Below are 53393 nucleotides of genomic sequence, written 5' to 3'. Positions count from 1 at the left end.
AAGGAATACCATACCATTGCTTGATACACTGGATGCAATACATTTTCTTCTTACACTTAGTGCAAGGAACAACAAGTTCAATTTTTCTTCATACACTGATGGCATTTTAAGCGATCTTCTCCATTACCCTGTTTACGACAATAATTATGAATACTATGCAGTGAATGAAGAAAAAAACTTAAAGAACTAATTCCTTCAATGGAATTGGAATATGAAGATACATATAGGTCTACTATGAAAAAGGCATAGAGAAAAGAAGCTACATTCACATTTATTGGACTGCATCTCTCCTTGCTGGAATATCTACCTCCAGCTAATGTCCTTATTTGAGGCATTCACCTAGTTCCAATAATGTACGTTCAAACCATATTGAAAACAAAAATAATCTTATTGAAATGTGAAAAGAGAAATAATAATGGAATAAAGTGTGTTGTTTCACATTAAGCTTTCAGATACCTTTTTTGAATCTTACGCCGTCTCGTATAATGAGGAGGAGGTCTTGCATGTCCTTCGTCAGATGCCTCGGGCCCAACATTGTGTCCATGTTTGTGGCCCCCTGTCCCACACGGAGGTGCCTTTGATATGCGTTTAGGCCGACCTTCAGCCTTTGTAGGTAACCCAACCGCCTGCTCAGCCTGAACATGGGGTGGGTCAATGGCTGAAGAAGGGGTACTAAACGAACTATGGGAGGGTGGCTCCTGCTGCATGTCAGGTGGGGTACCCAGGTCAAAGGATGGAATGGGTGACAGCTGAAGAAATGACTGTGGGGTGGGTGGACAGACGTCAGAGCCAGAACAAGGAAGTGGGGTGGGTGGAGGGATGGTGGGGCAAGGAGATGGATGGGGGGTGGGTGAAGGGATGGTGGGCGTAGGGGCTGGATGTGGGCTAGGTGAAGGGATGGTGGGCGTAGGAGCTGAATGTGGGTTGGGTGAAGGGATGGTGACGGTAGGGGATGGATGTGGGGTGGATGAAGGGATAGTGGGGCTGGCGGATGCATGTGGGGTGGATGTAGAGGGATCGGGGGTACGGAGAAGCTGAGGGGTAGCAACAGGCGGACGGGATTGACATCCGGCCGGAGCTGTGCTCGTGCTTGGGCCGGTAGGCATAGCTGGCTCCTCAATCGGGGCCTCAGGGATAGGAGGTTGGACACGTGCCATCGCCTGCACTGCCGTCAGTACCTCAGTAATGTCATTGTGGTCCTTCGTGCCCACTGGATGACGCCTCAACAAACGGACGTATCCTTCAATCTGCACATGAAAAGACCACACATATTAGACTTGCAATACGAAATCAACAATGCGAATTGATAATAAAATAAATGTTGGTTATGCTACTAGAAATTGCAAATTAAAGGGAGATGAAGTGCGAAGCAAAAAATGTAGTAACAAACATCATGCTCTCTAAACAGTGGTTTCATGGTAAGAAACACGGTAACTTGGGTTAGAAATAGAGAAGTTACCAGCAGAGTCACTACAGCACCAGGCCTATCGATGAACCTCCGAGTCACCCTTTTGAACCAGTCGTGGTACTCGTGCTCTGGAGGCATATCACCAAGCACTGCTTCACAACGCCGATAAAAGCGATTACCCCACTCAAGGATATGCACAGCATGTTTCTGCATCCAATTAACACCGATCTTCCCCCTCAAATCAATGCCATGAAGCACTCTGTCAGTGTTAACAGCTTCGGGAATTTCTTGGATCATCCCGAATTGACGAACAACACGATCCGGTGTATGTTTCTCTACTAGGTGGAAACATACAAGCGGCACCGTTGCCGTCCATACGGCCCTCCCTGCAACACACCACGGCGGGAGGTCGTCAAAATGAGCTTCATATGGCTGCCACACCACCTACAATAGCCAAAAAAAAGTACACAACACATTAGGGAACAATGTTTATATTTCAAAGTTCACAAAACCTATATGGATGTTCGTAAAAGCGTAAAATAAGGCATTTTCATACCTGGTCTGGCAACATGGAAGCTAGTTGCTCGCGATACCTGTCCCTGAAAATGTGGGCGGGCCTATTTTTCTTGTTTGGGACCCACAACCACCTACAATCAAGAAGAATGGATCAATAAGTACTGAGATGTTATTAAACTATAATGTAATCACATATATTAAATATGAATATAATACTAAAAGCTGAAACGTAGCAATTAATGTTAATTGGATGTTAAAACTAAGATATTAAACTAATTAATAAACACTGCTAAAGACAGAGAAATCTCAGGGTCAGCCAGTTTTTTTGGTCCAGCATATAGAGAGAGAGAAATTTGAAGGACACTGCCACTGTCAGGCCAGCCTCTTGCACCGTAAGACTAAAAAATTTCAATGATGGGGGGTTATGCAACAATGAAATGGGCCACAATAGCTTTTATTGGTAAGCTAATATAATCTTGGAATCCTACAATATATGTTTCGTTGCTTGCTGCTGTGTCTATGGTGTTACTAAATGGGAGCTGATATGAATTTTTGGGTTTCTTTGAATGCAGATGAAAATTTGCATTGTTCTATATATGTTATTTTGATATTCTATATATTTGTTTTTATTGCATTCCACATGTTCAATGAAATCCCTTTTAGACTTAATTAGTGATGATTGGAGTCAATTTTTGCCGCCCTCATACCATGATAAATCTAAATGATTTATTCATTTATGAACAATGAATTTGAACTAAAAATTTCGAGGATGAAGTCTAGAAGATATCAACATGGTGGAAAAAATGAATTATGAAACAAATGTGAGGCAATTGGTAGTATTACATAGCATTTACATATTTTTTTTTCATGGCTATGCAATTGATTGGGAGGCTCTTAAACACTACCCCATAGCCCCACTACGAAATACACATCTATATCCTGGAATCCATGGGCCCTAACTTTGATAATGACCCATGTAAAATTTGGATGACAAAGAAAAGAATTTGAGTGAATGGAATTATTGAAATTTAAACTTTAGCACAAAATTAGAGTAAAAGAATGCTATTAGTCTTATTTTATTGATTCCTTCTTGATGAGAAGCAAATGTAGAAGCCACCGAAACAGTTTCATTCTTGGTCTACACCATTGAGAGATCAGCAAAATCTTAAGCAACTTGGAGTCAACAAGCCTACAGCTCTTGCTTTTATGCTCTTTGCTTTCATGTGTAAGTTTCAAGTTCTGCTTTTTTTGCTATCTAGGTTTTTTTAGTAGATTTGGTTTAGCTTTAGCTTAATTGCCTGTTTGGTTTTATTTGTATAATTGTTTAGGTATGTGTTAATGAAGATTTTTTATTTTATTTTATTCTTTATAAGTTATTGAGTTTATCAAATCTGAAAAAACACAGAGCTTAGGAAAACAAAAAGAGAAAGCTATTTATTCAAAAAAATTCTCTTAGTATTGGGTGTTCGCATTTGGACCCACAATAAGTATATTAGCCAGTCAGTTGACCAAATGGCCAAATCACTAACACACTAGCACTAGACTAGGTGTAGAATAGCAATCTGTGAATAATGCTACAACATAGCAACAAAGAACCACAATGATCGACTAGCAGTGTGGTTTTAGAATCAATTCCCGTCTTATGAACTAATAAATGTCTTATGGACTTGCATATTATTGCTGTCATGAATTTTTATGTTACCAAATGTGGTCTAAATTTGCTGAATTTTATGATTAGTTACAATTGTTTTCTTATTAGCTTGCTATACTTTTTGCACAAATTCTTTTATTTATGGATATGCTTATTTACCTATGTTGATTTCAAGGGAGGGTGGCACTGACAAATTGTTACTTTCTAATTGGAAGAGTTAAGAGTTCCAATATGGTCAGTATATTTTGTTTTAGTATGTCTAATCTTTTTAGAATATTTGAAAATGAACCAAATGCTAAAATCTTAAATTGGGTTTCATGACTTAGTTTTGGGTATTTTGGTTGGGTTTTAGTTTTTTGGGTTAGATTTGTATTTTGGTTTGGGTTTCTATATCAAAGCCAGAATTTTTTCCTTTCCTTCGATTTGAATATGACTAAGATTTATGACTTAGTTTTGGGTATTTTGGTTCGGTTTTAGGTTTTTGGGATAGATTTTTGTTTTGGGTTTTTGGGTTTCTGTATCAAAGCTTTGTCTTTTTAGTTTATATTCTCTATTTGTCTTTTAACGTCGTGAATGATTTCAGGAATATAGCACTAACGTAGAAGATTAACCTCAAGTCGAACAGTGGACCTATCAAGGTAAAAAAGAACCTTTGTTTGGGTTTTTTAATGCTATAGTTAATTATTTATTTATTTTTTTTAACAATTCTGTAAGAAACTTTTATTGAAAAAAACACATAAGCTCCGGCACCTTCAAGAAAGAATAGCAACAAAAGCCTCCAAAACAAATGTATTTACAAAAACTTAACAATACTACTAACCCATCTAACAAATTATGTGCCTAGAATTTGGTGATAATTTGTTAATCCAGTTACAGATTTTAATAAATACAAATTGATCCCTCCAATCTCGGATTGAAGCCTGATACATAATCTCTTCATGCTATAAAATAAGCTGTCGTGTATCACCTGCGATTTTTTTATTTATTTATTTTTATACTGTTTGTTCAATAATGTGTATGTGTTTTTCTTTCTACTATGCATTTTAAATTTTATACTTATGTGGGAAAGGGTCAAAAAGAAAGAAAGAAAAATTTAGGAATAGGGAGGACATGGTATGTGTAGAGTGTCTCAGGTGAATTTGGAGAACTATGTTGAATCATTCATACATTAAGAAGTTTCTTCCTGCCTAAAATTTTATTTAAAAAAAAAAAAAAATTATGAAATTGATGTAGAAATAATAGTCTATCTGAAGTGAAGGAAATGTCTATAGTTAGTGAAAAGAAGGAATTTTAGCACCAATCATGTTCTCTAATGTATAAGTCTAACTAATTGATGTAATTTGTTCAAAATGAGATTTTAGATGCAATTCCTCCAGCATGTATGTGCTTCAACTTTGGACAGATTTTGTAAAAATTTCTAAAGAACTATTTGAATTACAACTTATCAAAAAAATAAAACTGCTTGAATTACAAGAATTATGTGCTTTTAATTATTAATAAAAATTTGATTGACACTATAGTGCTTATGACCATTACACACTTGAAACTTCCATGGTGGAAATTTGGTGGCTGGGATTGTAAGATGCATTCTTAGAATTCGGACTACAAAAGATGCAAAGTGTAACTTGGAAGGGGAAAAAATATGTATTTATTTATTTTTTCCAATTTTGTTTAGGTTCTTTTGTTCTTTTATGGCTTTTAGAGATTTAATTTAGATGCTGTTTGTGTATTAAAAGTTGCAATTATTAACTATGTTCGATGCATTTTTATCTATTTAAGAATAGAACATCAATCTTAGGCATCTACCTTCCAATTTGGATTTTCCTAGCAGAGGTGTAAGTGATTCTGTTGCTTAGTGCTAAGTGTTAGCTATAAAAGATCTTATACTACTTTTAAGTACATCCGAATTCCTTTGAACTATCAGCTATGCTTTCTCTTATCAATTAGTTACTCTATCAAAGTCATTTAGATTCAAACCATCAAATTTAGAGAATTTAAGGTGGTTTTTTTTTTTTTTTTTCCATAAAGGTTTGATTTTGGTTTTTCCACATTTAAATTTTTCTTCTTAAACTGTTTCTACTAATAGAAATTAAAATATTGTTTCTTTGTATCTATATGTTGGAATTTTACCTTTTAATATTATTGAATATGCTCTCCTTAGTTTTCGTGATTGTTATAGATCAATAGAAATAGTTTGAATGGATCATGAATATAGGTTCACTTCTACTATTGAAAGAATTTTTTGGAACATGGGGCTCAAAAGGTTGTATTAGTTTCTATCTTTTCAAAGGTTATGTTTAAATAGGTCTTCATTATGCTATTTCCTCGAGTAGGACAACAATCACCTTTTACCACACCAAAGAATCCAGTTTGTTCCTATTGTGTATACCTTTGGAGTTGGCATGTTCAAGATGGACTACATTTGTGGGGGTTCATATGTGCTATAAGTTTTTGCAGGTGAATGGTGATGTTTCAATTCATCTGAGTGAAATAGAGCTGGCACTTCAGTGCATCATGGCTAGAATATGGCTAATCTAACTAAATTGTTTTTTGGTTAAAGAGATCTTAGACTTAATTTTCTGCTATTGGGGAATTTTGAACTTTTGGCATTGTTATTGAACCTGACTCTATATTACACAATTGTCATTTTTGTTTTTTTGAAGTGATTGACATTAACAAGCCTTTATTAAAAATATTAACTATTGTACATCATGCTGAGTGCCTTAAATATTGTTAGAAGCTTTTGGAACTTCAGAAAAAGATGGGAACATGTTTATAGGCTTTAAGATTTTCACCCAATATACGGTCAAGAGTGTAAAAAGTATACTTACAAGTAGAACAAATGATGGATGTACTGCATTACCCAAATGAATTTCAATGAATTTTATTGTATTGTTATGTTAAATTGATGGTATTTTAAATATGTTAAATGTTCCCACACGTTGTGCGGGTTAAATGCTAGTTTTAATAATACCAGCCACTTCCTATGTCAATTTTTATACTAGAACCACTCCCCCCTCCCCCCACCCCCCCCAAAAAAAAAAAAACAAAAAAAAAAGGAAAAAAGAGCACAATAGAAAGAAGATTCTTATACAAGCAGAATATGCCAGAAAGTACAGAGATTTTGTTATCCTCAAAAATTGGAGAAAAAACAACTAGATGATAAGAAGCAAAGGACTAAGTTGGCCCTAATAAAAAGTTGTAATTTAGCAATTGAGTAAATGAAAAGGCAAAGTCTGTCATAGACTTTGAAGATAGAAAAGGTCTGAGGTGATGTAAATATTTGTTTGGTTTGACAGTCCCTTCACTCTCTCTATGAGTGTTACTGATTACAATAAAGCCTTTATAAATAACCTAAAGAGACTAGGACTTCAAATAGCAAATAAAAATACTCAAGAAGAAGTTAGAACCAAATAGAAAAAGAACTCAAAACATAATATAAGACTCGTGCTTTGGTGAAGACAGTATGTTATAGCAGTATGAGGTAGAGACTTACTTCAGGGATAGTGGACCACGTACTGGAGGACCGTAAGCACCCACTGGCGGGCCTCGCTCAACTGTCGGGCACAAATAGGGGAACCTGGCCCATGCCCAGTACTGGAGCAACAGCAAGCACCCACCAATCTGACTGGTGTCCTCGCTTGCCCTGCATAGCTCTCGATACAACCATGCAAGGCAAGCACTTCCCCAACTGTACCTCCGTGGGTTGTGAAGGTCTTCCAACTGCTGCACCCACATTAGATGCACCCTATCGCCGGATTTGTCCATGAATATTGTGTCCCCCAATAGCGCTAGGATGTAGCATCGTGCGTACTTATGCAGCTGATCCTCTTCAGCATCAGGCGGCAATGGGTTAGCAACTTCCTCCAAAAGGCGGTTGATGAGAATCCTCTGCCCATCAAGTTGCTTATGGTTGTTTTGAGTTACAGGTCGAAAGCCAAGGAAGTCCCGGCACACATCCACCCAAGTTTTTTGTGTGCTCCCTGTTATAGCCTCACCATCAATAGGAAGCCCGAGAAGAACCTCCACATCCTGCAATGTGATGGTCACCTCACCATGTGGCATGTGAAACGTGTGAGTCTCGGGCCGCCATCGCTCCACTAAGGCCGTTATGAGGCCATTGTCAATCTCTCTACCCGGGACCCACAGGAGTCCCTCCAAACCAACTGTGGTGATGATGTTCCTCACTCGGTCGTCCACCATTGGAGGTTGCTTGGAGAACTCTGAACTACGACTACGGCAGGTAATGGACCCTGGATCCTGCACATAACATCTCGTTATGGATTAATATAGTATATGCAAATACGTGTACATTGTATGGATTAAATGCATGTGCACAAGTAAATATTTAGTTCAGTGTTTTACCCGCCCATTCCAAATAGCTTCGGACCGATGCGTCGCCTGCTGTGACAACACCGAGTCGTCAATGGGTCCAGGCTGTGTATAGTCAATGCGTCCAGCATTTGCAGCAGCCATACTGAAGAAGAATGATAAGCAGTTAGTTTCAAAATTGAACACACAATATGCTTAAATATATAGGTATGAGTTAGAGCAGCCATAATGAAATGACGACTATGGTTGCTTGTTCATAATTGCAGAATCATAGCAAATTTCTTAGAACTTTGAAGGGAGGACTTGACCGGGAATTAGCTTACTAAACCGGTATTTTGGTAGTTATTTATTTAATTTTTTTTTTTTGGGTATGAAAGTTTCCAACATATATCTACTAAATGCTTTTCATGAGAATGATTAAACCAAAATACTCCTCACATGTTTGTGTGTATACTGGCTTTAAAGTAAAAGAAAGAACAAGAGAATGAGCCTAATCTGTTCATACATGCACTAATTCAAAGATAGTTTGAATTGAATTTTTGTCTGTCAATAGAATATAAAATCATAAATTATAAATTAAGTTTTAACTATTTCAAGTATCTTGCTTTATATGATAGTCGATATTTACACTATTTATGCTGTAGGTAACCTAGGTTGATTTCAGTGGATTTAACTATAGCATATTGCTTTGCTTTGATTTGTATCTCACAGTCATATGATTGTGGACCATTGGGTAATCTTAATTTGTTAAGAATCAAATATGTTAATATATGGGAGGCTTTTTAGTGCTAAATACTAACTATGAGCACCATGTTTGGGATTACAGTGCCAGCACTTAGGGGAAAGGACTACGGCAAGACTAAAATGCGTTATTCGGACTACACAGAGACAGAAGCAGGTCTTCAGTATAAGGTTGCCAGATGAAAAATACATAAGGCCTCCAAAAATGTTTTTAAGTGCACAAGCATCATAATTATCTGTTCTAACAACAAATATATATGAGAATGCAGGACTTGCGAGTAGGAAATGGCCCCATACCAAAGATGGGAGAGACTGTAGTGGTAAGCCACTAATTTTTCATATGCATTTTTTCATAATGTTAAGTTAGCCAAGACTTGGAGCCTAATCTCATTCATTTAAAGAGAAATTTTAGACTGCATTAGTTCCATATCCCCAATTATATGTAAAACTATGCATGGAGTCATCTGTCTTAAGTCTGATAGAGTTGATACATGAACATTTGAGAAAATGGTGAGCTGAATTTAGTACAATATAAGCCATGCAACATTGAAGTTCAATTTATAGCAAGTGGAGTACACAGTTTTTTTTTTATTTTTCTGGATATTTAGTTAATTAAGTAATCAGTACAACAACAAAACTAATGGTAAAACAAGAATATTTTACCTCTATTACAAATTCAGTACAGAAACCAAAATAAAAAAAATAAATAAATAAAAAACGAACTGATTACATTTTTGCATAAGGGACTCACCTTTTTTTCTTCTTTTTCTTTCAGATGGTGGAGACTGAGTTACAGCAGAGGGCGAGTGAGAGAGTAGAGAGGGTGACGTGCGACAGTGGGTCGGTGAGCGAGAGAGTGAGAGGGTGACTGAGCGGTGAGGCTGAGAGGGTTGGGGCCGGCGTTGGCGACGGTGACGGTGACGCTGAGAGAGTGAGAGAAGGAGAGGGTGAGTGAGAGTGGGTCGGAGACTGAGAGAGGGGTTTGAGAGAGACAGAGGTCAGACCGGTGAGGCTGAGAGGGTCAGTGGGTGAGTGGGTCGGCGTCGGCGATGGTGACGCTGAGAGAGTGAGAGCAGGAGAGGGTGAGTGAGAGAAGGAGAGGGTGAGTGAGAGTGGGTCGGAGACAGAGAGGGGTTTGACTGATGAGGGAGAGTGAGAATGGAGAGAGCGTTAAATTCAAAAAATGCCTATTAGAAATCGAGTGCCTGAGACTCGATTTCCATATCTAGTCCACGTGGAAATCGAGTCTTAGACACTCGATTTCCACGTGTACTCCAACGTCTTTTTTGCCATGTCAAAGCACGTAAACCGAGCCTCAAAGGCTCGATTTAGAGGGCCAAAATCGAGCCTCTGAGGCTCGAGTTGCTAGTTTCCCAATTTCTTTCAAAACCCGGCCAACTAACTGAATAGTTACGTTTTTATGGGTAATTACCCATTTTCGCCTAAAGTTTCTCATGGTTGTATAAGAGATCTGAGGTTCAATCCCTGCCTACACTAAAAATTAGTTGGTGTCTTGGTCTAATGATAAAGAACTATCATCAAAAGCGGATTCTATAAGTTGAAACTCTAAAAAAAAAAAAAAAAATTAATTTTGTCGAGCAATATAGCATATGTCTATGTGGTTATTATTATTATTATTATTAGGGATAATTACACATAACCCACCTGTGGTTTGGGCGAAAATCACTTTGCCTACCCGTGGTTTGAAAAGTATCACTTAACCCACCTGAGGTGTGTTTCCATCACTCTCCGTAACCCACCTCGGTCTCTGCCATTACAAAAACACCTTTTAACCCCAAAACAGAACATAACGCAAATCAAAACCCCCAAAACTCAAACACTTTTCGAGAGAGACACCCAAGGTGCAATCAGGCTTGTTCTTCGCGGTTTGGAGCGTGTGGAGAGGGAGAAAGCACTTGTTTGCATCATCGAACCTGGGCAAGGTATGTGTGATGTTTTTTCATTTGCATTTGGGTCTGTTCTTGATTTAGGGTTTCAGATTTTGTTCAAGTGTGAACTTACTATGTGAAAGTCTAAATCCAGGAATCGTGTTATGTTGAGATGTCTTCATCAAGTGGTAATTTCTCGGGTTCATGTGGACATATGTGCAATGAGCAGACTTGTGTTTTGAGAACAAGTTTGAGTTTGCACAATTTTGGGAGGAGGTTCTTGGGTTGTAGCCGTTATAAGGTTGGTCCTAAGTGTCCTTTCTTTGTTTGGATTGATAACCCAACCTGTCCTTGTGGGAATGAAGCTGCACCTTTGGCTCTAGAGAAGATGTCTAGGCTTCAGACTGCTCTCCAACTTGCAAATGAGAGGGAAAGGACAGCTCTGGAAACGGCAGAAGAAGCTAGGCAAATGGCAGAAAAGGCTCTTGAAGAGGAAGCCAAAGCCAAGGAGAGGGAGAGAAAGGCTCGAGCTGTCTGTGCAAAAGCTAAGGAAAAAGCCATTCTTGCTGAAGAGAAGCAAAGAATGTGGAAGTCTGCATGCATTTTGTCATGGATCTTTTTTGTTATTGTTATGTTGTTGTGTTTTGGCTCAATTGAGTTCTCTGGAGTGAAGAGACCTAGATTGTTGCCCCTGAAGTAGTTAATTGGTTAGTAGAGATAGTTAAATGGCAATGGTGTTAATGAATTTGCATTGTAATAGCACTAGCCTACTGATGTAATGTTTTGATGTGTCAATGAATGAAGAATTGGTCAATTCTTGAGTATTTTGTGCATATCCTAACAACCATTCAATGGAAGAAGTAATGGTCAATTATCAATTTGGCTGTGCATAGCATAACAACCATTCCACAATAAAAACTTTCATACACTGTATTAGAAAAATATACTTGGACATAATTTGTAGTAGCAATAAATAAACTTCCATATAATTTGGCTGTGCATACCATAACAACCATTCCACAATAAAAACTTCCTATACACTTTATTAGAAAAATATACTTGGACACAATTTGTAGTAGCAATAAATAAACATTCATATAATTTGGTTGTGCATACCATTCCACAATAAAAATAATATACTTGGACACAATTTGTAGCAGCAATAAATAAACTTCCATATAATCTAGTTTGGACAAATATTGTTCCATACAAACTGTAATATCACAACTTCCATATAACAACCTGGAGTGTATTGTACCTTAATTACAAAAAAGCACATTCCAATGCCAGCAGTGATTGTTTTTTACACTAATTAGTAATTACAAAAAAGCACATTCCAAGGCCAGCAGTGACTGTTTTTTACACTAATTGATAATTACAAAGGGCCAACAGTGGTCTTCACAAAAAAAAAAAAAAAAAAAAAAACCAAAAAGGCCCACATGTTCCCACTAGCTTTACTCCCAATGCTGGCATGCGTACCCACTAGCTTCATTCATTTCTTGCCTTTACTCTTTCCTCTTTCCACCCACTGGATTCATTTTTGGTGGCCTTTGTGCAGCAAGCTGTCCTCTAGTCCTCACACCACCAGTGCTCCCACTTGTATGTGAAGGCTACAAAATAAAAAATAGATCCACTTGTTAAAAAATATCCCAAGCTACACAACCATCCAGGACTAAGTTACTTGTGAAGAACTTGGTAAGGTATCCCAGGTCTCCCTAGGTGTGTGAAACTCTGGTTGTGAGGAAGAGAACCATCCTGCTCTCTTGTGAGATGGCCTAGGTTGATTTCCTTGCTGTGAGGATGAAGGCTGAGTGGCAGACATCATGTTGTAGGTCTGGGTAGGCTGCTGGGATGGTGGCTGAGGTGCAGGCTGAGGTGCAGATCTAGGTGCAGGCACCCCTTCCCTTGCCGGCAACAAAACCCAGTTTCAATACAGTGTCTATTGTAAGTTTAAAAACAAGTTTTTTTTTTTTTTTTTTTTTTTTTTTTTTTTTTTTGTTTTTTGCCATTTAAATCCTAATTACTTACAGCTTTTTCTCTTTGAAGTCTCTGTCTCCTCTGCCATGGTGTCTCCCCAGTGATGCCAGCCTTGCACCCTCTTGAGTTATGCCCTTCCTTTTTGCATTTCCCACATTTTACAGGTCTGTTCTGTCTACTTGCTTTGTAAGGGTTCCTAGGCTCATCAGAAGCCCTCTTTCTTTGCTTGGGTGGTCTGCCTGGTGGTTTGTATATGTGAGGTGCCAGGGGAGCAGGCTGTCCAGTCTCAGCCCATTCTGACTGACCAGGCATGGGAGGAAGTACCTCCTTGTATATCTCCATGTAAGTTTCTTTGAAGTAGCATGGGTGGGTATAGTCTTCTGGTGTCTCAATGTTTGTATAAATGGCTGTTATGGCATGTTTGCAGGGAATGCCGTTTAAATCCCAAGACCTACAGCTACATGTCTTCTTCACCAAATCAACTACATGCCTCTCATACTGACTGCCTACCTTATAAAGGAAACTACCAGCTGGGGTAACACTAAATGCCTTACTTTCAACCTTCAATTTCTCCAACCTATCTTGTATGCTTGGACACAACTTTCCAGCATACTTCTGTATCCCTTCCCTTTTTGTGTAAAGCCTAGTCATAAGTCTAACCCTAATCCACTCCAACATTGCCAAGATAGGCTTGTCCCTAGACTTCAATATCATTGCATTAAAAGACTCACTCAAATTATTTACCAAACAATCTGTTAAGGCCCTAGGAGTGAAGTGTGACCTTGTCCACTGTGCAGGTGCAATGTTTGCAAGATACTCATATGCCTTTTCATCCAAATCCCTTATGTACTGCATGCATCTCTCAAACTCCCTTACTGTTGTGGTAGCAACACACCTCCACAATGCATCCTTCAGCTCCAATCCCTTGTGATCAACTTTGAAATTGTTGTAGATGTGTTTCACACAGTATCTATGCTCCACGGTAGGGAATAGTGTCTCTATTGCAGGTATAAGCTCCTGTAAATAAGCAAGCAAACAAACAAACAAAACAAGTTAGTTCAGCAAACAAAGTCAACTATTCAAGTGTAACTGAACAAAACAAAACTTGCATACCTTTTGCCTATCAGAAATGAAGACCAACTGAAGCTCCTCTGGCCTCCCTATATCATCAGCAAAAATTTCCAAAAACCATATCCAAGACTCCCTGGTTTCTTGTTCCACAACAGCCATGGCTACTGGAAAAATGTTGTCATTTGCATCCTTGGCAGTGGCAGATAAGATTTGCCCACCAAATCTGTGCTTTATGTGACAACCATCTAAACCTATAAATGGCCTGAATCCACCTAAAAATCCTATCTTCTGAGCATTGAACCTAACATACATCCTCTTAAATTTTGGCTGGGAAGTCTCCTCAGCCATTTCTGTCTGCAATATAACCCTACTCCCCTTGTCTACAGTGGTTATCATTTGTGCATAGTCCCTAAGGACACCATATTGCAATTGCTCATCTCCATTTATCAAATCCTTTGCCTTTCTCTTTGACCTATACACTTGGTTTACACTTAGGTCAACAGATAAATTTTGCATCACATAGTTGTGTACACCACTCACCTCCCAATTTGGATTTTTGCTAAAATCCTCAATGAACCTCTTAGCAACATAAGCTGATGTTGCTTGGCTGTTTTTGAAAGACTTGGAACAAGTACAGTCATCAGTCAAGGTCTTAATTTGAAATGTTAGCTCTCCACTTATTTGAGATGTATAACATCTCCACCCACACCCATTCTTGCAGTGAACTGATATCTTGGTCTTCTCATTAAGCTTGAATTTGATGTCAATAGGTTTTTTGATTGCATACTCCCTCAAAGCAGCTCTGAACACCTTTGCATTAGGGAACTTCATCTCCTTCTTCAGTACAACATTTCTCATGTCACTCTTAGCATTAAACTTTACTTGCTCAGGTACCTGCTCATCATCAGACCCATCCATGCTTACCAGGTCATCCTCAAGGGCTGGCTCAGCCCACTCAGGGTCTGTGTGGGGTGCATTGCTTGATTCTGGGGCTGTGTGGGGTGCATTGCTTGATTCTGGGTTTGTATTGGGAGCAGAACCTTGTGGAGCTGAGTTTTGAGCAGCAAATACATCATCACCAAAGCCATCCCCCTCTAGGCCTTCATTTAGCCAATCATCATCATCATCATCATCATCATCATCATCTCCTTCAACATTCTGTTCTTCATCTCTTGCATCAATGTCAACATCCTCAACATCTTCTTCATCATCACTCTCATCATCATTCTCATCATCTTCATCATCATCACTATCCAATTCTATTTCAACCCTTGCTGCATCACCACTTACATTACCACCTGCATGACCACCTACACCATCTGCCACTCTCCCTGCATCACCACCTACACCACCTGCCACTCCCCCTGCATCACCACCTACGCCACCATTTGCCACTCCCCCTGCATCAGGATACTCAACTGCCAATGGCTCCACATCTATGTCAGTATAGATTATGATTTTTTCAGCATACCATGCCTTATGAAGGTTAGTCATGTTTACGACATCTGTATCTGTTTCTATGTCTCTTAAATCATGCTGTAGATCACCATCAGGAATTAAATACTTATATCTACTGTGTTCCTTAGGAGCACCAACTAGATGGCATAAATCCCGAATTTCAAAGTAACTCAACTTGTCAGGGTCAATCTCTGTCAGTAAACGTATAGACCCACCCACATATTGTTGGCTCCTCCACAAAACATCCCCCAACATGAATTTCAAGGTCAAATGTGACATCATCCATCTGCAATTAAAATAAGTATGTTGTTTACACACATTGACATGCAGAAAGTGAGAAGAAGCCAAAAGAGACAACAAGCCAACAAATTGACAACAACACACGGACAAAGGACCACATAAAGCACATGCAAAACCAGATTCCCAACAAATTCATAGGGACCACACTACCCACACTTCACAAACAAGTGCAATCATTGACAAATAAACTTGATTCCTTCAGGTATATACATTATAGAAACAACAATAGCAAAATGCATATCCTAAGCGATTCTACACATAAATAGCAAAATGCTAATTTAACATACAAAAAAAATTTTACTGTGCAGATGAACAGCAAAACCTAACTACGTGGGTGGGTCACCATAAAAAAATGACATCAAGAACCCAAATGCAGATGAAAAAACATCACACATACCTTGCCCAGGTTCGATGATGCAAAACAAGTACTTTCTCCCTCTCCACACGCTCCAAACCGCGAAGAACAAGCCTGATTGCACCTTGGGTGTCTCTCTCGAAAAGTGTTTGAGTTTTGGGGGTTTTGATTCACGTTATGTTCTGTTTTGGGGTTAAAATGTGTTTTTGTAACGGCAGAGACCAAGGTGGGTTACGGAGAGTGACGGAAACACACCTCAGGTGGGTTAAGTGATACTTTTCAAACCACGGGTAGGTAAAGTGATTTTCGCCCAAACCACAGGTGGGTTATGTGTAATTATCCCTTATTATTATTAAGCGTTTTACGCATGAAAATGTGTTAATTAAGTTACAATACTCTTGACATATGCTATCAACTTATCATATAATTGAATTTAATTATTTTTGAAAGAATATAACATTTTTGTGCTGCATTGATTAATAACTTAACACAATCATGTGGTCATAGAGTTGAATTTAATTAATAAACTTTTTTTTTATATATATAAGATAAAATTCTACTCTAGCCTAATCTAAGTGTATATCTGTGTGAAGTTTCTTCCTGGAGATTTAAACTTCGCCCCTTACCCTCCACACCTCACAAGTACTTATACTTGTAGAGTGACCATCACATTAAGGGTATACGGTGGTAATTAATAAACTTCGCATATAAACATATAGTATATATAAGTTATTATAGTAATAATATAATCCCGGTTTACCATGTGGGAAGCTCTTGGTTTCATGTATCAGTTACAGCAGGATCGATGCATGTGCCATTGAAACTAGAAGTGAGTTTGTGGGAGTAAATAAATTATAATTTCTCTCTCAGAATTTTTCTGATCAGAATCCGTGATTCGTATTGACTGCTTTGGTTTCCAATGCAAACCGCCCCAACAGTCAAAGAGAGGGACCTCGTACCATTCAATTGTACTAGTATTCAAACTTTGTTTATTTTAATGTTACTCCTGATTTAACTGCCTTGGTGGTCTTGGAATGAGGTTTTTAAGACTTCAAGAGTTTCCCATGTGAACATGATTCCCTTTACCCCTTTGGAAGGAGAAAAAACCCATTGTATATGGCTATATGCAATATATATAATATTTCATTTGCATTGGGGTGGATCTCATAAAGTGACCTATTTCTATACAAGATGGTTATTGCATATAATATACTGGTTATGCCATATAAAGTGACCTATTGCATATAATATACTGGTTATGCCACATATTATTTCTAAAAAGAGAAAAAAGGAAAATTCACAAATCTACACAATGTAGTGGATACAGACATGAACATGAACACAAGACTCGATAACACGATAATTCTAGAAAAATTAGAATACAAAATAGTGAAGATACCACAATTAAGTAGTTTATATATTTTTTAAAAATTTATTTATTTATAGTGAAGATACCATGTTAATTTTTTTATAAGTTTTTTTTGTTTTTAAAAAAACAATTATTAAAATATCTAAAAACATATTTAAAATTAAAGGTTTATTTTTTATTTTTAACGTAACGATTACATGTATGCAGAAGTGTTTTCGGCATGTCAGACATAGACATGCCAAAGGTTTTGAAGTATCTCATACTTGGTATACATATATACAAATTGCTCAAGAGCCACGACAATGAGTCGAGACTAAATGACCAAACATGCATCAAGGTTTCAATATTTGGACTAAGTGGAGATGATATGAATGAAGCTTGTTAATCAAGTTGTTGAGAAGAGCTCAGCTTGTTAATAAGTATGTTCACCCTAGTTCATACGTTAAAGCACAATGGTCACTCCATTTCTAGTTTTAGTTTTCTAGTTAAAGCCTTAGAGCAACCACATCAGTGGTTGCATAATCTTGCAAAATAGAAAAAGTAAGGCATTTTATACATTTTGATAAAAAAAAAAAAAAAACACCCACATCAGTGGGTGTAAAATTATGCATAAATGCACAAGTGTTATAGTAACCGTGCATATATGCACAGTTGTTATAGCTCTTGCATTTGATATTTTATTATTTTTTCCTCTCTCCACCTCACTCTTTTTTTTTCTCTCTGGTCTAACTCTCACCTCACGCTCTCTTCCTCCACTGATCTCTGCTGCTCTCATTGTTGCTGATCGCTGATGGTTTTGATTATTTGATCAGTGCTTTTGCCGTTGTCGATCACCAATGGTTTTGATTAGTGGGTTTGATGATTTTGATGAGTGGGTTTTGGTGATTTTGATCCGTGGGTATTGGTCAGGTTGATGGTGGTTGGGATTTTGATGGGTGGGTTGATGATGGAAGCTGGTGGTTGTGTGGGTTGATGATGGAGGGCTGGGTATTGATCATTGATGGTGGCTGGGTATTGATCGAGTTGATGGTGGTTGGGTTTTGATGATTTTGATGAGTGGGTTTTGATGATTTTGATCTGTGGGTATTGATTAGGTTGATGGTGGCTGGGATTTTGATGGGTGGGTTGATGATGAGGCTGGCTTGATGATGGTGGTTGTGTGGGTTGATGATGGAGACTGGGTATTGATCGTTGATGGTGGCTGGGTTTAGAATATTTTATTGAATAAATGTGTAGAATAGATAAACTGATGTAGGTATTTTGTAAAAATGAGTGTGTAAAATAAAAAAAAAAAACATGTTTTTTCTAGCAAAATGGACAAAAATTATGCATCAATTGATGTGGATGCTCTAGGATCATCACTGAGATATTCCTCCTTAAAAAATAATCACAATGTGTTATGTGTGGTTAGGTCAAGGTTATAAAATAACCCTCATGTTTGATTCTGTGCAAGCTGATAACCGTTGGATCCAAACAAATACGTAATTAAATATCCCAAGTCGCAACGTGGCCTTTTCTCCATCATATATTGGGTACCGAAGCATATGATGAACATTAATACATTATCCTTTATTGAAAATATATGATTTGGAGATAATTAAATTGCACGTACAACGTGATCCGCACTCTAATGATAATCCACCAATTGAGAGAACTTTCACATGGAGTGACCCATAAATTCAAACATGGCTATTCATCAGAAAGGGCCCTGTTAACAACTTAACTTGTGTTTTAAGACCAATAGTGATTTTTTTTAAAAAAAAAAAAAAAAGTATACATAAGAATAAATATTTAATGGGAAATGCTAACGAGTGCCCTTAGGGTATTGGTTAAAAATCCAGTTAAAGAAAATTTTTATGGGGAAAAAAAAATTAATGTTTTGATAGCTTTTTTCATTTCCCATAAAAGTGATATTAAAATTTTCCTAAAATAAATTGTTAACGAGTGCCCTAAGAGCATTCTCATAAGCTCTCTCATAAAAAATGCCATTTTGACACACCAAAACCTACTTTATCATTTTACCACATTATTTTATAATATCCCATTTATCAGATGCTCTATTCTTCAATTCTATACATTAAAATAATATTTACAACACATTAAAATAATATATTGATTCCTCCCATCATCAACAGCAACAACACTAGCAACAACAGCATAACCACCACCACCACTGCCGCAACAACGGCCACCAACAACCACTGCCACAACAACACCGATAGCCACCACCGGCACAAACTCACATCCACCAATGCCACCTTAAAAAAAAAAAAAAAAATCCATAACAACCCACCACATTCACAAACCTTAAAACACGTCCCAAATCAAACAATCCAATCCCAAATCATTGTTATCCTCCAATCCAATTTCTCAAACCAGATCCAACCCCCAAAATCAACCATAAACAATCCAAACAAATAAGGGGAATCGAATCTTAGTGAGATCGAGTAGATTTTGAAGGAGGCAAGTTGCTTGGAGCGGCATTGGTGAAGGCGAAGCAAGCTGCTTAGCGAGCGGCATCAGCGGAGGCGAGCGATGTCGGCAGAGGCGAGCGGTGTCGGCGGAGGTGAGTGGCATTGGCGCCGGAGGAGAGGTGGGCTGCGGGTGGAGAGATCACTGTGGCGGTTTGTGAGAGAGGCTGAGAGAGAGAGAGAGAGAGAGAGAGAGAGAGAGAGAGAGAGAGAGAGAGAGAGAGAGAGAGAGAGAGAGAGAGAGAGAGAGAGAGGAGAGAGAAGGGTTGAGAGAAAAGTGAGGGAAGTGGATGAGAGAGAGAGAATAAAAAAATGAGATAAAATGACAGAGAGGAGAGAGAAAATCATTAAAAAATTAATTTTTGCATATAGCATTTCTGGCCGTACCGTTCTATTTTTAGAATGGAACTGTTCATGTGTGCCAAATGCCAAAGCATTTGGCACAGCTCATGAGAGGGGATTTTTGGTGTTTGGTGTGCCAAGCACACCTGATGAGAATGCTCTAAGAGCACTTGTTAGCATGACCCATATTTAATTATGAACTATAATATATATTGTGTAAATTAAAAAAAGGTTTGGTTAATAAGTGTCCAAGTGCTTTTTATTTTTATTATTATTATTATTTTATTTTAAGAAACAAATACACATGCACAATGGAGAGGAAATAAGATTCTAACCAAAAAAAAAAAAAAAAATACACCACATTAAGGTTGAGTCTTTAATCTTTATAGCTCATCTAGAAAGTTTGTCAATATTATGGTTGAGTTTTTTATTTTTATTTTTTTTATTGCAAATAGACAGTATTTTTTTAAGAACTTGAATAATTTTCGATTAAAGGGATATTTATTTATTAGTTTTTGTTACTTTTCTATGTAGTATGATCCACTCGATTCTTCTTTAAACAGTGCAATTGAACACTCATTAACATATTCTATATTAATAAAAAAATTATTAGTTAACATATTATATATATATATATATATATATATATAAAACTATTAATTTGCATGGAAAAATCATTGTGATTGTATGTGACTTTGTTGAAGTTGGTGCATAGTTTGACTATTTTTTAAAAGGGAAAAAAATTGTTATAAGACCTCAATTTTTTTTTTAATAAAAAAGTACTCTTCTTTGTTCTTCTTAAATTAGCTTGTTCACAAATTTAGAAGAAAAAAAAATGCTAAGTGTTCTATTTTTTAAATGCTTTCATAACCACCTAACCAATTTTTTTCAATGACATTTATAACAAAAAAAAATTTCCAAACATTTTAATATCTTACATATACCCTATAAGTTTTTAAAATTCCTGTGGATGCAATTGTTGCGGGTGGATTAATTTGGAGATCATACGGTCAATTTGGTTCTTTTATTTATTATTAATGGGTTGCATACTTTGAACTGGTAAGATACATGCATGCAGGTCCTTAATTAAATTGAAATTTCTTAAGATCCATAAATCGAGGCAGACCTAATTTATTTCTCATTTTGTTTAGTATAATTTACCTCATCTTTTCTTAGAAATTACTTTGATTTTTGAGTGAAGTTTATAATGTGATCTTAGAACCTCATTCATTTTCCATTGTTTATGTGTATGTTTATTTTTCCCCACAAAAAAAAAGGCACCTTCCATCTAATAATTCCACAGATTATTTTAGCTTTAAAAAAATCTGGATAATTTGCAGCTTGTATTTATAATTTAAGTTTAAGATAAGCTTAATTTCTATGACTTGATGAAAGGAAAACTTCCCATTCACAAAAAAAATCATTGAGCCAGCGAATAGGTGCAAACTGCAAACTTAATAAATTGCTACTTAGCTGTCATCAATGATACTGTTGCAAATGTGCAATCAGAAGGGCGAGCCTAATGTAAAGTTGACACGAGGGAATATCAATCATGCTTTTTAAATTGACAGTCTCTTGTTCGAAAACAAAGGACTTATTTTAGCTTCATGATAGAAAGTTATTATTATATATGAAGTGGAAGTTGCCATAACGCATCAGTTCACAAATAGTTTCGGATATGGATAGTGACATCATAAAGTTAGGAATTTAATCTCCCATGTCTTACACTTTAATTATGGGTTTTTTGGCCCATGCCGTGTGGTCTAGTGAAGAGGGAAATGATGGGCTTGTGGGCCCAATTGGTTTGGCTAAGAGATATCGGGCTTTCATCTTGGTAATATTATAATAGATTTTTTAGCTCATTTCGTGATGAGGTACATGTTCATGTAGGCCCAAAGCTCTTTGATTGAAGAGGGTGTTGAGCGAAGTCCAACTTGTGTAATGTAGTTTAGGGGTGATTTTTGTTAAATCCATTTTCTTTTATTTTTTTGGCTGGCTGAGAAAGCATCACCCAATGGGATTGAACCACGTGGCATGTGAAAAAGAATATCCCTACACATTTTTTTAGCATATATATATATATATATATATTTTTTTTTTTTTAAATCTACTTCTTTTGTGTGCTATAGAACTAAAATTCTTAGTAAACAATAGAAAAATATTTCTCTTTTCTTAAGAAAATAAGGGCAAATGAGAAATAAAATATTAAGGGCCTTGTAAATTTAATCTTTTATTATCACTTCTTTCTGCAATGTGCAAAATTGTTAGTAAGGATTAAAAGATAAACAATCTACCAACTTGTTTATAGAGTGATTATATTATACTTACTTTTTTTTGTTTTTTTTTTTTGTTTTGTTTTGTTTTGTTTTTACTATAACTACAAGACAAATATTTCAGTCATAAATATTGTCAAAATAGGCTTTGCAACAGAAAGGAAGATTCTAAAGGACTATTTTTTGTTCATTGAATTATTGAAAGAGAAGTTACCACAAATTTAGTACACAATCAATTATTTTGTATCTTTTTTTTTTTAATTATATATATATATATATATATCATGATAACATTGAATGGATATTAGTTTTATTTTTCATAATATATTTAATCTTGAATTAAAAAAAAAAAATTGTTCCATACTTCGGCTCCGCAAAGCTAAAATCCTTGTTACATTACTATTGGCGTGATTGTAGATTATTGGTGTTTCCAATTAACTCTAAAAGCTAATGAACCAAATAGCTATTAGGTATTTTTTAGACTTTAACTTTATCATTAATGATATTTCCAGTCATCTTATTATCCCTACCAACTTGTCATGTTGCCATGAATTTTGTAATTCATTAACATTGATCACAGATCTTTATTATAATAAGAAACGAGTCGGAATCTCCTGTGTCACTAAAATTCTAGAGGTTTTAGGTTGGTCAATATCACTATTAAATCTTTGGACAACATTAAGACAGGCATGTCAATCAATAAAATTAAAAGAAAAATCACACTCACATACTTGTCATTTGAATTAAAGGACAGAGCTACATATTTACTGTAATGGTATACTAATCACTTTATCAGCCCTTATGTCTATTGGTAGCACCCTTTGCTAAAGAAGCCCAGCAAATTCACAGGGCCTGGGTTCGAAGATGAATAAGACAGCTGGTCAAACTGGGCGGGGGAAAAAGGGTCCCAATGGGGCCAAGGGTTTGCTGTGAAAAAGATGATAAATGACATAAAGCATTGTGTGTTGGGAAATTCAGGGTGATCCACTCAGCTACTTTCATAGTCCACTAATGCATACAAAAGCACAAGCATTTTGGAGCTAAAGCGTGTCCCTTGGAGCACAGATGGTTGATAATGAGTGAGAAAGAGTGTCCCTCAGTATGTTTCCTTTTGATCATTTCTTGTCCGTTTTGTTGATATTATAGTCAAAGAATCAATCAATCAATGAAGAATCAAACTTTACCGAGGACGAAACAAAAGAAGGAAATAAAGAAAAGGAAAAATAAAGGCACAATCAAGCTTAAATTCAGTGAGTTTTGAGAAGATATTTAAGTATATAATGGACTTGAACCATAAACTTCGAGGTTTCAAGTTCTATTTAATACACTATCAATCCATGAGATTTTTAAAGTGTCTTATAGACAATGAATGAAATAGTCTCATTAAAAGTAAAAACACCACTTCCGTATATCCAAAAAAGTATAGTCACTAAAATTGAAATTCTATGTAGAATTGATGAAGAGTCCTATGTATTGGATTAAGAATGATAACATTCTCCTTTGTCTAAAAAATAAGGTGAAAAGTCACTTAGAATGATAATATATGTTGATGAATCATTAAGATCATTAAAAAAAAAATAAAACAGTTTTTATTAAATATTTTTTTGAGAAAAGAAACAGAGATAAGCTTTTATATAAAATTATAAAAATTCTCAAAATTTCATGTAAATCAAAACCCACTTAATTTTCCTAGGATATTTAATTATAAAAAAACCACTTACTCGTATTTTCCATATTTATTATTTTGTGTAATGCATGTTACACATAGTATCACCTCCAATTCGGCAATTCCTCATCCACCAAGTATGTAAGTCCACAAACCCACCACTAGCAGCAACTCTCTCTCTCTCCCTCTCTCTCTCTCTATGTGCTAGCTTTCCTTTTCTTTTATTTATTTATTCATTTGAGCCAACTGAAAGAAGCTTTTAGCCAATGAATGACCACGTTTCTTATTTTAGATTAATCTTTAAAAATAATAGTGTAACCTTTTTTTTTTAGAAGATGAAGAATAGTGTAACCTAAAGCCAAGAAAAAGCCCAACATAAATTATTGAGGTAGAATCAGACAGGATCAAAGTGAGATCGCAATCCTACATTGGCTTGCAATTCTATATATATATATAAATGATTCTCTTTCCATCCCAATTGTTTGGGGAAGTGGGATAGTAAGATTATACGATCTGAATTATGATTTTAACAATGATTATAAGTTAAGATTTAATAATAATAATAATAATAATTAATAACAACTACTGGAGATTAAGTATTACCCTTAAAACTGCAAAGGTTCCATGTTTTATAGAAAAATCACATAGAAATTTTTTGCCTTTTTGGATCCGACTTATTGGCAATTGCATTTAGCACTTGCGCGTTTTTTTTTTTTTTTTTTTTAAGCAGCAACTTTTGACTATTCTCCTGTGAATAGTAAATCCGTGCACTGTTTACGGGTCCCACAAATTTCACTTTTCAACCACTTTTTCATTAAAAATGGATCCTACGGCATTATTTATATATTTAAAAATTATTTTACTATAGTGTTTTCAGTTTTAAGCAAAAATAAGTTGTGTACAGATATATTTTTTAAATAAAGAAAAGGCCATGAGGGTATAAATACCCCTGAAAGTTTTTTTTTTTTTTTCAACAATTTGATACTGTAACTATAGGCTTCTATCAAATACGCCAATTTGGTAACCCGTAGGAGGATCTAAATTGAAGGGTCAGATATGAGATACGCCCTTGTTTTGTGGGGTCAGATATGGGGTCAGATATGAGACCCATGTGTTTCTCAAAAAAAGAAAAAAGAAAAAAGAAAAAAAGATATGAGACCCATGTAACATTTTGACTAGTATACGAACAAAATATTGACATTTGGTACTAACTCAAAGTTACCGTACTAAATTGATGAAAGAAAAAGGGTTGAAGAGGTCTTGATGCAATAGCGTGAAAGCTCAATAGACGGTGGAGCATTTTACACAAATTAAAAAAAAAAAAAAAAAAAAAAAAAGAAAAAAGAAAAGAAAAAGAAAAAGAAGAGGAGAAGGAAAATCGACATCCGGTCCCCGCATCGCTTTCCTTTACTTACAATAGTTACAAATAGCTTCCTAAGAAGAAAGAAGATTAAAAAAAAAAAGAGTTTCTAATCTTCAATTTTTTTTTTTAATTTAAAAAATGAGATATTTCAATAATAAGGAGAGAGAAAGTTACCATAAATCTAATTACATAATTATGATATAACATGTTATAATTCGTGTATAATAAAAGTAATGTCAATAATTAACCTATATATAAAATAATGTTTCTTCAATCATAGTAGACTATATCTATAATTATGAAAAAAATTATAAAAATGAATATATAAGAGTTCCTCCTGCCCTTGAATATATATTTATTTATTTATAAATATTTTTTGTTGGTAAAAGATAACCTTACATTACGTATATAGGATACTCCGAATAAACCCTAACCCATCCAAGTTTTTCATGTAAACCTCACGTAGGACTTGCACCCCACAAGGGGAAGGAGGGGGGTGGGGTGCTTTTTACTCCAAGAAAGGACACAGACTAAAGCAATAATTCTATCCCATGAGAATTAAGTCATTAAGGCCTTATTTGGTTTAAAAAAATGGTCACTCATCACTTAGTTTTCATCATCCATCATTCATCACTCAGTTTTCATCACTCATCACTTATTACTTATCACTCATTACTTAAAACACCCCACCCTGTTTGGCACCATCACTCACTTGTCATCATTCAATATTTTTCAATTATTTGTGGGTCCCATACTTGTACCTTGTGTAGCTTTTACTCTTTTTTTTTTTTTTTTTTTTCCTTCAACCCTCAGTAGCTAAATTCACCGAACCCAGTGAGAAAAAAAATAATTAAAAAAAAAAAAAAACCAAACTCACTGAACCCAGGGAAAAAAAAAAAAAAAAAAAGAGGATGAACTGAAGACCGAACAGTGAAAAAAAAAAGAAAAAGAGAGAGACGAACCAGTGAAAAAGAGAGAGAGACCGAATAGTGAAAAAAAAAAAGAGAGAGACGAACTAGTGAAAAAAAGAGAGAGACCGAATAGTGAAAAAAAAAAAAAAAAAAAAGAGAGAGACGAACCAGTGAAAAAGAGAGAGAGACCGAATAGTGAAAAAAAAAAAAGAGAGAGACGAACTAGTGAAAAAGAGAGAGAGACCGAATAGTGAAAAAAAAAAAAAAGAGAGAGAGAGACGAACTAGTGAAAAAAAGAGAGAGACTGAATAGTGAAAAAAAAAAAAAAAGAGAGAGATGGACCAGTGAAAAAAAGAGAAAGACCGAATAGTGAAAAAAAAAAAAAAAGAAGAAAAGAACGGAAGACCAACCAGTGAAAAAAAAAAAAAAAAAAAAAAAAAAAAGAGACAGAGGTCAAAAGTTGCGGCTGTGGGTCCCTCCATGTGTGTATAATTACAAAAATGCCATTATGAGTTATGAGAATTGAAAACAGCTAAAATGTATTTTCAGTTTCCATAACTCATAACTCAAAAATTAGAGAATTGAGTGATGGAAACTGAGTCACGGATCATGAGTGATGGTGTCCAAACAAAAAATTTTCCGTGGGTCCCACAAATTTTGAATGATGAGTGATGAAAACAAAATCATATCACTCAAAACTCACTCATCCAAACAACACCTAACAGTCGTAGAACCTTTTTTCCCACCCCCCTAAATGACAAGAAGCTACAAGGAATATGTCTCTGCCCAAAAAGCAAATATCCCCCTCTTTACAATCTACATAGAAAGATTATTACTTGAATGTCCCAAGTGACATTGAAGGGACCTCCAACAACCTTATTGTTACTTGGTGTCTAGCCTACGCCAAGACATTTCTGATTTTCTTCCTTGTTTTATATATATATATATATATATATATATATATATAACAAGCTACGAGAATGATGTGTGAAATCTTATAGGTTGCAGTGTGATTCACAGTCCCCATATATCTAGTAACGGCTCCAAGATTTTTTTCTAGGGGGGTCAGTAATAGTGGAGTTAGGAATTTGTCATGGGGCGATTAAAAAATAAAATGATTAATTATATATATATATATATATATATATATTGTAGGGACACGATTGTTTAACGGCCCAAGAATGACGTTGGACTCGTACATAAAAGATCCCTCACAATATGATTTGCAGAGAATGGGCTTAAAAGGCTTGCCTTTGATCGCGGGACAACGGTCCGGTCCTGATTTTAGGGGGGCTCATGTAGAAAGGGGTTCGGCCTGAACATCCAAGCCCTACAGCGTCGTAGCCTGAAGGGTTGGACTCCTCGGACTTAGTCCGAGGAGCATCAAGTTCTTCCCATTCTTCTCCTCTTTTTTCCCCCCCTCTTTTCTCTTGGCTTTCGTTTCCTTTTATACTCGTATTCCTTCCTCTCTTTAGGGTCCACGTGTAAGCTTTACCTTCTGAGAAGAGGACTTGTCCTATCAGCCCATACCTCAAGTGGTTGGGAGTAGACGTAAAGGTTGAGAGTAGACGTAAAGGTTGAATAGCATGGTCAAGAATAGGGGCTTGTCAGGCACAGAGTTCTCTACTACAGTATTGGCAGTCTTTTCACTTATCTTATCCCTGCATTAAACTCATCCTTGACAATAGGTCTCCTCAGATCAGGCCCTGGGCCTTGATATAGAGCGGGCCTGGGCCATGAATTTTCTGGCCCACATATATATATATATATATACAACTTCCATATTATATACAATAATCCAAAATAAATACAATTTAGTATACAATACAATTATATCGTATAATAGTCTAAAAAATTTATTAATAGTTTAAAGATTAGTAAGACAACAACCATTAAATGCATATTAACTTATTATATTTATATGTAATATTAATTAAATAAAAATATGTGATAATGAAGAATAATTTTTTTTTTTTTTTTGGGATATAGAATAAAAGTTCTACTCTAATTTAATGTAAGTGTATATGTGTGTGGATAAAGAAGAATAATAACAAACCTAGGAGTAGGACTAGAAGTATGTGAAACTAAGAAAAAAAAATGATATAAATTTTTACTTTTGAAGTGTATGACTTTTTAACCATACATGTGGTCACTCTCTTGGAATTGGAGCAAACAGAGATAAAAGTTAAGAAAACTACTTGATCAAACAAAGATAAAAGCTAAGAAAATAGAGAACAGAGAAAGAGAGATAGAGAAAATGAGGAAATAATCACAACTATAAATATAGATATGATGGTTGGAACGATAGTGTAATTTTTTGCTGATGAGGAAGAAAAGTGCAAGGAAAAACAGTTTCATTTTGCTGTTAATGGAATAGTAAGCCAAAGTCCTAGATATGATGTTTATTTATTTATTTATTTTTTAACGAATAAGCAAAATTTTGAAACATTTTTTATTATAAAATTAAATATTTTAAGAGTAGTGCTATTGACACAACACTTACACAAAAATTTCACAACAAAATATAGGTGACAAATTGTTAAAGGTAGGTAAAAAACAGTGATATATTAGCAAAAAAAGAAAGGTAAAAAGTGATGTCAGTTGTGGATCAAAGTAAAAACTAATTACAACTTGTCACTTAACCCCAATTATGAAATTATTTATTGTGAAAATATTGTGAAAGTTGTATTAAAATGATTATATTTAAGTTTATTTTAGTTGAATTGAATCAAAATTTAAGGTGAGGGTGAGTTCAAATATTTATTTTAGGGGAGTCAAAAAAAATTTTATTTATTTATTTTTAAATTTTATATATATTAAAAAAAAAATTGCCAAGCCAGGGGGTTCATTTGAACCCCCTGGCCAGCACGTAACGCTGCCCCTGCATATATCCTTGTACATGTAATCTATACATTTATCAATAGATGTAATACATACTAGTTATTATCATGAGTCTTATACTTTAACTTGTACCTTTTGCTGTTTTTAACAGACACGTTTAAAGTTCAAATTCCCCTGCCCCTTATTACAATATATATATATATATATATAAAAGAAGTTATTAGTTATAATTTACCTAAATGTAAATGTTAATTGCAAGAATAGTATCCAACTAAAGCCCACTACGTACCTAGTTTGGCAATAACTTTAAAAATCCAAAACCTTTATCACTTTTATGTAAAGTTGCTTCTAATTGTTATCTTGAAATTTATATTTCATCATCACTTGATCAATGACATGAATTATTAGCACGCATCATGTGTGTGTGTATCCACTGCTAATTGGGAAAAATCAGGGTAATTTAGTGATCCTTTTCTTGAAGTGTGATGCCTTTAATCATTATGTTCTTACCGGCATGGCTCCTCATTCGGCATCATTACATGTAGTGAAGGTGCTTTGCTGCTTCCCTTCGTTGCAGTGGAAATATGAGGTAGGCTTTCAGTTTTCAAGATATTGTTCAAAAAAGTCATTGCAAAGGACAGCCTCATATATAATATAGTACATGTTATAGTAATTAATAATGGTGGTGTTTATTTCACATGCAGATGTTGTACGATTTTAGTGCAAAATGCGAGAAGGTATTTAGTTTTAAATGATACTATGTTAATAGTATCAAAATTCAATAAATATGATACATATCAGTAAAAATAACTAACTCACTAGCAATTGAAAGACATGTGTTAGCGGGTAGTTATTTTTGTACACATGTCTCTCATTTATTGGGTTTTGATATAAATGATATGGTATCATTTGATACAAAATACTTTTTTCACAAAATGCGTGTGTTGTGTGCACACAGCCTGGGCACTAGTATTTTCCCATTAATAAGATATATAGTATTAAAAAGTTGATAGGAACTTCTAGCAATTGCCAATTTGCTTTGCTGTACGTACTATTTGAATTAAAAACTCTTATGAAAACCCAATGAATCTACAGCATTTTTGAGAACTTAATCTGAATCAAGAATCTTGAAGTAGAATATTCTTATTAGTGGCTACTTCTCGTTGTAACTTATATTGGAGCACTCGATATCAATTGTCTTATGTCGCAAAAAGTATTTGAAAAACTATTTTGAGGAGTGGAGGTAGGCATAGACTTGGGGTCATGCTCATGCATCCAGTGGCGACTTCAGGAATTTTTCTCAGGATGTTCTTGGATGGACTTGTTTTGTTACAATTTTTTCTTCTTCAAATTCTCTGTTACAGTTTTTTTCTTTTTAGATTTTAGTTCAATTTTTTTTTTTTTTTTTTAGCTTTTTTTTTTTGCTTGAAAGCAATGTTATGAATACCGTTTTGGTCCTTGTTTCGGTTTGTTTAGTGGAACGGAATATTTCGGTACCGGAATATTTCGGTACCGATCTATTTCGACGTACTGTTTCAGGGTGTTTCGGGGTTTCTAAAAAAATTTAAAAATAATATATATTTATATTTTCTTATACAACATAAAATTATTGATTCAAATAAGTAAACCTCAAATAAAACAAATCATTTAGTTTTTTTTTTTTGACACTCAAATCATTTAGTTATTACATAACAATTACTGTTTTAGAATATTAAAACATAAATATGTAATTAAATAATATTACACTGCAAAACTGCTTAATATAGGGTTTTTTTTTTTTTTTTTTTGGTGTCTTTAATAATGTGTATTCACTTACTTTTAAGGGACCATAGACCACTACCCCAATTCAATGCAATGACCCCATCCACCCCAGACAAGAGCCGATTACCAATTTCAACACAATTACATATTTTTATATTTACATACACTTACACAAAAAGACAAAAGCTAAGCAATTATATTGTCAAAAGATAAGTCTAAGTCACAAGACTCACAAGTCACAACACAAGTCAAACTATGAGAGAGAGAGAGAGAGAGAGAGGGGGAAAACAGGAAAAGGAGAGAGAACTGAAATACTTGCCTGAGGTTAGGGGCGGCACCGCCATGGCACGTTGAAAGCTGAGGTTCTTATTTCCTGATCTCGCTTTTGCCGTCATTGATCTCGCTTTTGCTGTTGCCGATCTTGCCGTCGCAGAGCTGCTCTGGGCGTTCGGTGTTGCTATTACTGCCTTGTTGAGTCTTTTTTTTTTTTTTTTTGAGAATCGCTGCCTTCAATGCCTTGCTGAGTCGCTGCTGCTGCTACTGAGAAGTGATTCAAGTGACTAGTGAGGACGTGGGGTTCTTATTATGTTAGGAATTGTTTTAGTTTAAAATATGATTGGGTATTATTATTATAATATTTGTTGAGAATCCGTGGCTTGGGTTTGCTCTTTGCTAAGCTTGCACCTATCAGTCTTGTACCAATCAGTTTTTTTTTTTTTAGAATCCGTGGGTTTCTGTTTTCAGTATATTGGGCTTTTTTTTCCTGGTGGGCTTGCCTATTACAAATTTTTTTTTTCTCTTCAGATTTTAGTTCAAAATTTTTTTTGAGCTTTTTTTTTCTTGGTGGGCTTGCTTGAAATTTTTTTGAGGGTGTTCTTAATTTTTTTAGAGGGTAAACAAATAATTTTTTTTTTAATTATTATATATAATTTTTTTTTTCAAGCCAGGGTGTTCCTAGGAACACCCTGACATGAATGTGGCGTTGCCACTACATGCATCACCCAAGATTTCAAATTTCTTTTATGTAGTGCTCATTAACTTTTTATATTTGGCCAATAAATACAAGATATATTGCTTGGGCTCATTAATGTGAATTTTAAAATAAATACTAGCAGTACACGCACCTGAAATACACGCACAATCCATATATATAATCATAATAAAAGTCAAATTTTAAGAAAGCAATTGAATGATGTGACATATATATATATATATATAGGGGTAATAAAAGTGTTGCATTTTAAAAAAATTAATTTCCAAAACCTTGCAATGGATTTTAGTTGGATAATCAACTCAAATCACATAGATAATTTATAGTTGTGGTGGGTAAAGTCTGTCAGTTGATGTTGGGCCGTAACTCACGTACCAAGCCCAGCCGCGATAAAGAAGAAAAGGCATGGGCGTAGGATGTCCCGTCTCAATCATGATGGGCCGGGCCTGCTAAGGGGCGTCCGAGGAGGAACACCTCCTCGGACTCACCCAGTAAGCATCCCATTTGCACCCCATACTTAGCGAAAGGTCGTCCAATACGAAGAAACAATGCGTGACACTCAGGAAGGAGGAGGGGACAATCACAACTGCCGCATTAAATGCCAAGGAACTACTTTTCCAGCCGCATTAATGTGGAAGGGACAGGAACGCAGAGTGACCTTGGCCATTGCAACTCACAGAAAGGAGGGAGGATGACCTATGGGACAGGCACTCGAGTGGAGGATCGGATGACTGACAAGTGTAGGGACATGATCTCAGGAAGGGTGCTATATAAGGGAAGGAGATCCCCATGGAAAAGGGATCGCAAGCAGAAAGAAGAAAGGAAGAAGAAAGGAAGAAGAAAGAGAGAAGAGAGAGAAGTAGCAGGAACAGCCTCAGGGACCGTTACTCCAAAAGCTCGAAGGAATATCCCTACGTCAAACTGGTTGCATGGCTTGGTCGTAACTTCGTTTCACCTGTCAAAGACCTAGTTCTATAACCTGCTCTCTACAAATTCATTGTTGAGGGACTTTTGGGCCAGAATCTCCCACCTGTTGGGCCTGAACCCCAAATTCGTCACCTTACAATTGGCGCCCACCGTGGGGCGAACTTGTGTCTCGACAAGTGAAACAGCAAGGGATGGAAGGATCAGGTCCGCGCCAAACCGGACGTACTGAATCTCAACGACAGGACAACTTTGTAAACCTTGAACGAGCAAAAGGCCAAAATGATCAACGAGAGGGCAGTGTGAACACCGCCCACACGAGTAAAAGTCGCTCGAAAGGGAAAGACCATGCATCCCACCAGCACAACGAGCAGAAGGCTCTGCAGCAAGAGATTGAGGATTTGAAGAAAAGGCTGCGGCGAGCCCAACAAAAACGTCCTTTGCCCATTTCGGATACTAGCAGTGGTGAGGATGATGAATACAGACGAAGTAGGAGGACCCCCCCGAGCGAGACGTTCTCCTATGAGGAAGAGAGGCCTCACAAACGCGGCCGCAAAAGCCCACCTTACCAAGGCTTAGTCAATGACGCCATGAGTAAGGCCCTGGATCGAATCTCCCAGTCGCCATTTACCCGTAGGATAGAGCGGGCGGTGCTCCCTCGGCGATTTAATCAGCCAACGTTTAGCCTGTACAACGGTCGAACTGATCCAGTGGAGCACGTGAGCCAGTTCAACCAAAGGATGGCCGTCCACTCCAGGGACGAGGCGTTAATGTGTAAAGTGTTCCCCTCCAGCCTGGGGCCCTTGGCCATGAGATGGTTTGATGCCCTCCCACCAAACTCTATAGACTCCTTCAAACAGTTGACGCAGGCCTTTGGCTCCCGCTTCATCACTAGCACTAGAGTCCCTCGGCCCCTCGATTCCCTTTTATCTCTATCCATGCGAGAAGGAGAAACGCTAAAAGCCTACTCGGACAGATATTGGGAGGTGCACAACGAGGTAGAAGGGAGTCACGATGACGTCGCCATCAGTGCCTTTAAAAGGGGCTTGCCGACAGAGCATGGCTTGAGAAAGTCTCTCACAGGGAAGCCAGCCACCAGCGTGCGGCAACTTATGGACAGGATAGACAAGTATAAGAGGGTCGAGGAGGACCAGCAAGCCGGGAAGGGAAAGGCGAAGTTTGTCCCCCAGGAGAGAAGGGACTTTAGGTCGGACCGCTTCAGTAACAGTAATAAGCCGAGAAGAGATTATGCAGAACAGTCGGGGTCTACAGGGGCTCAGGTAGTCCACGCTGTGTTCCGAGAGCCATTACACGTGATCATGGAAAAAATAAAGCACGAGCCCTATTTTCAATGGCCAAATAGGATGGCAGGTGACCCCTCAAAACGCAATCAGAACCTATATTGTGCGTATCACCAAGAGCCCGGCCACGTCACGGACGAATGTAGGAATCTGAAGAACTATGTGGATCGACTCGTCCGAGAAGGAAAGATAGGGCATCTGTTGCAATGCCCTGAGCAGTCAAATGTCGATACCAGGCAAAGCACCTTGAGGCCACCCATCGGCACGATAAATGTCATTCTTGCCGCACCTGGGAGAACCGGTTCCGGCCCATTCAGAGTGATGTCAGTAGGTAGGTTCCCGACAGAGCCAGGCGAAAGGGAATCCAAGAGGGCCAGAGGGAGAGTGCCATTAATTGGATTCACGGAAGAGGACAAGGAGGGAACTATTCAGCCCCATGACGACGCCCTAGTCGTGACACTCAGAATAGGAGGTTATGACGTGAGGAGGGTGTTAGTTGATCAGGGCAGCGCCGTGGAGGTGATGTACCCGGACCTATATAAAGGGCTGAATTTAAAGCAAGAGGACCTGTCGCCATACAACACTCCTCTGCTTAGCTTTGAGGGAAAAATCGTCATCCCTAAGGGCATGATCAGATTGCCTGTGCAAACAGACATAGAAATAGTGGAAGTAGACTTCATTGTGGTGGACGCATACTCACCCTACACGGCTATTGTGGCACGGCCATGGCTTCACACGCTAGGGGCTGTGTCGTCTACCCTGCACCAGAAGGTGAAGTATCCCTCAGAGGGCCGGATCAAAGAGATAGTGGGGGATCAAGGAATGGCCAGGCATTGCATGGTATCGGCCATTGCTCGACGATTAAGCGACGCGCCTTCCACTTCAACCGGGAATACCTTATAGCAATCAAAAACCCCGGTCCAAGTTGCAGGTAATGAAGGACCGGACATGGAGGTGAGTTGTGAAGAGCTAGAGAGAGTGCTCGTCGGATCAGACCCCGAAAGGTTTTTCCAGATTGGCTCGGAGCTACCAGCACAGGAGAAGTCGACGCTAATTGGTTTTCTGCGTCGAAATGAGGATGTATTCGCTTGGGATCCTTATGAAGCCCCTGGTGTTGACTCAGACCTAATACGCCATCACCTTAACGTTAACCCAGCTATTACCCCAAAGAAGCAGCCCCCTCGGCGCCCGTCAAGGGAGCATGCAGACGCTGTGAGGGAAGAAGTGACGAAATTGAAAAGAGCTGGGGCTATCAAGGAAGTGTTCTACCCCGAATGGTTGGCGAACACAGTCGTGGTGAAGAAGAAGAGCGGGAAATGGCGAGTCTGTGTGGACTTCACGGACTTAAATAAGGCTTGCCCGAAGGACCCTTTCCCAATGCCGCGAATAGACCGACTGGTCGACGCAACTGTCGGGCATCCCCGAATGAGTTTTTTGGACGCTTTCCAGGGCTACCATCAGATATCCTTGGCCACGGAAGACCAGGAAAAAACTGCCTTTGTCACCCCAATTGGCAACTATCATTACAAGGTGATGCCCTTTGGCCTGAAGAATGCCGGTTCGACCTATCAAAGGATGATGACTAGGATGTTTGAACAACAAATGGGAAAAACTGTCGAGGTGTATATAGATGATATGGTAGTAAAGAGCAAATTGGTGACTGACCACATCAGGGACCTTGACGAGGTGTTTCACATCCTGAGAAGGTACAGGCTGCGACTGAACGCTTCCAAGTGTTCATTTGGAGTGGGATCGGGAAAATTCCTTGGCTACATGGTAACCCATCGGGGGATCGAAGTTAACCCTGACCAAATAAGGGCCATTCATAGTATGCAACCGCCTCAAAATCCCAAAGAAGTCCAGAAGCTTACCGGCATGATAGCAGCTTTGAACCGTTTCATCTCTCGCTCGGCGGACCGATGCCGACCTTTTTTTCTCCTATTGCACAAGTGGAAGGGTTTCGAGTGGACTGAGGAGTGCGACGTGGCTTTCCAACAGCTCAAGGAATACCTCGCCCGACCTCCGATCATGTCCAGCCCTGAGGCCGACGAGGTACTCTATGCATACATCGCAGTCGCCGATCATGCAGTCAGCCTAGTACTGATCCAAGAGGACAACGGCACGCAACGGCCCATGTACTACGTAAGCAAGTCGCTACAGGAGGCAGAGACCCGGTATCTCCCCCTCGAAAAGGCAATATTGGCTGTCGTGCAAGCTACAAAGAAGCTTCCCCACTATTTTCAGGCGCATACAGTGGTTGTGCTAACCCAACTTCCATTGAAATCAGTCCTCCGCAGCGCCGACTACACTGGGAGAATCGCTAAGTGGGGAACCATCTTAAGCGCCTTTGACATCAGATATATGCCGCGCACCGCCATAAAAGGTCAAGTCCTCGCCGATTTGGTAGCTGAATTTGCGGAACCAACCGTGGAATGGATGGGCGTGTCGGAATCAGCGAATAATGATAGGAGATTAGTCAGCACGATTTCTGTGCAAGAGCACGATGAGTGGAGAGCATACATTGATGGTGCAGCGAACCAAAAGGGGTCCGGAGTGGGGCTCGTTCTAATCTCACCCGAAGGTATAACCCTGGAGAAGTCGTTGAGACTGGGATTCCCAGCAACGAATAACGAAGCTGAGTATGAAGCACTGCTAGAAGGGATGTCGATGATTCGGAAGCTGGGTGGGAAATGTGCGAGCATATTCTCGGATTCAAGACTCGTAGTGGGGCAAGTAAGCGGGGAATTGGAGGCGAAAGACGAAAGAATGCAACGGTATCTTGCCCAAGCTAAACGCCTACGCGCCCACTTCGATGACTTCCGTTTGATGCATATACCCAGAAGCGGGAATACTCACGCCGATTCTTTGGCAACACTGGCCACACCCTCGGCTCAGCCCCTTCCGCGGGTTATCTTGGTCGAGGACCTCTGTCGCCCCACGGAAGAGGAGGCTAAAGGTATTCGGATACACAATGTCGGCGAGGAGCCAAGCTGGATGGACCCTCTTGTCCAATTCTTGAAGAATGATTCCTTACCAAACGACAAAGTCGAGGCCGACAAAATCCGGAGGAGAGCTTCTCGATTCTGGTTGTCCGAGGACTCCAAGCTCTACAGACGTTCATTTTCGGGGCCATACTTGCTGTGTGTACACCCAGGCGCGACTGAACTCATTCTGGAGGAGTTGCACGAGGGGATTTGTGGGAGCCACACGGGGGGCCGGTCCCTCTCCCACAGGGCTATGACGCTGGGTTACTGGTGGCCAAGCATGCATAAGGAAGCTCTGGAATATGTGAAGAAGTGTGACCAATGCCAACGGTTCGCTCCGAATATACATCAACCCGGGGGGGTACTTAACCCATTGTCCAGCCCTTGGCCGTTCGCACAATGGGGCCTAGACATATTGGGTCCGTTCCCCAAAGCTGCCGGGAACAAGAAGTTTCTTCTCGTCGGCACCGATTACTTTACGAAATGGGTTGAGGCTGAAGCGCTGGCAAACATTAGGGATGTTGATGTCAAGAAGTTTATCTGGAAAAACATTGTCACCCGATTCGGCACCCCACACACCCTAATCTCGGACAATGGCCTGCAATTTGATAGCAAGGCCTTCAGGGAATATTGCAGTGAATTGGGGATTGTCAACAGATACTCTACACCAGCCTACCCGCAGGGTAACGGACAAGCCGAGGCAGTTAACAAAACCATAGTGAATGGGCTGAAGAAGAGGTTAGACGACGCGAAAGGGAGGTGGGTTGAAGAGCTCGCCCATGTTTTGTGGACGTATCGCACCACGCCCCGCCGATCCACGGGAGAAACCCCCTTTTCGTTAACCTACGGGGCTGAGGCCGTCATCCCATTAGAGATAAACTTTCCCTCCCAGAGGACTGCTACATTCAATCCTATTGTTAACAACTGGCTTCTAGAGAAAAGCTTGGACCTCCTTGAAGAGAGAAGAGATTGCGCGATGGTGCATCTAGCTCAGTATCAGCAAAAGCTCAAGCGGGGCTACGACGCCAAGGTGAAGTCAAGGCCGTTGACGCCTGGGGACCTAGTGCTGAGGAAAGTCCTCGGCAATGCGAGGAACCCTGCATGGGGAAAACTCGGGCCGAACTGGGAGGGTCCATACCGTATCACCTCTGTGGCTGGCATTGGAGCATACTATTTGGAAGACTTGGACGAACTTGTAGTGCCACGCCCATGGAATGTAAATAACCTGAAAAGGTACTTTTATTAATGAAGAATATTTTACTTGATATCGTTCTACTGTACAATTCTCAGTAAAGCGTTAAACAGAACCCAAGTCCTGCATGGCTCCTCGGACCACAGACTTAGGGGAAATTAACCTCGCAGCAATTTTCAGTAAGCGTTAAACAGAACCCAAGTCCTGCATGGCTCCTCGGACCACAGGCTTGGGGGAAATTAACCTCGCAGCAATTTTCAGTAAGCGTTAAACAGAACCCAAGTCCTGCATGGCTCCTCGGACCACAGGCTTGGGGGAAATTAACCTCGCAGCAATTTTCAGTAAAGCGTTAAACAGAACCCAAGTCCTGCATGGCTCCTCGGACCACAGGCTTGGGGGAAATTAACCTCGCAGCAATTTTCAGTAAAGCGTTAAACAGAACCCAAGTCCTGCATGGCTCCTCGGACCACAGGCTTGGGGGAAATTAACCTCGCAGCAATTTTCAGTAAGCGTTAAACAGAACCCAAGTCCTGCATGGCTCCTCGGACCACAGGCTTGGGGGAAATTAACCTCGCAGCAATTTTCAGTAAAGCGTTAAACAGAACCCAAGTCCTGCATGGCTCCTCGGACCACAGACTTAGGGGAAATTAACCTCGCAGCAATTTTCAGTAAGCGTTAAACAGAACCCAAGTCCTGCATGGCTCCTCGGACCACAGGCTTGGGGGAAATTAACCTCGCAGCAATTTTCAGTAAGCGTTAAACAGAACCCAAGTCCTGCATGGCTCCTCGGACCACAGGCTTGGGGGAAATTAACCTCGCAGCAATTTTCAGTAAAGCGTTAAACAGAACCCAAGTCCTGCATGGCTCCTCGGACCACAGGCTTGGGGGAAATTAACCTCGCAGCAATTTTCAGTAAAGCGTTAAACAGAACCCAAGTCCTGCATGGCTCCTCGGACCACAGGCTTGGGGGAAATTAACCTCGCAGCAATTTTCAGTAAGCGTTAAACAGAACCCAAGTCCTGCATGGCTCCTCGGACCACAGGCTTGGGGGAAATTAACCTCGCAGCAATTTTCAGTAAAGCGTTAAACAGAACCCAAGTCCTGCATGGCTCCTCGGACCACAGGCTTGGGGGAAATTAACCTCGCAGCAATTTTCAGTAAAGCGTTAAACAGAACCCAAGTCCTGCATGGCTCCTCGGACCACAGGCTTGGGGGAAATTAACCTCGCAGCAATTTTCAGTAAGCGTTAAACAGAACCCAAGTCCTGCATGGCTCCTCGGACCACAGGCTTGGGGGAAATTAACCTCGCAGCAATTTTCAGTAAAGCGTTAAACAGAACCCAAGTCCTGCATGGCTCCTCGGACCACAGACTTAGGGGAAATTAACCTCGCAGCAATTTTCAGTAAGCGTTAAACAGAACCCAAGTCCTGCATGGCTCCTCGGACCACAGGCTTGGGGGAAATTAACCTCGCAGCAATTTTCAGTAAGCGTTAAACAGAACCCAAGTCCTGCATGGCTCCTCGGACCACAGGCTTGGGGGAAATTAACCTCGCAGCAATTTTCAGTAAAGCGTTAAACAGAACCCAAGTCCTGCATGGCTCCTCGGACCACAGGCTTGGGGGAAATTAACCTCGCAGCAATTTTCAGTAAAGCGTTAAACAGAACCCAAGTCCTGCATGGCTCCTCGGACCACAGACTTGGGGGAAATTAACCTCGCAGCAATTTTCAGTAAAGCGTTAAACAGAACCCAAGTCCTGCATGGCTCCTCGGACCACAGACTTGGGGGAAATTAACCTCGCAGCAATTTTCAGTAAAGCGTTAAACTGAACCCAAGTCCTGCATGGCTCCTCGGACCACAGACTTGGGGGAAATTAACCTCACAATTCCTTCATCAAGGGTTAACCGTTTATGTTTCACGAAAAGCGTTAAAGGGAAGCCAAGTCCTGCGCGGATTCTTAGCCACGGACTTGGGAAAAAATCAGTATTGTAATCGTTGTTACTCGACTACAAAGTGTTGCAATTTTATCGTCTTTATTCATTATTGTTCGACTTTAAGCAGTAAAAGGGTAAGACCGATATCCAGTCATGATGAAAACAAAATAAAGTAAAGCAGCGATATATGTAATTAAATAACTTTTGTCATATAATGTTCAAAGTAATTCAGTCCAGAAATATTATCAAGGACCAAACAAAACAAAGTACAAAAGCGGGACAGACGAATTCCTATTCTACGTCCCTAAGGGCCCTGAGTTGGGGCGGGCTGATCATCCACTGCTGGGTTCTCCGGGGCGATCTCCTGGGCCTGGGCAAGGATCTCGCTGATGCGAAGACTGTCCTCGGGTGACTGGCCATGCGTAGCTTGCTCCATGCCTCCAGTCTCGAGAATGGGGGAATCTGCTAGAAGAGGTTCAGTGGAAACGGCCTCCCCAGGAGTCTCACGTATCTCCGCAGGGTAAAAGATGTTCTCAGCTTTCCTGAGATCAGAATCTGCGGGGACGGCTGCCCTATCCATGGCCAACCCCCAGGTCGAGGTGACATAATCCCTGCAGACAGTGGCGATTTCCTCGGTCAACCTTGCCTCAGTATCTTGAACCCCACGTTCATACGAAGCCGCCACAGCCCTCTCGGCAGCCTCCCTGGACAAGCGGGCTTCCTCCTTAGCCCTTGCAAGCTCAGCCTTAAGCTCCGAAACCGCTTGTTGCTCCGCTGACAATTTTTCCTCAGAGTGTCGGAGCTGCTTGCGCAGCTCTTCGGTTTGCTTTTCAGCAGTCTTCAGGCCAGCCTCTGCACTCGCATTGGCCTTCTTCACCTCTCTTAACTCATGATCCTGACGATCAAGATCACGTTTGAGATCGCTCGCGGCCCTCTCAGCTGTTGCACGGGACTGGGCCTCCCTATGCACCTCCTCACGAGCTTGTTTGGCCCATTCCTCAGCAACATAAATTTGTTGGGTGACCTGCACTCAGACGGAAACGAAGACGATACTAAGATAAGACGATGAGAGGGTTCTCAATACAAAAACAAGATAGAAGATTCCACTTACCACAGCCATGTCCCTCTTCAGTGACATGAAAAGCTCTGGTTGACGAATCTTCCTGAGGCCTTCCATATCACGGGGCAAGAGGAGAGGTTGCTGCAATGCTTCAGCTAAGAACGAAGCTGGCTCACGCTGGGTCTCCCATAGGGTCGCATCCCAGAGGACTGGAGCGCCATCTAGCTCGATCCGAGGAGACCATGTCCGAGGTCCTCTCTGAGTGACCGCCTCATCTCGGCTCTCAGTGGACTTTGTTCTTTTTTCCCGGGGCTCTTTCGTTTCCTTGCTCTTCTTTTTAGGCCCGACCTTCTCGCGGGCAACCTCTCCCTCCTCTGCCTCTTCTACAGGCCTTTTCCGCTTTAGATTAGGCATAGGCTTCAGCGCCGCGCCCGACGAGGGAGGGGGAGGAAGAACGGGGGTTTTGGAGACGACCTGTCCTTTTGAGGTCTCCTTAGAGGTCTGCCCTTTGGACCTGTTGGATAAGAGACCCCTGAGGCCAGTCCTCGGCTGGAGGTCCATTCCTTCTTCTTCCTCGGTATCCTCGCTAAGATCAGGCTGTGCGATGACCAAACCAGTACCAGGAGCCGCTGAGGCACAGTCCAAATCAGCGTCAGAGTCGGAGATCTCTACTACTCTGACCGAGGCCTCCCCTTCCTCAGAAAATTGGAACCGGTCTATCTGATCCTCTAAGGATGAATGCGAAGAGCCGGACTCCACCTCTGGGATAATTACTGGGGGAAAAGCGTGTTGGGGGGGTAACTGAATTGGAGGCAAGTCTGTATCAGCGAGGAACCCTGGTATGGACACGTCAATCCGTGCTAATCTCGGACTACCGGCCCTTATAGCTTGTCCGGCTTCTACCTGGGCTCGAGTGAGCGGAGTATAATCCAAAATTAAAGGAGCCGACCGCAGTTGTCCGTCCCTGCTAACAAAAATCTCGGACCTCAGGAGGTAATTTAGAGCCGGGACATTGACTAGGCTCAGCCGAGGAGTGGTTCGCTTCTTGTCTGCAAAGGCCGTTAAACGATTTATGTTAGTCCGAGGAGACATGCAATCAAACCAACAAATCTAAAGCAAGTAAAAGAAAAAGGGGTGGAGGAGCTTGAAACCAGAATCCTCCCCACGGCATCTAATTCTACGACACCCCACCTGGTTTTCCCTCCCTAGTCGGACAGTGAGGGCCGTTAGACCATGGCCCGGAGACGATCAAATGGTCGTCCTTCAGGCCTTTGCTAGACTTCGAAAGGCAAGATATCAACCTCACTGCGTCAACCCTAGATTTTAGATAGTATGTGTCGCCGAGCTTATGGCATTCGTAAAGATGAACCACGTCGTGCCATGAGAGGCCGAGGTTCATCTGATCGTTCAAGGTTTCGACACACCCCAGGATCCGGAATACATTAGCGGTGCATTGATGGGGGGCCAACCTATAACCACGCAGATAGTCCTTAGTTATTCTCCCCATCGGAATAGTCATTCCTCCTTCCACGAAGGCTATCATTGGAATTGCGACTTCTTCTGTTCTCCGTTTCATCAAAATGTCCTCCAGATGACAGTACTCTAACCCTACCTCCGGTGGGATACGATACTTCGCCCTGAAGCCCGCCATACCGGCCGGAGAATCTACCAGTTTCTCAAGCCTACCCATCCCCTCTAATCCTAAAAACAACTTGAAGGCAGTATGATTAATGAAGAATAATGGAGAAGAAGCGCGAACTTACGGGTAAGAGGTTCGAAGGAGTCTTCAAGAGAATGGCAGCGGAAGCAAGAACAGACTGAAGGAATAGGCTCTGAGAAGTTCTGAATATTGGAAAGCTCGTCAAAATGAGAGACGAACGCCCTCAAGACCTATTATACTCGGTAAAAGTCGAACAGACGCGCTCGCGTCTAAGACATGCGAGACGCTGTCCACCGTAGATCCTGCCTCCAACCGTTGGATTGAGCGAGTGTAAAACCCCAAAAGCTGCGGTTACTTCCCCCTGAGTCACCAACTGCCCACCGCATTAATGAAGCACGTAAAGGCGTGCCTTCCCCCTTCCACGTGTGAAGCAGTGGATCGCCACGAGCCGTTTAGTGGGTATCAAAATCCCGCCTTTTCTCCTCGGACTCAAAAAAGGCCAGCATTTTGAGGGGCTATTGTGGTGGGTAAAGTCTGTCAGTTGATGTTGGGCCGTAACTCACGTACCAAGCCCAGCCGCAATAAAGAAGAAAAGGCATGGGCGTAGGATGTCCCGTCTCAATCATGATGGGCCGGGCCTGCTAAGGGGCGTCCGAGGAGGAACACCTCCTCGGACTCACCCAGTAAGCATCCCATTTGCACCCCATACTTAGCGAAAGGTCGCCCAATACGAAGAAACAATGCGTGACACTCAGGAAGGAGGAGGGGACAATCACAACTGCCGCATTAAATGCCAAGGAACTACTTTTCCAGCCGCATTAATGTGGAAGGGACAGGAACGCAGAGTGACCTTGGCCATTGCAACTCACAGAAAGGAGGGAGGATGACCTATGGGACAGGCACTCGAGTGGAGGATCGGATGACTGACAAGTGTAGGGACATGATCTCAGGAAGGGTGCTATATAAGGGAAGGAGATCCCCATGGAAAAGGGATCGCAAGCAGAAAGAAGAAAGGAAGAAGAAAGGAAGAAGAAAGAGAGAAGAGAGAGAAGTAGCAGGAACAGCCTCAGGGACCGTTACTCCAAAAGCTCGAAGGAATATCCCTACGTCCAACTGGTTGCATGGCTTGGTCGTAACTTCGTTTCACCTGTCAAAGACCTAGTTCTATAACCTGCTCTCTACAAATTCATTGTTGAGGGACTTTTGGGCCAGAATCTCCCACCTGTTGGGCCTGAACCCCAAATTCGTCACCTTACAATAGTAATTACATTTTTATTGAAATTTTCTCCAAAATTATTTACACAATTTTTTTTTTGGTATATAAATATAAATATATATACATATATATATATATATATATATCTATCTATCTATCTATCTATATAATTATTTAAGGGACTTCCTCTATTTGGATTCCTCATTTTTTTAGTTCAAAAATGCCCTTACACTCCTATATTTAAGTAAAGACAAAACTAAAAGACAATTTGGTAAAAATGCAACTCTAACTCCCACTAAAACATTATCTAAAAAATAGGATTACTCTCCTATTAATTTTCAAATTGATTTATTCACGCCTTCAAATTTTTTTTTTTTTTGATTTATTCACTTATAAATTAGATGTTCAAAATAAAAATTATATATATATATATATAAAATAAAAAACACAGTTTTTTTTTCCTACAAAATAGAACCTCTAACAAAAAAAAAAAAAAAAAAAGTCTCATCGCATGCGCTTTGCGTGCGATGAGGCTAATATATATACTTTTTATAGAAGAATAAAAGATGAAGATAAAGCCAAAGACTGTCCATTTTGCTTTGAATTTGGTAATAATAAGAGATAGTTATATATCTTTGAATTATCTAACATTTTTTTTTAATCTTGTCAACTAATTACCAAATTCAAAAGCAAAATGGACAGTCTTTAGCATTTTCTTCATCTTTTATTCTTCTCTAAAAAGTAGACAAGATAAAAAAAAAAATGTTAGATAATTCAAAGATTTATAACTATCTCTTATTATTACCAAATTCAAAAGCAAAATGGTCAGTCTTTAGCTTTATCTTCATCTTTTAGTCTTCTCTAAAAAGTATATATATATATATATATATATTATATATATATATATATATATATACTTTTTAGAGAAGACTAAAAGATGAAGATAAAGCTAAAGACTGTCCATTTTGCTTTTGAATTGGGTAACTAGTTGACAAGATAAAAAAAAAAAAAAAAAAAATGTAAGATAATGCAAAGATACATAACTATCTCTTATTAGTATTTTGACCTCTCAAGATGATCAGTTTCCTGTGTGATTTGTCCTCGATTAATTAATGCTTCCAAGTTCCATGCAATGTGACTACTGACTAGGAGTAGAAACTCGAATAGTTTATGCTTTGTAGGGATAGTACGAGCACTAGACACGAAAATAGTCTTAATTGTGTTTTCTGGTTTGCTAGATAGAAAATGGTCTTATGTGGAACTCATAACCAATAACTCCAATGGGTTGTTGGACACCCACTACCTGAGGTACCCCATTACGTACCCTATTGATTGGACAACTCTACATTTTATTTTTTCGTTGGATAAGTAGGACTATGAATGGATTTTTAAAGTTTGATAATTCAAATGCAAGATAAAGAAGCTTTTCACTTTTATTTATATTAAAAAGAAAAAAGAAAAAGGAAAATGCCTCATATTTTTTTAAGGTAAGATAAGAAAGTCGGGAACGAAACGGTTCATGAGTCATGAGATTGGCATGCACTTGTTTTGGCCAGTGGCCACCTCTTATCTCCTTCCTCTCCTCTTAATTTCTTTTTCCTGCGCCTTGTCAGACTCTCACTCTCCTAAATTTCCTCCACTCCATGCAAATAGTGCTCCACTTTGTTTCAATAACCAATTTGCCCTTCACTTTTATTTTCTTCATTCACACAAAAGTTCGGGGCATCAATTTATGAATGATCAGTTACTCATATCATCATATGTGACATTCTTTGCTCATTTTGACAGAGATATATGGCACCGAAGTTGCAAAGTTGTTTTTTTTTGGTAAAAACATACAATTTTACACCCAAATTAAACAAGAATTGTAATTGGAAAAAAGAAAAAAGAAAAAAAAAGACTTCTACACAATTAATGATCTCAAGAACTAAACCCTCTATCTCTGTTATAACATATTTTTTATTAACAAAACTTCGATACAATAGTATTTAAATAAAAATGGCTTGAATAAGTTGACAGAAAAATAAGTAGGTGTAAAAGGTTGTTATTGTACTTGACTAATCTCCGAATATGTTTAACGGGATACGTAATTGTCGAAAAGAATCCTTGCTATGGTCCCAAGTTGTTAATTAAAAGGCTTGAATTCAAGAACTCATGAAATACATGAGTCCTAAAAATCACAAAACCAACCATTTGGAATTAGTTAATTAGTTATGAGTACTCATCATGAATTAAATGTGGTTTGAAAATCACTAAATTAACTCTCTGGGTTTAGTTATAATGTGAAGATTACATATGGCCAACCATAGATATGTAACAGCAAAAGAAAAGAAAAGGAAAATTGTTTTAATTTCAACAAAAAGCTAACACTAAAAAATAATATAAAAAAATAGGAAACAAAAAAGAAATGGAAAAATGGTGGTTGCTGAGGGCAAAAGTTCCTCATAATTAGGTCATGTCTGTAATTTGGTGATAAAGTAGGGGTTAGGTTTTCTATTTACACTGATTGGCCACTGAATCACGCATCCAAACTAGTCCACATACATTTTTCCTGAATATGTATATATAGATGCCAAGACACCAAGAATATATCCTTCTAAACTACTATTAGAACTGTGAAGGGCTAGGTTGAAAGAGAAGCACATACGCCTCAACTCAAAGAAAGCAAAGAAAGAAATGGAATGGAAAAAGAGTGATCTGGATGTTATACTTGTACCACTAGCTTTTTTGATAAACATTGCTTATCATTTCTGGTTATGGCATAAGGTTCGCACTGAACCACTCACAACTATCATCGGGACAAATGCTAAAGGAAGACGTTATTGGGTCTCGGCCATAATGAAGGTACAGTTATATATAATCCTTTTTTTTTTTTTTTTTTTGGTTTTTAACTTGCTGATCAAACAATGAAAGAAAGGCTTGCACTTTGTGTGTAATCATTTAAATGGTATCAAATTCATATATAGTATATATGCTTTTTCCATGAAGCTAGCTAGCTCGTTAAGTATTATTCATTAGTTTCACAATGAAAACTTGATACGAATTGCAACTAAACTAACAATGCTCGATATAGAAACCAAAGTAGCAATTGTGGATATCAAGGGATGGAACCATTTACAAGAAGAGGGGGGCTGTGGCCTCCCCCAAATTTTTTTTAAATATTAAATAATAGGCATATATTTAAGATTTTAAAAAAATAAGTCGATGAAAAATTATATTTGTCCTTCTCAAAAAAATTATATTTGTCTCCCTCGACTTTGAATCTTAGTTCCGTCCCTGGTGGATATACTGCCATCTCTTTATTCTGATCTTTAAATAGTTTTTATTTTATTTTATTTTATACATTTTACGTGACTAATTTAAATCCTGAATATTTCAATTGGAAACACCAATAAATATTTTTCTTGAATTGTAGATGTTGTATCTGGTCAGGGAGGAGATGTCTTGCTTGGCTTGTATTCTGTTAGCTTAGTCTGAGCTTTGGTTTAGCTCTGATCTCATGAACATTTGTTGTTTTGTTTCTTAGGCTCCTCTTTGCCGAAGAGTTTGGATGTACCTTTGTTTGTTTTTTTCAAATAATCCATATGATGATTTACCGAAAAAATTAAAAAACCTAGAGGTCCTTTGGCGTGATCTTTAACTTATCTCATATAATTTAGTGTTTTAGCTAAGCATGTAACATATAGCTAGCTTTGGATTATCAAAAAAGAATCAAATGTGATGCTACAAAAAAAATTCCCAGATTTCACGTGTAATGTTTTGTAATCTACCATGAGTTGGTGCTTTGAAAAGTTTTGGATTTTACCATCATGGCAAGCAAAAAGTATATACATGGGGAGCATAACCTGTTATTTTGCTTAATGACAAGGAGGCTACCACTTGTTTTTAGTAGCGTAAGCGTGCGTTTGCCCAGCACTGAAATTATATTTCAGTTGCATTTTGTATTTTTTTGGGTCCCATGGCATTGTTTATGAGACTACCAAACTCAACAAAATGCAGATTTTTAGGTAAATTTAAATCTCACAGTACTATTCATATCTTTAAAATTATTTTACTACAATGTTTTTAACAATAAGTTTTCAGTTTTCAGCAAATAAGCGGTATCTAAACAGACACTAAATCACTTTGATGGTGATTTTAATCTTGTCCTATTTAACCTCGTATAAACTTTAAACAACATGGTCAAATCTATGTTAGGGTCAGGGTGGTCTATTTTTCAGTTTATTTCTATGATATGGTGCATTGAATAAAATGTTGGCAAAAATAAAATCACATATGTAACAAATTTTTTTTATGTCACTACCTCTAATAAACAAATTATTTAATTTTCACAGGACAATGACAAGAAGAACATCTTGGCAGTCCAATCTCTGAGGAACACAATAATGGGATCAACCCTAATGGCAACTACATCGGTTCTACTTTGTTCTGGTCTCGCAGCTGTAATAAGTAGCACTTACAGTGTGAAGAAGCCACTCAACGACACCCTTTATGGGGCCCATGGGGAATTCATGGTGGCTTTGAAATATGTGACACTACTCACTATTTTCCTCTTCTCATTTTTCTGCCACTCGTCGTCCATTAGGTTTATAAACCAAGTGAACATTCTGATTAACACACCACCTGACCCCATGTCCATAGTGACCCCAGCGTATGTGTCTGAGCTCTTAGAGAAGGGTTTCTTGCTAAACACTGTGGGAAACAGGCTCTTCTATGTGGCACTTCCTCTTTTGCTTTGGATCTTTGGACCTGTATTGGTTTTCTTGTGCTCTGTCACCATGGTGCCAGTGCTTTACAACCTTGACTTTGTGTTTGGGAATGGCCAAGTTGAAAACGGGAAAAATGTGAATGGGGACTTTGTATGAATAGTGTGAAAATAAAATAAAATGAGAACATGGATGGTGTGATTTTGCGTATGTTGTTTTGGGCAGTGCATGAGATTTGGTTCTTTTATTGTGTGTGCACATATAAATAACGCGTTCTACATTTTAGAGCGTGATGATAATCTTGTGCTTTTCACAACTAAATAAAAAAGTATAGAGGGCTTATGTGGTATCCATTATCCAAGGTAGTAAAGTTTAGAAAACATGGAATTAAATTGTTTATCAAAAAAAGAAAAACAGGAACCACACAATAGAACAATCTTTTTTACCAAGGCATGCATGCTTAGTCGTGATGGTTCAAAAAGTATGCCCACAATTCAACAGAAACTCAAAATACGTAGAAACATGTACACATGAATGTAGCTAATTTTCCAAAATTAGATCAAGTCAAAGTAATAACTTATAAATATAGTTATACAAAAATGATCACTTTTGATATAAATATTTATAAAATAATCGCAAAAGAGAACATTTTTCCTAATGAATATCGGGTAGTTTGATATAAATGTATACAAAGAGAAATCCAAAGAAGAAAAAAACTCAAAAATTACATTATGATCCTTGTATTGACTAAGTGGAAGCACCCCATTTGTGTTTGTTAACAAGTAGAGAGAAAAGTTATGTGAGAAAGATGACTCATACTAATCATACGACTTTTTTTTTTTTCATATATAACTTGTTAATATCGTAATTGGCGATTGCTTAAATATCAATAAATTAACTTATTGGAGAAAGAAGGTGTAACAATAAGAAGCCATAGTTACGTTGTTTATTTTAAATTATTTCTTTTGGGTTATGGAGTCGGGTCTAAAGTTAATTTGTAATTTTAGGAACGGGAATAATTTTGGCAATGGTTTTTTTTTTTTAACGTATGGAAAGTCAGCCAAAATTAAGGATTGAAGAGCTAGCTTTTTCTAGCACATTTTAGCAATTTGAAACCCGAAAAAAAGCCTTCGATCGGCATTTCAATTTTAACATGCTGTCATTTTTTTGCTTGCTCTGTTTGCCTATGAAAATTTAAGAACCCAAATTTCTGCCCTACCCTACTACCCAATAAGAACTTATTGGCATGCTAGTTCTAACTCTCTGCTTGCCACTTTTATTTTTTCTCTAATAAGACAATGAATATTTTTTTATCCATAATTATTTTAAAATGTAGGGGGCATATGAAAGCAAACTAAAATTACTAATAATAAACAAAATGAGTAATTAATAATAATATCAATTCCACCCAAAACAATAACTAATCCTAAATTGTAAATCCTAATAAATAAACCATAGCAAACCCTAAAAAATATTAAGCACTAAACCCGAAACCCTAATAAAAATAACCAAAACAAACCCTGCCTTAGGGTTTGTTATGTTTTTTATTTTATTTTATTTTATTAGAGAGTGTTTGGGTTTTAGGAGGGTTTGTTATGAAGTGGGTCAATCATATGTCACAGAGGATCTCTCAATGTCTATGCTATTTTTCCTTTCTTAGTGAGGCCTTGCACGCTTTAAAATAGAAGTTTTGTAAGTATGCGTCTGTTGTCACACGCCTGGCTTATATAATTGGATTTGAGCCATGACATTTGGTGATACTTTGTAGATCTAGTAGCCAAAACTTGTGTGTTTTTGCTATTTCCCAAACCAAGGAAGCAGATCTTGACTCCATCATTCTTGAAGATTATGCTCTCTAATATATAATGTTTTTGAACCCAATCCAACACTATCTTTCCCCCTATCTCATATTTGTGCTATCTTGCCTTCCTTTATTTTTATTTTTATTTTCTTCATGTAATCAGATCTACCAACAGAGCAACCCATGTTTTGGGTGCCTAGGCTTCCTTTTCTAGCTAATAGGATAGGGCCCAACCCCATGAACTCTCTTCCTAACTCGCCTGGGCCCTTCCCCCTTTTTGTCAATAAATTATCTGTCATCAGTCGAAAAAAAAAAAGGCATTGGCTTGCTAAGAATTCATGGATTCAATCAGCTGAGCCACTCTTTCATGTGGTCTCGTCTTGCCTTTTAGGTAAAAATTTTAAATCATTGTTTCCCATAATGGTTTTAGGTTAAAAGTTTAAATCATTGTTTCCTATAATGGAAAAGAATGGGTGGCTTACGTTTCATTTGTTCTCTTTCATTGGATCTCAATAACATTAGCATTTTTTTTTTCCTGCCCCAATGAATAATTCTTTAAGTCTGGCGTAGATCTGGGATGTGTTGTTATCTGACTCTCATTTGAACAAAAAGTCATTAATAAATTCAAAAGCATGGCGGAAACATAATTTATAAATATTTAAAACACATAAATCGTGATCTTTTATTTTAATTTTTGCACGCTTTTATCTTTTATAATTTAATTCATTCTTTATATGTTCCTTTTTACTCAGCTAGCATTTGTGAGTTTATGCATTTGACAACCAAATATGGGTAGTAGGTATTTCTTGTTTAAACGGTTCACCTATCAAATTAAATTGACAAAAACAAATTATTGTCTAATTCCAAACTTTGTTATTTTTTATCTCTAAAAGAGTCTTTAGAAAACATTCGTGATTCAAATCCATTTCATGATTAGTGACTGAGTGTAATACATGCCATATGCTCCATCAAAGTACAGTAAAGATAGGTCCAAATAAGAAGGTGGAAATGTGAGTCAGTCATCCAACTTCCACATTTTTTCAACATTTTATTTTTAGTATCTTATATTTGAAGGATTTTATTATTTTATTTTCAACCAATAAAGAGAAGGGTGTTTGAAAAATAGGAACTGCTTTTTGTCATTTGCTCTTTAAATATGGCCTTTCACTCTTTCTAGGTCTCTTGAGGAATGTATTAAAATTTGGATGAAGTCTGCATCAAATAATTTTAGCCCTGGTCTTGTCTTTCTTCCACTATTTGTCTTAGATATTTATTATTTGTTAGCTATCGTAGACATATCTATCATTATGTGTCAAAGTCACAAGTTATGTGATTGTGTTTATTCTGAACTAGTATATTCTGCAAAATTCTCTCTCATGTCTCATATGAGATATGTCATTCATTTTTTCCTGTTATTATTTCTGTTATCTTGTAATGCTTTCATCTGAACCAAGTTCTGCATATATTGTGATACTGATTGTTCTTTTTAGTACATTTCGTTTCATCCAAGTTCTACTCCTGTTACCCAAGGCTAATGTCTCGCAGGTGGGCCATGATCATATTTTTCCCTTAGCTTTCCTTTATTTCACCAAAGAATCCTTGTTACTGTGCATATATATGTTGTTGGCATGTCATTGTTGTTGTTCAGTTGATCAAATGATCTAACTATTTAATTAACGAAAACCTGTAATAAAGAAAGGAATAGCACTAGAAGATCAGTCTTCTAGTTAAGTTAGTGGGGGATTCTCCAATGTTTAAGTAAGCAAGATTTAAATCACTACTTTACTACGTGATGGTTAGGGTTTTTTTGTGTGTGCATATTACCAATGTGATCCTTTATACGGAATCCAAAGAATAATTAGGTTCATTAATGCTCGCATGCAGTTGAAATTCAAATTTAGGAGGGATTCTTGTGAACTAAATTTTTCTATATATAGGTATATACAAGGATAGGTTGTAATAATGATGTTTGAGTTTGAAGAATATGGTTTCATAAAGTGAAAATTTAAGTTGTGGAATTTTTTAAGTGAAAATTCGAAAATCTGAATTTTCTGGAATTTTCTGCATAATTTTTTAGTGACTGTTCAGAAAGATTGAAGATGTTTCAATTTTTGTTAACCATTTTATGAAAAAATAACTAACTCTCCATACATGCCTTTTCATAAAACATACGTACATTTTCATGAATAGAGACTTATGTTCACTTGAAAAATAACTAATTCTCCATACGTGCCTTTTCATGAAACATAATCAAATGAGTATAAATAGAGGCTTATGTTCACTTGAAAAAAAAAACACAACAAACACAAGAAATCCTATAATCATTCTCTAGAATTGCTATCTGTAAAACCCAACATCTTGATTGTATCCTTCTGACAAATTTGCGATAACTCTTTAGCAACAAAAGTGTGGGGGGCAAATATTGTTTAAGGAAAACGATATAGTGCCTCCAAGTTATCTATTTTCTATTTGTCTTTTGTGTTAACTTTATTCTTCCATTATTACTTTGTGTAATATCCCCAACATAAATCACCAAGACTCCTACTTCTTGAGGTAATCCTATGACCGGTCACTTATGGCTAGTTTGGATGAAGTTGAGAAAGGGAGAGTACGAGGAGTAAATTAGAGTCTGCTAGCCTCATTTTTTATTTCTAGCTTGGCCTTGATTTTTGCCGAGGAGGCCAAGCTAAGAGGCATGGTCAAGCTCATCTGTGCCACATCATCATGTTGTTCATCATTTATTATTCTTTGTTAGTGTTCCAGACATTTTCTCATTTAATCTGCAAAAGGGAGTGATTACTTCATTTTCTTCTATCTATCAATGTGATTGGTATTCCTAGTTGAAATAGCACAATCAGAAAAAATTATTTAATAATTGTCTCTCTTTTTGCCAAATATGAAGCTTGAAAATAAATTAATTTAGGGGCTCAT

General features: G+C 38.2%; 5 protein-coding genes and 2 long non-coding RNA genes across 7 annotated transcripts; 5 read left to right on the top strand and 2 right to left on the bottom strand.

Annotated features, from left to right (window-relative positions):
- Positions 1-630: 630 nt before the first annotated feature.
- On the bottom strand, positions 631-7567 carry LOC126708198 (serine/threonine-protein phosphatase 7 long form homolog). The gene is made up of 5 exons (XM_050408003.1): positions 7072-7567; positions 1965-2055; positions 1460-1852; positions 722-1247; positions 631-635 (listed from the first exon to the last, which is right to left on the bottom strand). The coding sequence occupies exons 1-5, from the start codon at positions 7341-7343 to the stop codon at positions 631-633; spliced, it is 1287 nt and encodes a 428-aa protein (XP_050263960.1). The 5' UTR covers positions 7344-7567.
- On the top strand, positions 2231-6274 carry LOC126709638 (uncharacterized). Its single transcript, XR_007649449.1, has 2 exons — positions 2231-4213; positions 6033-6274. It is a non-coding gene; the product is annotated as an uncharacterized LOC126709638 (long non-coding RNA).
- Positions 7568-8731: 1164 nt separating the features above from the next.
- Positions 8732-9528, top strand: LOC126710235 (uncharacterized). The gene is made up of 3 exons (XR_007649603.1): positions 8732-8819; positions 8918-8968; positions 9424-9528. It is a non-coding gene; the product is annotated as an uncharacterized LOC126710235 (long non-coding RNA).
- A 763-nt stretch (positions 9529-10291) lies between these two features.
- Positions 10292-11359, top strand: LOC126709103 (uncharacterized). Its single transcript, XM_050409192.1, has 2 exons — positions 10292-10591; positions 10692-11359. The coding sequence occupies exon 2, from the start codon at positions 10710-10712 to the stop codon at positions 11235-11237; it is 528 nt and encodes a 175-aa protein (XP_050265149.1). The 5' UTR covers positions 10292-10591; positions 10692-10709; the 3' UTR covers positions 11238-11359.
- A 683-nt stretch (positions 11360-12042) lies between these two features.
- On the bottom strand, positions 12043-15298 carry LOC126708197 (uncharacterized). Its single transcript, XM_050408002.1, has 5 exons — positions 14881-15298; positions 14626-14787; positions 13628-14577; positions 12566-13531; positions 12043-12147 (listed from the first exon to the last, which is right to left on the bottom strand). Exons 1-5 carry the CDS (start codon positions 15296-15298, stop codon positions 12043-12045), a joined length of 2601 nt encoding a protein of 866 aa, XP_050263959.1.
- Positions 15299-33722: 18424 nt separating this feature from the next.
- Positions 33723-34814, top strand: LOC126708196 (uncharacterized). The gene has a single exon (XM_050408001.1). The coding sequence runs from the start codon at positions 33723-33725 to the stop codon at positions 34812-34814; it is 1092 nt and encodes a 363-aa protein (XP_050263958.1).
- Positions 34815-46539: 11725 nt separating this feature from the next.
- LOC126709791 (uncharacterized) lies at positions 46540-48871 on the top strand. Its single transcript, XM_050410132.1, has 2 exons — positions 46540-46799; positions 48290-48871. Exons 1-2 carry the CDS (start codon positions 46632-46634, stop codon positions 48818-48820), a joined length of 699 nt encoding a protein of 232 aa, XP_050266089.1. The 5' UTR covers positions 46540-46631; the 3' UTR covers positions 48821-48871.
- Positions 48872-53393: the final 4522 nt, after the last annotated feature.

The sequence above is a fragment of the Quercus robur genome, chromosome 12 (assembly GCF_932294415.1).
Source record: "Quercus robur chromosome 12, dhQueRobu3.1, whole genome shotgun sequence".
In the NCBI taxonomy this organism is placed as follows: domain Eukaryota; kingdom Viridiplantae; phylum Streptophyta; class Magnoliopsida; order Fagales; family Fagaceae; genus Quercus; species Quercus robur.
This window is presented reverse-complemented; position numbering and strand designations above follow the sequence as displayed.

Excerpts from the sequence above, each read along its gene's own strand:
- LOC126708198 (XM_050408003.1), bottom strand. The coding sequence starts at position 7,343 with ATGGACAAATCCGGCGATAGGGTGCATCTAATGTGGGTGCAGCAGTTG. Across the intron at positions 1,853-1,964 it reads CTTCCATGTTGCCAGACCAG|GTGGTGTGGCAGCCATATGA; the intron begins GTATGAAAATGC and ends TGGCTATTGTAG. Across the intron at positions 1,248-1,459 it reads GTGCTGTAGTGACTCTGCTG|ATTGAAGGATACGTCCGTTT; the intron begins GTAACTTCTCTA and ends TTTCATGTGCAG.
- LOC126708196 (XM_050408001.1), top strand. The coding sequence starts at position 33,723 with ATGGACAGGATAGACAAGTATAAGAGGGTCGAGGAGGACCAGCAAGCC.
- LOC126708197 (XM_050408002.1), bottom strand. The coding sequence starts at position 15,298 with ATGTTGGGGGATGTTTTGTGGAGGAGCCAACAATATGTGGGTGGGTCT. Across the intron at positions 14,578-14,625 it reads TCAAAACTCAGCTCCACAAG|CCCCAGAATCAAGCAATGCA; the intron begins GTTCTGCTCCCA and ends CACCCCACACAG. Across the intron at positions 12,148-12,565 it reads GACTTCAAAGAGAAAAAGCT|CCTTCACATACAAGTGGGAG; the intron begins GTAAGTAATTAG and ends TTTATTTTGTAG.
- LOC126709103 (XM_050409192.1), top strand. The coding sequence starts at position 10,710 with ATGTCTTCATCAAGTGGTAATTTCTCGGGTTCATGTGGACATATGTGC.
- LOC126709791 (XM_050410132.1), top strand. The coding sequence starts at position 46,632 with ATGGAATGGAAAAAGAGTGATCTGGATGTTATACTTGTACCACTAGCT. Across the intron at positions 46,800-48,289 it reads GGGTCTCGGCCATAATGAAG|GACAATGACAAGAAGAACAT; the intron begins GTACAGTTATAT and ends TAATTTTCACAG.